Here is a 72,089-nt window from a genome sequence, read left to right as displayed (position 1 = left end):
AGTCTCGTCATCGTCGAGCTTTTCTCTTCGCCGATCCTGTCGCCACGGGACTTTTCTTTCCGTCTGTTCTTCTCCACAACCAAGGCTACCCCAAGGTTTGCCCTAATTCACTGAATCTTCTTAATGCCGGCGATTCCTTTGCCGGAATATCGTCGTTAACTTCCTATTATCTGTTTCCTCCGACCAGGGACTTAATTGTTTTGTTTTAGAAAATTCTAGGGTGTTCTTTGTAAAATTTCCAAAGCTTTTTGTATTTCAAATCGATGAACTTCTACATTTCATAGATTTTCATAGGAAGTTCATAAAAATATAAAATCACTTTTGTTTGAAACCCTAGATCGAAATCTACAAGTTTATGTTGTGATCTTGAATTGGAAATCTTGATTTGTGGTCTAGGTTAAATAATCGGGAATGAGTGCTTTATTATATACCTTGTGTTGTATGCTTGTGTTATAACTGAAAAGTAAGCCATAGAATATAGATCTTAAATAGAAATATGTGATGTTTCGTTAAATCTTTCATATGAGTGCTCATATCCCTGTCATCAAGACATTGTTCTCGTCTTGATTGCAATCTCCTGAAGGCCCTTTTCATATAAGGATTCCTGTTAGTCTATGTGTATCTGCTGCTTAGCTAATACATCTCTGCAGCTGCATTTCAACATCGGCTATTAGCGCAGCCGCTAAGCATCCGTTTCCCTTGAGTCTAGAATGTTTCTGTGTAACAGCTGTCAGTCGATACTTCTACCATCGGCTGAATAGCTGATACGGTTGTTACCTTTCTAGTATCGGCTATTGCCGATAGAATTCTTTTGTCTGCCCTACATCGGCTGCACAGAATCGATGTATCGGAGAAACACACACAATCTTAGGGTTCTTGCCATCGACCTACCCAAGCCGATTTTGGTTGCTTTTGCATATCGGTCAAACACGGCCGATCGATTCTTAGTTTTCCCCATCCTCATCCACACACTTCTATCAGCCGATTTATCAACTGAGAGATCGGCTATATACCTATGGATTATATACCCTTAACCACACTCCAATCGACTGTACGTCACTCAATAGTTGTGCTGACGTAATCGAGTCGATACAACCACACTTAGTTACCTAGAATAACACTTAAGCCATCTCAGTTAAGACAACTGCTTTAGGAATCATCCTTCTGCCAAGATAATCGATGCTTTTATCGATCACCTAGGAAACCGATGCACCTTTCCATCAGCTAAACCTCTGTTGTTTCCAATCAGCTCTGTTGTAATCTTCAACGAGTAGCCGGATCTAATTAGTTGTCCACCTAAAGCTCTGTTTAAGTTTAGCTTCAAATCTTTTTGGTTGTTGTGTGAACAGTGTGTTATATGAGTGCTGGATTGCAACTGTATTGTGAAGTAAGATAGTTTCATATGCACGTTTTGAATGTAATGTCGCATTGCATGTAGATATGATTACTTCGGCAATGATACCTACGAGATCTCCCCGGAGTCTGCGGAGGATATTCCTGAAGACCAAGTGAACGTCACCAAGGGATTAACTGAAGCCCCGAACCAGAGTTCGGAAGATGTTGACTTACTGACTTCAGACCCACCAGTAAAGGCAAGCCCCGGACATATCCCACTACTTTATTTACACTGCAATCTACGTCTATTTATCTACACTTATGCATTACGTCTAGGAGTTGTAATGAAAACCCTAGATGCATTGATACTAGGAACCAATGTATTGAACCTGAATCCATATCGGCTAGATGCTCTGCTAAATAGGGCCGGTAAAAGTCGAGTGATTTCCTGTCACTCGCGCGATATATGAGTTGCATGTTTACATTTCTGCAATCACTATAAGGATGATGGACAGGGCCATGTGCTGTATCATGACCTGAAGTTTTACCCTGTCTGTTTTGTTAAAAGTTGATAAGGTTGATCCATGTGGTAGTGGTGGCTAAGCGTTTGAAAGTACTAGCCACATACCGCGAAATATGGTAAGCGGCAAGCCAAGTAACCGACCGGCCCGGCAAGTGGACATACCTCCCACCACTCGATTAATTTGGTTTTTCTCACGCACCGACGTGCGGGAGTACGTTCTGCATGGCAGATAGGAATACGGGTTTTGTAGTCGCGCTACAGACGTATGTCCTGCACACATTGGGTGTGCGTACGGTCCTACAGTCGCTTGTGGTGGACCTGATCCACGACCCGGAATGAAAGGCAAACGGTTGCTTCGGAACGATCGTTGGATCTTCCAAGCGTGTGTGTTAGGTTTACCTTGCAAGGTTTAAAATTCGATTCGAATCGTCCGCCTCTCACGAGGACTGAGACTGCTTATCCCTTTTACCACATCGAGTAAAAAGTGTAATTGTTGAAGAAATAATCTTGATGGATGATAATATCTACATTGCTTGTTTAGTATAGGTGCTTACCTAGAATGGCTAATCAAACTAGAATCTGAAAGCTAAAACTTGAAAATAGGTTATATTCTTAGCTGCTTTTCAGCTAAAACTAAACCCAGAACCTTTACAACGCCTTTATGAGTCTAGTTATGGGCTAAAGTATACCCAATCCCGGGTAAGCCTTGCTGAGTATTAGTATACTCAGCCTTGCTAGCTTTATGTTTTTTTCAGGTAATATCTTCAAAGACCCTACTCTTCCCTGGCCTTGGCCCTGTACTCTTCCAGATGATTGGTCCGTGGAATGGGATCCGTCCCCGGCCAACACTGATGATATCGAGTGATGTCGTGCCCGGGCTTAGCATGACATCCATCTTAACGACGTGTTGTAATCGTCGCGTATGTTTTCCGCTGCCAAAAACCATAGCTTTAATGGTTTGTAATCTTTTCTCTAGATTTGAAACTTCATACTTCTTTTGGAAACTCTTGTAATGTAATTCTCTGTGATGTAAAATGTGATGGTGATTGTATCTCTGGACTCACCTTCGTGTGAGGTAACCTTATTTGATCCTGTGTATCGGTGGTTTATCGGGACGTTACCCGACAGGCCAAGGGATTATACCGTTTGAAGCACGTTGGAGCCCTCGGGAGTGGACTCGCGTACTTGAGCCGGTATAATTCAGGTTGGTTCTGCCACAACACGGCCATCCCGACCCTTAATACGCTCGCACAGAAGCCGATTCGCAAACCGTAACGATTATCTCCTTCAGCCCATGTTGCTCTCGGCCCATCCTCTAGCCCAGTCAAATTATGGTGATAACACATGCCGCCCTGGTTTTGGCAATGATAATTCCAAAACCATCACCTTTTCGACTTCCAAGACTTGTACACACACATGTCGCTCCCAATGCCATCAGACGTGACCCCTCGGCTTCCAAGGCCTGTACGCGCACATGAATCTCCCAATGCCATCAGACGCGACCCCTCGGCTTCCAAGGCCTGTACGTGCTTGCTACATTCAAAGCCACCGGACGCGACTCTTCGACTTCTCCCTCGGAAATCGTCATAGCGCCACTTCGCCTTCCATCTCCGCCCTTGTAAACTGGCATCGGCGGATTTACTTTTATTTATCTCCTTCCTCCGTGCATTACCCGCACCAACGTATTCTGCATCCTCCGGCGATGGCTTCCTTTTCCTCTGCCTCCTCCGATTTCTCTTCCTCTTCTACTTCTTCCATAATCTCCATTACTTCTCCTGACTCCGAAACCTCCCGGGAGGCGACGCCGGAGTTTGATTTGGTAGCTTCATACGAGGCTCTCGCTCCTCTGCATTGGGATGCGGAGGAGTGGGACTTCAATGTTTGGTCAGAAGACGACGAGGACCTCCAAATTCTCCTTAATGGGGATCTGGATGAAGGCGACGATGATTCCTGGAATGATGACTTCTTCTTTTCCTCAGAAGAAGACACCAAGAACACTTCAACCGACGACGACTCGGCAGCAGGAGGGTTCCTGCACCGCGGCTCGTCGACTTCAGAAGACGACGAGGATGCCAGTGACAACGCCGGTCATAGCAGCAATGACGGCGGCAACAGCAGCAGCAACGGCAGCGGCGGCGATGGCAGCAGCGACGGTGACGCGAGCGCATCTCCCCCATACAAGCGTCTCAAGTCCTTAGGGACTTACTGGTGGTAGTTCGTAGGGTCATCAGCCATTATGTACAGAGCTGGTAGATCGGCTTCTTCTTTTGTAATGATTTCTTGTAGATAAACTCTTTTATTTCAGTAATGCAATGTCTGAAAATTCAATCTTCTAAAGTCCGAAGGCATAGCATCGGCTATTCAATCTTTAATTCCGTGCGCGGGCCTGCATCTGTTTTTTCGTTATAGGATCGACTTGTTCATCTCGTTCTACCTTACAGCCTGATGTACTGCACCGGCTCTTAAAGTACCCGATCATGTCGACTTGCAGCCCGATGTATCACATCGGTTTTCCTCACAAATACCCTGATTATGTTGGCCCATAGAATGACGCATTACATCGGTTTCATCACTCGTCTTCCCACATGCTCGGGAAATATTTCTTGAGATGTTGGCCATTGATAGCTACCGGAAATTTGACTCCATCCAATCTTCAAGCATGTACGCGTTCCTTGGTAGAACTTGATCAACTCTATAAGGCCCATGCCAATTTGGAGACCATTTACCATATGTCGCATCCTTAGTCCCCAATGGTAGAACCGCTTCCCATACTAAATCTCCAACTTGGAGTTCCTTCGGTCTAACCTTCTTATTGTACACGCGGGCTACCTTGGCCTTATTTTCCTTGATCTTTTCCAGTGACCAAAGCCTGAGTTCCATAATATCTTCCACATTGTCGCTCATCAAAGCGGCATATTCTTCAGCAGTCAAATCATTCTGAAACTCTATCCGTCTCGAACCGGCCATAATTTCCCACGGTAATACGGCCTCTTGCCCATACACCAAATGATATGGTGAGGTTCTTGTTGTCCCGTGGCATGAAACACGATAAGCCCATAACACTTCTGATAATACTTCATGCCAACTCCGTGGGTATTCATCAATCTTCCTTTTGATCAGCTTGATCAACCTTTGATTGGACGCTTCGGCTTGTCCGTTTGCTTGAGCATAGTACGGAGATGACCTGATCAATTTAATCCCCATGTTGGCAGCAAACTTTTTGAATTCATCAGATATAAACATCGACCCTCCATCTGTTGTAATGGTCTGAGAAATCCCGAACCTATGAATAACGTGTTCTTTGACGAAACTGATGATATCCCTCGATGTTACTGACTTCATAGGAACAGCCTCTACCCACTTGGTGAAATAATCTGTGACGGCCAAAATAAACTGATAGCCTTTACTCGATGGAGGATTAATCTTACCGATCATGTCCATGCCCCAGCCTCTGAACGGCCAAGGTTTGATGATAGGATTCATTGTTGACGCTGGTACTATCTGTATTTTCCCAAACCTTTAACAGACCTGGCATCCTTTATAATACTTGAAGCAATCTTCCAGCATAGCAGGCAAATAATATCCCGAGCGTATAATCAACCACTTCATCTTGTGGGCTGATTGATGAGTACCACACGTACCTTTATGGACTTCATGTAAGAGCCGATTGGATTCAATCGGCCCCAAGCACTTAAGCAGTAGCCCTTCCAGAGTCCTGTAGAATAAGTCATCCCCTATCAAGACGTACTTCATGGCTTTGTAACGTGTCTTCTTAGGTGCCCCCTGAGCCGGATCCTTCAAGTAATTGAAGATATCGGCTCTCCAATCCCCCTGATCTAGCAGGTTTATTGGGAAATCAGCTCCATCCGCCGTATCCTTATAACCTGAAGCCATCTGGGCAAGATTATTGGCCTCCAAATTTTGTACTCTTGATATCCAATAGAAATTTATATATCTGAACCAGGCCATTAGCTCCTGGCATTGTCTCCACAAGGGAAACAACAACTCACTCTCGCATCGGTACTCTTCCGTGAGCTGAGAGATGACCAGTTTTGAATCCCCAAAAACTTCTACTGCTTCTGCTTTGGCCTCAAGAAGTAATTCCATACCTTTGTTCACCGCTTCATACTCGGCTAGATTATTGGTGCAAGGTGTTGGCAATTTGATTGAAAAGGAATATGTTGCCCCTGGGGTGAAACGAGCAGGATACCTATGCCAGAACCATCTCCACAGACCGACCCATCAAAATACATTGCCCATGCGCAGATGGAAAGCGCTGCTATGTCTGAGCTGGTCCTTTCTGCAATGAGGTCGGCCAGCGCCTGCCCTTTGACTGCCTTACCGGATATCAAACTCTGACAAAGCAAACATCCACTTACCGAGTTGGCCTTTCAACACCGGGGCCGACAACATATGCTTGATAACATCTAATTTGCAGATGACAATCGTTTCGGCGGAAAGCAGGATGTGGCGGAGTTTCGTACAGGTAAAGAATAGACAAAGGCATAATTTCTCAATTTCGGGGTACCTGGTCTGTGCATCTAACATCCTTCTACTGAGGTAAAAAATAACTCTCTCCTTGCCATCATGCACTTGTACGATGAACGAAGCAATAGAAGTGTCACCTACTGACAGATAAACATGGAATGACTTACCCTGCTGGGGTGGGACTAACACAGGCGGTTTGGATAAATACTCTTTGATATCTTCAAACGCCAGTTGTTGTTCTGCCCCCCAGCGGAACTCGTCGTTGGCTTTAATCTTTACCAGCTCCATGAATGGCTCGATTCTCCCTGACAGATTGGAAATAAATCTCCTGACAAAATTGATCTTTCCAATGAGTTGTTGGAGTTCCTTCTTTGTAGTAGGTGGCACCATTGTTCTTACAGCTTCCTGATTTTTTAGGCCGATCTCAATTCCTCGTTCATGAACTAGGAACTCCAGGAACTGACCGGCCGATACACCAAAAGCGCATTTCTTTAGATTCATTCTAAGCCCGAACTCCCTGGTTCGTTCCAAAACTCGCCGTAGATCTCCCAAATGCCCCTCAGCCGATGCAGATTTCACCACCACGTCATCAATGTATATTTCCACCAGCTTACTGATTAAGTCATGAAACATACAGGGCCCGTTGGTATGTAGCACCAGCATTTTTCAGCCCAAAAGTCATGACCACATACTCGAATAATCCCACTACACCTGGTACTCTGAATGCGGTCTTATGGATATCCTCTGGAGCCATAAAAATTTGGTTATAACCCGCGTTGCCACCATGAAACTTAACATCTTATGACCAGCAGCTGCATTAATCAACGTCTCCACAACTGGCATCGGGTACTCATCCTTTGGTGTAGCTCTGTTGAGATCTCTGAAGTCCACGCAGACTCACCACCGGCCATCCTTCTTCTGTACAGGCACAACACCGAAAATCCATTCAGCATACCTGCATGTCCTGATGAAGCCTGCTTCTAACAGTTTTTTGACTTCTTTCTTGACTTCTTCTAGGACTTCGGCCTTCATTTGCCACGCTCGTCGCTGGAACGGCCGAAATCCTGGCTTAAGAGGGAGCCGATGCTCAACAATACTTCTATCCAACCCGGGCATCTCTGTGTAATCCCAAGCAAAACAGTCCGCATATTCTTTCAGCAGCATTATCATCGGCTCTCACAACTCTAGACTCAACTTCTTGCTGATAAATGTTGGCCGTGGCTTATCCCCAGGACCAATGTCGATTTCTTCCAACTCGTCAGCAGATGTAAATCCATATCCTAGTTTTCCTTTATCCATTAAGTCAACACTACAAATAAACAACGAATATGATGTAAAAGGATTCGGCCGATCGCAGGGACCGGCCAACTTGTTCTTTTCATTAATTTGCGCCACTTTACAATCAACATGTGGCCGGCTGTTCGAGCGGGCCTCTTTGTGATCGTTATAATGATGTAACATGATTGACAAAAGCAATTCACCTCTTATTTTTTGGGGCCGATTGCAGGGCTTGGCCTGTCCTGGTACCTTGGTACAATCTAACTTTGGCACCCCATCTACTCCGTAAGGCTAGTGGATAAGACTAGCCTCACCCTATTTTTTGTAGCTTCCACGCGGTCGCACCCCTCCAAGGTAATCCCTAAGATCGGTTCCTGGTCTTCAGCATCCCAGACACGCATGGCGGCATGTGAAAGTTCAACGGAATCGTCCGCATGGACCACTTCTACTTCGTCTCCATCCCATTGAATCAGACACTGGTGCATTGTGGAAGGGATGCAGCAATTGGCATGGATCCAATCTCTCCCAAGCAGGACGGTATACGAGCCCTTGCTGTTGACAACAAAAAACAAAGTAGGGACGGTCTTGCCTCCTACCGTCAAATCCACGCTGAGGACTCCTTGCGCCTCCAAAGTTTGTCCGTTAAAGTCACTTAACGTGATGTTTGTTTTGATCAGATCCCCAACAGAATGCCCCAATCGGTGCAGCACTGAGTACAACATTATGTTAACTGTTGCTCCTGTGTCGACTAACATCCTGCTGATAGGCTGGCCATTTATGTAACCCTTGAGGTAAAAAGCCTTCAGGTGCCTGTAATTCCTCTCTCGGGGCTTCTCAAATATGACTGGCCGTGGCCCCAAGTCAAGCTGAGCTACTGGCACCTCCTCACGGCCTGGTGCATGAAACTCTGCAGGAAGAACAAACACCATGTGTGCATCAGCCGATGTCTTTACATCGGCTTTCGACTTCTTGGAAAGCCACACCTTCTTAGAAGAACTCGTCTCTGCTTTTTGAGGGCGGTGAACTTTCTCCACCAAATCCGATCGCGCCTTACTCAGTGTTTCCAAATATTGGGCCTCGGCTTCTTCCAGGCTGCACAACCGCTGCACCCTCCGCTTCTGGGACCGGTAAGCCCGTCAAGACACCAGCGTGGTTGGTGACATTTGTCTTTCTCATCTTCTGAGTTCCCCCTCATGCGTGATGACTCGGCTTGTCCATGGCGGGGCTGCATTGGTCCTAAACGCTGAAAAACTGAGGCACTTCTTGCATCTTGTTTCTGAGACTTGCACTCTGGGCAATCCTCAAGAGTGGGTAATTGTTTCATGCCAGAATCCCAACAGTACTTGAAGAACGGGCAATGCCAATGATCTCACGTATCCTCTTGCTTGCTGCGCCGTTTCCCAGTGCGCCGCTCGTACTCTACTTCTTCATTCTCGCGTTGGAGACGCTGTTGATACTGATACTTGTACTTCCTCAGAAGATGAGAGGAAACTGGTCGTTGATTCCTGACGTGTCTCACTTGATCTTCGGTGATATAGTTCCTTTCTTCTTTTTGGGGACGATCACGGGAATCGGCCTCCTGCTTCCTTGCATACTGACATGATGTGTGTCCCGCCATGTTAATATCGAACGTAAAATCCAGCTGATGACGTGTTGACCGGTCGTACCCTTCCACCATGTTTACATTCGGGAATGGTTGAGTATCAACCTTCATAGCGTACTGCCCCAAGATTAATCGGCCTTGCTCAATAGCCAATTGTATCTGTCGCCGGAGTTCCTTGCAGTCACCGGTACTGTGAGTGAAAGAGTTATGCCACTTGCAATACGCTCTCCCCTGGAGCTCCTGAGCTGTTGGGATCTTGCAACCTTCAGGCAACTTCAACTGCTTCTCTTTCAAGAGCAAGTCAAATATTTGTTCGACCTTGCTCACGTCAAAATCAAATCCTTTCGAAGGTCCTTGTTGTTTCACCCACTTGCAGGACACGGGTTTTGCCCCCCGTGCCCACTCTGCAACTGCTATCTCTTGGTCGTCTCCAGAATCTTTGGAGTCTACGGCGTCAACCATTACTACTTGACGTTTGAACTTGTCTTGGTATAATTCTGGGTGGCGTTGCTCGTATACTGTCGTTTTCTGCACCAGATGTGCCAAAGAGTTGAACCCCAGCTGGAAAACCAGATCTCTGATCGGTTTTACCAATCCCAAAGACGCCAATTCAACTGCCTCTTCTTCTGAAATCCGAGTCGAGTAGCACTGGTTCTTAACTTCTCTAAAACGCTGGATGTATTCCGCCACCGTTTCTCCCCGCTTTTGGCGGACCTGTGCCAAATCGGCAATCCCCGCCTCTACAGCTTCTAAATAATATTGTATATGGAATTGTTTCTCTAGCTGCTTCCAGGTGCGGATGGAATCAGGACCCAATGATGTGTACCATCCAAAAGCTGGCCCTGTGAGAGACTGCGAGAAAAACCTCACTCGCAATGGATCCGATACCAAGATCATCCCTAGCTGCGCCAGATATCGGCTCACGTGCTCTATGGAGCTGGATCCTTCCGCTCCGCTGAACTTGGTGAACTTAGGCAGCCGATATTTGGGCGGCAGGGGAATCAAGTCGTACTCGCTTGGATACGGCTTGGTGTAACCGATCGCTCGCCTTCTCGGGAGAATGCCAAATTGATCTTTCAAAATGGCACTAATCTGATCCACTGTATGAACTCCTGGGGCCGAGTGTGTACCTTCGAGACTCGGCCCTGTTGCGTAAGTAGCCAGCCATGCCTGTTTGTCGGCATCGACTACAGATGTTCCCCCAGTTGTCCTCTACATGGGTTGTGCCGGGTTACCATCGTCTGGTATGTACGCCCAAACATACCCATGCGGTACCTCCTTGGGGGGTTCACTGAAGAATTGGTGATCAGCAGTGTCACCTCCTACCTTGTACATGACATATGCTGGAGAACTATGTTGCTCCGGAGCTGCAAATGCGTAAGGCACTGGTGGCCTGGTTTGAGAAGGTAACTCCCCTTTGTGACTCCCTAAAGCAGGTCCTGTCGGAGAGTACTGGTATTTCATAATCTCTTGCACTACACGTACCGCGACGCGCTCAAGGGTGTTTACCAAACTCTTCAGAATGTCAATGTAACGAATGAGTCACCATGTAGTTGACTTCATGGTGGAGAGCTCGCATGCGTTCTTCTGTAGGATTAGACAGATCCACCTCGTCGAGCGCACCTTCAGATGAAAATCCCTTCCATCTGATGTCGTGGTGACGGGTCCTTTCGAATAAGCCAATGAGATCGGCTTCAAAGAGAGCCTTTATATCATTATACTTCTGCTTGTGCTCATCAGATAGCTCTTCATAGGTAATCGGGTTCTCGTTCGGCATCTTTACAGCGGAAGTCGATGTAGCCGAAGAAGTTGATGCAGTCGATTGTAGTCGATGTAGATGAAGGAAGTAGTCGACGAAGTAGTCGATGTAGTCGATGAAGTAGTCGAAAAGGTCCCACCGGGCGTGCCAGAATGTGTTGTCGGTCAAAACCCACCGGCGAGCAGCGACAGGCAACACGAGGAGCCGGGAGGCTTTCAAGACGGCTGGTGGGTCCCGGTCCCTCGGTCAACGGTCTAGAAATCCGGCACACGCCCTGGCTTGATGAAATGCTAGGCGTGCCACCTGACCTATACCTGATCAGGGAGGTGAACAAGTCGTTATCAGTTATTTCCCTGCTTGCACAGCCATGTCAAACGTTAGTCCGAGCCGCGATCGGCTCTTAAAATGACTCCTAAGATCGGCTAGAAGAGCTGATGGTGCCTCCGCACTGGGTCGGACCTATCCTTGTACTAGGTCGGACTTCCGGGTAGCCCTCAAAATCGGCTGAAAGAAGTTGATTGTGCCCGTTTTAACAGATCGGATCTATCAATATTCGAGTGTCCGTACGAATCCGATGGAAAAGATAGAAGCCTGCTCTGTAATCACCAATCTAATCCAATCTACGATAGTAAAAGTCTTCACCGTGCAACCGGAACGTCCTACGCGCGGTTAAGCCTAACGAACATGAAAGATAACAAGACGCTAACCTAGAAAGAGGCCTAAAAACCAACTAATAAGCTGATTCCCGGAACAATCCCTTCTTAGATCACCATAAAGCACCAAACATGCAGCCGGAACATTTAACCCGTTTGAAAGGCCTAATCATATGGATATTAAACCGAATTCTTGCAGTACAAAGAATTACCATAACAGATTAGATCTACTAGCTGAGAACAGAGCAAGGCGCTGCCCTTACACCTGGGATTGCGCGCAAAGGCAGCTAAACGATTACGAACAGCAAGCGAAAATCAAGACCTAATGCAGCATCATAATAGTATAAGATAACTAGTGTTACTCGCCATCAACAACGGTTCAGCACGAGAAACACAAAGATAAGCAGATAGACCCGACGCTGCCCCGACCATGCGGAGCATGATCGGGGCAGCATGTCGAGTACGTGGAGAAACCCTTGGAGAAGGGGTGGCGATGCGCCGAGAGTTCGTTGTGAATGTTGGATGATTGATTATTGAATCTCATGATACATATTTGTAGTCCGGAGACTTGATCTTTTAACTAACCCTAACTGATTACGATACAATCTCTAACTTACCATATTTAAACTATTCTTACTTAGACACATGGCCATCCCAGCTCTTAATACGCTCGCATAGAAGCCGATTCGCAAACCGTCACGATTATCTCCTTCAGCCCATGTTGCTCTCGGCCCATCCTCTGGTCCAGTCAAATTATGGCGATAACATAGTCGGAACATAAGCAAACTATCCGAGTAGTATTCGGGTAGGACTCCTGAGCTTGTATTTGGCTAGGATTTCCATATAACTCTGTTCCCCAAGACTATATAAGGGCGGGCAGACCCCCTCCAATCAATCATAATCTAAGTCAATACAAATCACCACACAAGTGTAGAATATTACGCATACTGCGGTTCGAATCTATTTAAAGTTTGGTGTTCCTTGTATCTTTGAGTTCCTGATCTCGGCGACACCCCACCTACAATCTACCATCTCGGGGTTATTTCTGGTGGGATTGAAGGTTAAATACTGACAGCTGGCGCGCTAGGTAAGAATGCTTATTGACGATCCGCAGGAGAGCTCGATAGCAACATTCCACTTGACTATGAGTGTGCTCCATGAGGGTACAATATTCGCATCACCTTCAGGTCCTGAATCTGCGTGTCAATGGCTCAGGTGATTGCATCGGACACCTCGCCGCACCAGAGGGCCGGGGGTATCTGCCAAACGCGCGGCGGCGCCTGGCTGAGCTCGGAGCACCGCGCGGCGCTCGACGTGTTCGCAGCAGGCCTCTGCGTCAGCGGCTGCGCTAGCAGGCCAGGCGCACTGCCCAGCTGGCCCACGCAGAGCAGGAGGCTCAGCAGGCCGGTGCAGCACTCGGCCCGTGCGCAGCTGGTCCAGCAGACAGCCCGGCGCTGCATCGGCAGGCAAGGCAGCAAGCAAAGGGATGCGAGCATAAGCCTCCATGCATCTACATACGCACATGCATGCGCCATCAATGCAAGTGCACACAAGACATGCTGCCATACATGACCATCAGCTAGTCATAGATTGGTTTCTGTTTCTGATCTGTACACGCCGGCTCCTTCCTCACCAATCAAGCGTCAGGCCACGGCGGCCACTACGAGAGACGTGCGCGTGGATTCTGCATGACAAGTCACTTCGTGGACTCCCACCTGATGCCCAATGGCATCTGCTTAACAAGGCCGTGCGGCTGCGCGACTCCGTCTCGCCATGTAAGCTGATCTTCATCAGGCTATGGCGTGTACCGCAGCTGCCGTTACTTTTCGCTTACTCAGCACGACTACAGATTGCGTCCTTCAACTTCACCAGCGCTGTGCTCGACGAGTGCACAACTTTCACTTTCGGCTCCTAGATCTGCATCGCCAACGGTTCAGGTGGCTTCAACAGCCACCTAACCAACTCCAGTGAGGCGGAGGCCACTTCATCGACTCAAAGCAGCAATCTCGACGAGTTCATCGACAACCTCGATGATCTGTTGCTTTCCGATCTGGCCCTGCAGATCGAAAAGATATCCGTTTTCAATGCGACTTCCACTCGTGACGCACCAGATCTAGTCGGACCGGACTCAAACCAATCTGAGGGGACCGCACACTCTAAATCCCTCTCCAACTTGTAGGAGGATTTGGATCTGCTGCCCAAGCTCAAGGACGTGGAAGCCACCGCTTGCCGGGGGATCCCCGTTTTCGACATCTACTCGAACTCCAACGTATAGTACTCCCCGCGCAGTATTACATCTTCAAACCAGTCTCGAGAAGGACTCGGAGATCAGGGAGCTACCGCACATCGGGGGGCCCGCCTTTGAAAACCACTCGCAACTTGATGGCCACACTGAATCATTTTTTAGCAGCCATCTGGGTTTAACCATAATATCAACGCCACAATGGAAGGGCTTTGAGCCCTCCGAACTACTCGATTACGAGTCCCGCCTTGTGGCCTTCACATAGGAACTACCCTTCCAGGAGGGTAGATCTCTCTCTCCCATTGTGGAAGAGGGAGAAAGTAGCACAGAGCTACTTGAGTACAGCCTTACGACTAACCACTCGCCGGATCATCAAGTCTGCATGGCCTTCCTTCGCAACGCGGAGGACGACGAGCTGGACCCCTAGTACGACAACGAGCAACTCGTGGACGTCTCAGCCGACGAGCCCACAGCTGATGCTCCCCAGGATGAAGACGAGGAGCACCAAAGGATCCGGCGGGTAAAGAACGCCAAGCGTGCCCAACGTAGGCGCAATGCGCAAAATCGCGCCCACGAACCAAGGGATCTATACAACGCTATTCCAGCAGTCGCGGATCGGGAGTACCGTACGCCGATTGGCGCCATCGCAGAAGCAGCCCTCTTAGCCCAAAAACTCCCACCCAACCCCCAGATACAAAGGATGCAGTATCTGACCCAGCGCGGCGCTCGTGCAACTAGATGGGAAACATCCAGTGTCTTCCACTCGGAATCCGCCCTCGAGGTGTGAGCGTCATGGCGAAACCGCGCTGATCAGCCGCACCCCTAGATGAGGCCCTAGGAGCCGGAGGAACGACAACCGCCAACGCAACATGGGCCACCCATCCGCGTGTGGCAACAATGAACAAGAAGTACAACAACCTACTCACAACCAGCGTGGTGCAAGGCATCAAGGCCAATGTCACACCTGGTTTTATGGATAAAACCGAATGCATAACTATATGTATGCCAGGATCAAGTTCCATACATACAGTGACTTCATCAGTGAATAATGAGCAACAGTATCACGAAGAGAGAATTAAAAGACTATAAAGATTATCGGAGTTATACATCTTATCTTGGAAACAAAGACTCCAAACTTCACAGGCAATTGACCGGGGGTTGCGTGGCTTAGAACTCAGCATCATCTTTAAATGACTTCACATCAACTTTCTCTTCTGAGCAGCAATTATAACAAGCGTGAGTACGCTTATGGTTCGTACTCGATAAGTGTTGGGAATTATATAACATGAAGGTCAAAAGCAAGGAAAGGCTGACTGGCTTATTGTGATAAGCAATTTTAGTTGGCCAAGTTTTTTTAGCACCTGATTACTAAGATATAAGTTCATACCAAAACCCACATTAAAAGAGAGAGAAGAGATACAACATAAGCATATCCAAACCCTATACATGGTTCACAATTTAATTCATCTTCGAGTTCATTAATCATGTGAGGTCCAAGCCACTCTTAACCATGAGCACGACTGATATTTCAGTTTTCACTCTGCAGAGGTTGTACACTTTAACTACAATTGGTGTCTCCCAATTTGACTGAGGTAGCTAGCCTCTTAAACACTTCCGAAGCGAGTGGCAAGGGATTCACTACGAGGCCTTTACAAAGATTCCCTAACTTATGACAATCTGCTAAGATTTCAAGTCAAAGCGGTCATAACTCTCCCTAGTGAGGTAGTGCCTTAGCTAAGGACCACATATCAAAGCCTCAACAGGACCGAGCTATACCCCGACGATGCAACCCTTCTTGCCCTTTCGGTAAGATTATCATAAGCTAGTGTTTCTAATTAATTAGTCAAGACCAGATCCATATAGTATTGTGACTGCACTATTTTCCTAGGTAGTTCTCCATGTTCCGATTAAACATATGATCTTGTATTAACAACGCATAGCGCATGAACATGGATAGAACAAGTGTAGTATCATCATTATTGTCATCATGGTTATATATTATTCCTAAACCGGAACCAGTTATAGCAACTAAGTGGAAGCTACCGAAATAGAAAGATTAAAACCAGGTTGACAAGGAATGATCATAAAGACTAGGTATATCCTTAATTAGGATCCATCAAGTTATGATACATGCATGCATAAAAGAAAAGTTATATTTATTGTAATTGTTAGGTGTCACACCCGGTTTTGGAAAGGAACCGCATGCATCTCATATATGCATCAGGATCAAGTTCCACACATATGATAGACGATACAAGTGTATACCCGAAACAATATCATAACGAAAGAGAATATCATAATACTTTGTTACATGATCGAAAGTTTTAATCTTAAGCCAAAATAAATAAACATTTATAACTAGCAGCAGACTTCAACTTCACAGGTAGATGACTGGGAGACATATACCTAGAACTCATCAAAATCTTCAAGGAACTCCGGATAATTATCTTGTTCTGAGCAGCATTGGTTTAATAAAGCAAGCGTGATTACACTTGTGGTTGGTACTCAGCAAGTGGAGTAAATTATGTGACATACAAGGTTGTAATCAAGAAAAAGCTGACATAGTTTGACTGCGATAAACATTTTTAGTTGACCAAGTTTTATTTAGAAGCATTAACTAAATGTAAGTATATACCAACCCTTAAATAAAGAAAAGAGATAAGTAACAACATCATGAATAAAGAACATCGATTTAGATTGTCTTTAAGTTTAATTATCATGTGAGGGTCCAAGAAGCTCTTAACCGTGAGCACGGCTGATATATCATTTTTCACTCTGTAGAGGTTGTACACTTTACCCACAACTCATGTTTCCCTTGATGCCCGGGTTTGCAAGGCTCTTAAAGACTTTCGAGATGAGTGGTAGGGATTCACTACGAGGCCTTTACAAAGATTCTTTAACTTGCAACAGTCCGCTAAGGTTTCAGGCCGCAGTGGTCACAATCCACCCTAATGAGGAAGATACCTTAACAAAGATCATATCTATGCCTCAAGAGGACCGAGCTATACCCCATCAACGCACTCCCCTCTTGCCCTTTCGGTAAGACCATTACAAGCTAAAGTTTCTAATTAATTAGCCAAGATCAGAGCCATGTAGTATTGTGGTTGCACTATTGTCCTGGATGGTTCTCCATGTTCCAATTAATGCAATGATCTTAATTATCACCATAAAGGTATTGAAGAACATGAAGTTAAACAAGTGTAGCGTGATTTTCAGGTTATCCAATCAAATTCTAAGTAAAAGCAACTAGCATAGCTACAACATAAATATAAGAACCCAGGTTTAATCAAGGAAGTTCAAAAGAAACTAGGCACATCCTTAGTTTGGGATCCATCATATTATTATAGACACATGCATGCATATAAAGTAAATGTGTGTATTTAGAAAGTTATTATCACTAAAATATGATCAAGGATCACTTGCCTTCGTTAAAGAACTGTTGCTGCTCAGGAACGTCTTCAAAGCCTTGCGCTTGCGGACCCTCGAACTGCGCACCGTCTATCGTAACACACAAGTACATACAAACAAACAAGTACAATAAATAAGAAATAGTACACCAAACAATATAAACACAGCAAAACAACATTATAAAGCTATTGTATATGTCGCAAGGGTCGTGTGGGCGTGAGAATCGATGAAAACGGAGTTAAAATAGAGAAGTTATAGCTAAAATATGGTTCCACAGGCTTATTTGTAAAAGATTTGAAACTAGAAGGGTTCTGAACAAAGAAACCGAGGGCTAAAACAAAATTAAACCTTAAATCTAGGGTTTAGATTGAAAAATAGAGGGGCTAGGGATGGCGAGTTCTATTTTAGAAAAGGATAGGGGCTAAAATAGAAGAAAAAGTATCTACTCGTGAATACTTTTGAACTATCGTAGACTGCAGGTTGATTTTGATAAAACTCGGGGGCTAAAGTGCAAAAGATCCTAGGGTTGACGATATCGGGTTATTTGACCTCGGTCTAGATCTAATCTATACCGTCGGATCTGGATCGGATTGCCGGGAGCGGCTGGCGGCTCGAGGTGGCAGCGCTGGACGCCGGCGGCGAGGGCAAGCAGCGATGGGCGGCAGCGAGCTCGCCAGAGAATCACGTAAACGCGATTTCGGCCACGGTTTCAGCTCGGGTTTGGCCTGGGAGAAAGAGAGTGAGGAGGAGAACGCGTTTAGGGTCTTGGAACAGGGCGTCGGGGACCGGGGAAGGGGGATGATGGTGAGGCGCGGCACCGCAGCAACGGCGAGCAAGCGTCGCGACGGGAAGGGGAGAGCAAAGGGGACAATAGGCCGGCGAGGACCCTTACCCCAAGGCGGAACTCCGGTGGCGGCTCGCGGCAACAGAGAAGCAGCGAGGCGGCGACCGAGGTGCAGTGGCGGCAGAATTGCGCGGCTTAGGGTTTTGAGAAGCGAGGACGGCGGCTGCGGGCTGGCGGGACCGAGGGCACGAGACGATGGCTTCATAGGGCGGCTGAGGGGCCTCGACATGCGGGCCTACGGTGCTGCACGGATGGAGGCTGTGCCGTGCCCAAGCCCGGCTCGAGCTTGAGGACGGGCCCGACAAGCGAGTCCCGCCTGTTAGCAAGAGAGAGGTGCCGGTTGGGCTAGGAAGAAGAGGACTGGGCCGGCTGGGCCGCGCGGTGGAGAGAAAAAAAGAAAAGGCTGCTGGGCTGGGCCTTACGGGATGAAATGGAGAGAGGGGAAAATGAAAGAGGGAGTGGGCCGGGCCAAAAGGGAAAGAGAGGGAGAAAAAGGAATGCATTTACATGCATTTGAATTTGAATTTGAAATTTAAATTCAAATGGAAGACAAGCAATAGAACAATGCAATACGGCATGAAATGCACAAGACCTATATTTTCTTATATTTCATTTTATGATTAAGTAAATTACTATTAATTCTCGGTAAATGCTCTAAAATCACAATAATTTGAATAAAAACCTTATGGGTCCTGAAAAGAATCTAGCAAAATTCATTTAGGTTCCTAATTTGAAAATTAGGGTGTTACATTAGGATAAAAGAATGATCGTAGAAACACTTGCCTTTCTTTTAGAGAATAGCTACTGCGAGTCTTCAACTCTTGTTCTTGAAACTCTACATCTTCAAAAGTCTTCGATCGCGCTCCTTCTAACATCACAGAAACATTCGGGCCCAAGCATACAAGCAAGCAAACAAATAAGAACAACTAAGAACAGATACACCAAACAAAAAGAAAGCTTTAAAAGAGCGCACAAAAGAATAGGGCTCGCTGCTACGGTCACGAGAATGAAAGAAACGCGGAAAACGGAGCTACGATAGAAAAGAAACAGCTATCGGAAGATTTATATTATAAAGAGACAAAAGAACTATAAGCTTCATTAATTTTAATTTAGAAAATGATTGTAAAGGATATTTTGAAAGAAATATCTAGATTATTATTAGCTTATATTATATTTGCATTTATAAAAGTGAAGTAGAATTTAGTCCAATTTTATTTATAATTGTTTAGGTATAAATTACACTAGTTAAACAATTAACTAGCAAAGAAGTTGTGAGAATATCTAAACGCATAACTTCATATGATTCATGTTGAAATAACAAATTATAATTAAAACACATTTATGCTGGTATTAATCAAGTTACATTAATTAAGAAAACCGGACTATAGATCTAATTGGATTTTAATTGGAAAAACTAGATGAGAGGTCATTAATCAAATTAAATCTATATTTAATTTTAAAAATAGGAACTTTGGTACAACAGTAGTACTAAATGATAGCTTAGGGTTTTAGAAGACTAACGCAAAAAGAACGGATCAAAACGGATCTAAAACTCGGAAACTACGCATGAAACAAGGTTGCAAGGACCTATACGTGATTAACTACAGATCTGGAGGACTAGCTGCTGATTTTGGCAACACATAGAAAATAGTGCTCGCATATAAAGAAAACTTTAGGGTTAGATCTGAAAAAGACCATAGGTGGGGCTGGGTTGAAAAGATGCAATAAATGTTGGGGTTTTCTGCGAAGTTTGCAAGACACAGAAAAATACAAGATAATTACAGATTTCTTCGGGGGCCAATCTATAAAAAGTTCACAGCACAGCCATGGTGGCCGGCGGCTACTGTTTTGCATATTCCCAATGTCCTAGGACACAGGAGATCATGAGGAGCGTGGCAAAAGAAAGAGGACGACGAGAGGATTCGATTTCAGCTCTTACCGATGGCGGAGAGGCACCATGGCGGCGGGAATCTCGCCGGGAGAGACGGCGGCTCACTGCTCGTCTTCTTTTCCTGGGCAGCAGCACTTCTGTTCGTAGCGAGGAGACCTAGGTGGTGCACGAGGGAGGGTGGCGCGGCTGCAGGGGCGTGCAAGGCCAAGGCGCACACGCCCAGAACGGCGGCGGTCTACTGGAGGCGCTGCGCTGGGTGGAGACGCGAGGGGGCGAGCGGAGGGCGCATGCGAGGAGGCGGTTGTGCAGGGAATGCACCAGGGTGGGGGTGCTGGGATAGCAGGGGGAGACGCAGGCGGCACGGGGCTTGCAGGCCGGGCACATGGGGCGCTCAGGGGCGGCAGCGCTCCCAGTTTCGCGTGCAAGGACGCTCGCAGCAGGGGGTGCAGATGCGCACTGCAGGGCATGGCGGTGCTGGCCTGGTGATGCGAGGAGAGGGACGTCGCGGTGCTAGCTGCAGCAGCAAGGGCGCGAGGGGAAGCTAGGGCCAGCGATGCAAGGGAGGTCGCAGGGGGCTACGGGGGAAACAGGGAGGAGGTGATGGAGGCGACTGTGCAGGAGGAACAGATAGGGATGGGCTCGTCTCCTAGATTTTTATAGGGCTAGCGCCCTAGCTCAGCGTCGCACACACACCAAGGACGCGGCGGCGTAGTGCAGCACCCAGACTCGATCGAGTCTAGTTGGTGGAGGGTGCGGGGCTGAGGGTTTAGCGAGCAGGGATGAGGCGGCGCAGGAGCAGGGAATGCAGGGGCTCGGTGCTCGGAACCCTGGCTTGGCGTGCTGCGCACGCCCAGAATGGCGGCATGTTGGGTTAGGACTCGTTCCTGAGTCTAGATTGCCCATGGGAGAGACGAGATATGGCTGACCAGAGGGCCCCACAAGTTAGCGAGCAAGGAGAGGAAGGAAAAGGTAAAGGAAGGAGGAAACGACCTGGCGTCGGGACTAGAGTGGCGAGCGAGTTCGGTTATGGGCTGAAACATGTTCGGGTAAGAGCTGAACATGAAAATGAGCTCACAAGCTGACAGTGCTGGTTGAACACGAACAGGCTATTCGAGAACGTGAAATAGAAAAGAGAGAGAAAGATCAGGCTGGGTCATTTGCAGATTAGTTTAGGATCTTGTAGCGGCGATTCTGGTTATCGGAACTGGTAGCTCGCTAGCTTCAACGAGCAATCAAACTCCAGGATAGAGAGAGAAAGGGAAGCGAGGGGGTTTGCCTAGGGTTCCTCAAAGAGAAGCTTTGGGTCTATTTTCTTGATGAAACGCGACACACGATGAGATAGTGGTAGTAACTGAGCTGAAGTTCGCATGCGGCACGTTTGTAGGGTTTAAGGCGGAATAGACCCAAAATGAGTTGAATCCAGCTCAAGATGAAAAGAAAACAGATTAATTTTCCAGAACATATTTTCAAGCTTAAAATAAATCTAGAAAAGTCCAGATAAATTTTTAAACCACAAAAAATATGTGTAGAAGAATCCTAAAAACTCCAAGGAAAACTCTGGAGACAATTTGGGACACGAGGAATCCAAATAAAACATTTAGGACACAGAAAAAAGATTTTAGAGCCTTCCAAAAAAATGGATCTAGCTCTATGACAAATGAGAATAATTGCCAGAAAAATCTTTAAAATTCTCAGAAAACCCTATTGCTAGATGAACACATTCTAAAAGATACTCACAACCTAAAATTAAATATTTTAGGGTGTGACAGCCAAGATCCACTCGAGGCCAGCGTTCATGACGCTCCCACGATCGATCTTAGGCAGAAGATCAACGAAGGCCACAACACGCTGCATGTTATTGAATCAAGGAGAAGGGCCTTCATTGACAACTTCCAAGGATCCATGATCAAAGCGGGTACTCGCCACAATCTGTCCCAGGTGAAGCAAGAGATGAACTAGACCCTGAGGTCCCACACCCGGTGTTTCTTCGAGACACGCGCCACCATCGCCAACATCACCGATGAGGACGTCATCCGCTGCTTCTAGAACGGGCTCTTCTCGAAGCACATGTACCATGACTTCGGGCGCAATCGCCCGACTACAGCTGTAGAGCTGCGCGATATGATGGCACGATAGGCTAACCAAGAGGACGAGCAGAATGACTGCTTCCCCAAGCGCAACCACGACAAGCATAGCAATGGCAATGACCACTTTGACAAGAGCCACCGTAACCACTCGAGGAATACCCGAAAGCGCAAGCCAGACCATGAAGTCGCGGCTATCGAGTGCAATCCGCATGTCAAGAAGTCGAGGAGCAACGACTCGGAATTTGAGAAAGTCATGCACAAAAAATACCCAATACACCCGAAGTTGCGACACACGCTCTTCGAGTGCGTCACCATCCGCAAGTCACTCAATGCACCACCCTTCCCTCAAGCAGGGAAGTGAAAAGACAAGGAGGATGATGAGGAAGGCGACAAGTCAGGGGCTCAAGACTTCCAGAATCCGAAGAATGTCATCAACGTCATCTTTGGCGGAGACGGTGGATTCCCCTCCAAGCGCGCGCAGGAGTTGACCCTGTGCGACATACTCTCTGTGGAGCCAGCCATGACAACGCCTCTAAGATAAAGCGAGGTCACGATCTCCTTCCCCAGGGATGATCAATGGACTAGCTTCTCCGAACTGGGAAAATTCCCAATCGTCCTAGAACCTATGGTGGCGGGCTCACAGCTAACCCGAGTACACATCGACGGCGGGAGCGGCCTCAACTTGCTTGTCATGAGTAGTCTCAAGAAGATGGGTCTGGACATCTCCAAGATGCTTGCCCCTAGCAAAGCTCCCTCTACGGCATTGTCCCGAATAACACGGCTACACCACTCGGGTCGGTGGTCCTGCCAGTCACCTTTCGGATTAAAGATAACTACCGCACCGAGTACATCAAGTTTGAGGTGGCGGATTTTGACTCGTCATACCATGCAATCCTAGGCAGACCGGCACTAGCCAAATTCATGGCCGTGCCCCACTATGTCTACCTGCTACTTAAAATGACAGGCAAAACAGGCATACTCACACTCCGTGGGGTCGTACGACTACGACCAGGAAGCAATCGAGTACGTTACGACATCACGCCTGCCAAAGCCGTCTGCAGAAGTACTCGCGGCCACGCAGAAGCTGACCAACTCAGAGATGGAGATCTCCAACCAGCGGCCTAGCCAGTCAAGGGTTAAACCCAACCCTAGTGACATCAGCATCAAGGCCATCCAGTTGCAAGAAGGAGACCCGTCCAAGACTGCTTTGATCGGAGGCAGCTTAGGTGACAAATAGGAATGTGCGCTCGTCAGCTTTCTTAGGGCTAATCGGGACATATTCGTGTGGAAACCAGCGGATATGCCAGGGGTGCCCAAGGAGCTGATCGAGCACTGCCTAAAAGTCGACCCTAAAGCCACTCCAAAGAAGCAACGACTATGATGCTTCGCCCCCGACAAGAGGGAGGCCATCAAGAAAGAGCTAGCAAAACTTCTTGCAACAGGTTCTATTAAAGAAGTGTACCACTGTTGTCGGTCAAAACCCACCGGCGAGCAGTGACAGGCAAAACGAGGAGCCGGGAAGCTTCCGAGACGGCTGGTGGGTCCCGATCCCTCGGTCAACGGCCCAGAAATCCGGCACACGCCCTGGCTTGATGAAATGCTAGGCGTGCCACCTGACCTATACCTGATCAAGGAGGTGAAGAAGTCGTTATCAGTTATTTCCCTGCATGCACAGCCATGTCAAACATGAGTCCGAGCCGCGATCTGCTCTTAAAATGACTCCCAAGATCGGCAAGAAGAGCCGATGGTGCCTCCGCACTGGGTCGGACCTGTCCTTGTACTAGGTCGGATTTTCGAGTAGCCCTCAAAATCGGCTGAAAGAAGACAATTGTGCCTGTTTTAACATATCGGATCCACGAATATTCGAGTGTCCATACAAATCCGATGGAAAAGATAGAAGCCTGCTCTGTAATCGCCAATCTAATCCAATCACGACAGTAAAAGTCTTCACCGTGCAACCGGAACATCCTACGCGCGGTTAAGGCTAACGAACATGAAAAATAACAAGACGCTAACCTAGAAAGAGGCCTACAAACAAACTAATAAGCCGATTCCCGGAACACTCCCTTCTTAGATCACCATAAAGCACCAAACATGCAGCCGGAACATTCAACCCATTTGAAGGGCCTAAACATACGGATATTAAACCGAATTCTTGTAGTACAAAGAATTACCATAACAGATTAGATCTACTAGCCGAGAACAGAGCAAGGCGCTGCCCTTACACCTAGGATCGCGCACAAAGGAAGCTAAACGATTATGAACAGCAACTGAAAATCAAGACCAAATGCAGCATCATAATCGTTTAAGATAACTAGTGTTACTCGCCATCAACAACGCTTCAGCACGAGAAACACAAAGATAAGCAGATAGACACGACGCTGCCCCGACCATAAGGAGCATGATCGGGGCAGCATGTCGAGTACCTGGAGAAACCCTTGCAGAAGGGGTGGCGATGCGCCGAGAGTTCATTGGGAATGTTGGATCATTGATTCCTGGGAGGTTTCGGAATAGCCGATGCGCCGAGAGTTCATTGTGAATGTTGGGTGGCGATGCGCATGGATCTGGATGAAGGCGATGATAATTCCTGGGATGACGACTTCTTCTTTTCTTCAGAAGAAGACACCAAGAACACTTCAACCAAAGATGACTCGGCAGCAGGAGGGTTTCTGCGCGGCGGATCATCAACTTCAGAAGATGATAAGGACGCCAGCGACAACGCCGGTCATAGCAGCAATGACGGCGGCAACAGTAGCAGCAACGGCAGCAACAGTAGCAACGGCAACAACAGCAGCAACGGCAACAACAGCAGCAGCAATGTTGGCCCATAGCCTGACGCATTACATCGGTTTCATCACTCGTCTTCCCACATGCTCGAAAAATATTTCTTGAGATGTTGGCCATTGATAGCTACCGAAAATTTGACTCCATCCAATTCTTCAAGCATGTACGCATTCCCTGGTAGAACTTGATCAACTCTATAAGGCCCATGCCAATTTGGAGACTATTTACCATATGTCGCATCCTTAGTCCCCAATGGTAGCACCGCATCCCATGCTAAATCTCCAACTTGGAGTTCCTTCGGTGTAACCTTCTTATTGTACACGCGGGCTACCTGGGCCTTATTTTCCTTGATCTTTTCCAGCGACCAAAGCCTAAGTTCCATAATATCTTCCACATTGTCGCTCATCAAAGCGTCATATTCTTCAGCAGTCAAATCATTCTGAAACTCTATCCATCTCGAACCGGCCGTAATTTCCCACGGTAATACGGCCTCCTGCCCGGACACCAAATGATATGGTGAGGTTCTTGTTGCCCCATGGCATGAAACATGATAAGCCTATAACGCTTCTGATAATACTTCATGCCAACGCCGTGTGTATTCATCGATCTTCCTTTTGATCAGCTTGATCAACCTCTGATTGGAAACTTCGGCTTGTCTGTTTGCTTGAGCGTAGTATGGAGATGACCTGATCAATTTAATCCCCATATCGGCAGCAAACTTTTTGAATTCATCAGATATAAACACCGACCCTCCATCTGTTGTAATGGTGTGAGGAATCCCGAACCTATGAATAACGTGTTCTTTGATGAAATTGATGACATCCCTCGATGTTACTGACTTCATAGGAACAGCCTCTACCCACTTGGTGAAATAATTTGTGACGGCCAAAATAAACTGTTGGCCTTTACTCGATGGAGGATTAATCTTACCGATCATGTCCATACCCCAGCCTCTGGGCGGCGAGAAACTACTCCATCCCTGCAGGTGGCGTCTGGTGCGGTTGACTTGGTGGCGGGTTGGGGTTGGTGTTGTTGCGCACCCTCCGTCGCAGCGCTGCAGGCTGATCGACTCCTGACCCGGACCTGGTGTTCACCATCTGATTGGGTTAGAAAAAAGGAGACTCATGAATCCAATCATGGAAAATGGATAGGAACAAGGGCAAGGTAAAGATAGCAAGGAAAAGACATCCCCAAAATTTTACTAAACTATATATTTGTATTAATAACTTGATATGGTTGTGGTCATCACTCCACAACCTATCGCAATCATTACAAAGATCCAACTCAAACATTGTCACAAAACCAAGCACACTTTCACATTAATCTAATTTAACACACTATTAAGATCGTTCGTACTAACGATTACAAAAGACTCTTAGAAAACTCCTATCTAGAAAGAAAATTTACTCCTATCTTAACTCCTAAATCTATCCTCTAACGGTAGGTGGTGCGATAGCCAGGCTCTCCATAATGTATACGCTTGCGAGGGGGTGACTCCGGCAAGTACTCCTTTGGTTCAATGCTGTCGCACTCCGGAGGTAACACTGGATCTCCTCTCAGCCGGGCCTCCAGAATTGCCTTCTCCCTGATGGTCCTCATCAGCTTCTTCTTGACCTCCTGGATCTCTGCCCCAGCTGCATCTAGATCCGTGCTAAGAGCGGCGACCAGCTCCTGTGTAGTGTCCATGAGCAGACTTCCTTCCCCAGGGGGTGGAGCAGGAATCTGCGCACATGTAGCTCCCCTCTTGCGCTGTGGAAACTGCTGAAACTCAGTGCCCTGGAGCTCTTCCTTGTAAGCGTAGCAAAGAAAGTAGAGTGCCCTCTGGGCAGCTTCACTAGTCCCTGCCTCCAAAGTCCTCCTGGGCACCTCGTCAATGTACTTAGAGTATTCCACCCAACATCCAGGTCTCTCATCCGGAACGCAAATCAACACAGACACCAACCATTCTTCTTCCTGCTGTGCATTCTTGAACAAGTGAGCCTCAAAATGTGGCCTCCGCGGAAAGCCAATCCTCTGCATGGCCCTCCAGAGAAGCGCGGGGAATGGACCCTCGGCAGATTCCAAGTGAAGTATCTGCTTCTCGTAGCGAGGTTCAGGTGGTGGTGGATTTGTGGCGACAGCTGGCTCCGGACCATCATCGGGATCGTCATCGTCATCTCCTGGTGCATCGGAGTCCTCAGCATCACCCTTATCCTTGTCTCCATCTGCAGCACCTGAATCACCTCCATACTCTCCTGCAGGGCCCTCATTGCTGCCACTTGAGACCTCTGGATGGTCGTCTGGCAACTCCATGGGCTCTTCCTCAGTGTCGGTGTCCACCCATCCTCCATTGGAATGGTCGTAGTGATGGTCATCCAGTGGGTCGGACACTTCCTGCGAGTGATGAATTGGATGCGGTGGTCCACGGGTGCTCTTACGGGCAGTCTGCCTGATTCTGACCATCTGCAACAGAAGAGGACAACGCAAGATAGAGGGCATTTTAAGAGAGTGCTATGGGTGACCTTAAAGCAAGATAGCATTTTTGTAAACATCAACACACTTGAGAGACAAGCATGAGTTCGAGGAGAAAAAGATAGAAATAGTGATATAACCAAGAAATAAGCAATTTTCAAAAACAAGCAGGCAGAAGCTTGGCTACTAAGCAAGATAAGACTTAAAATTCGGCCATTACTAGCTAGGCTAACGTCCTACAGTCAACACGGCTCTGATACCACTTCTGTCACACCCGGTTTGGAAAAAGTAACCGAATGCATCCCATATGTGCGCCAGGATCAAGTTCCGCACATACAGTAGACGTCACAAGCGAATATCCGAACAATGCATTAACGAATAAGAGTATAATAGTACTTTATTACATGACCGACAGTCTTAACCTTAAATGAATAAACAAACGTCGATAAATAGCAGCGGACTTCAACTTCACAGGCAGTTGACTGGGAGACACTCGCCTAGAAATCTCCAATATCTTCGGGAAACTCCGGAAAGTTGTCTTGTTCTGAGCAGCATTGGTTTTAATAAAGCAAGCGTGAGTACATTTATGGTTGGTACTCAGCAAGTGGAGTAAATTATATGACATGCAAGGCCAAATCAAGGATAAGCTGACACGGTTTGACTGCGATAAGCTTTTTAGTTGGTCAAGTTTTATTTAGCAAGCATTAACTAGGTTTAAGTTTATACCAACCCTTATATAAAAACTGATTAAATAAACAACATCAACCACAAAGAACAGCAGCTTAAATCATCTTCAAGTTCAATTATCATGTGAGGGTCCAAGCCGCTCTTAACCGTGAGCACGGCTGATATATCAGTTTTCACTCTGCAGAGGTTGTACACTTTACCCACAGCTCGTGTTTCCCTTTATGCCCAGGTCTGCAAGGCCCTTAAACACTTCCAAGGTGAGTGGCAGGGATTCACTACGAGGTCTTTACAAAGATTCCCTAACTTGTATTGGTCCGCTAAGGTTTCAGGCCGCAGTGGTCATAACCCTCCCTAATGAGGAAGACGCCTTACCCATGATCATATCTACACCTCAAGAGGACCGGGCTATACCCCATCAACGCACTCCCCTCTTGCCCTTTCGGTAAGACCTTTACAAGCCAAGGTTTCTAATTAATTAGCCAAGACCAGAGCCATATAGTACTGTGGTTGTACTGTTTTCCTGGGTGGTTCTCCATGTTCCAATTCATTCGATAATCTTGTTCATTGCCATAACAATATTCCAAAGGACATGAAAGGTATAGGAGGCAACATGATTTCCAGCCATCCAAAAACTATTAAAAAGCATCTTGCGTAGCTATAACATGAATAAAACAACCCAGGTTTAAGCAAGGAAGTTAAATAAAATCTAGTCATATCCTTAATTGGGTTCCATCATATTCTAGACACATGCATGCATAAAGAGTAAAGGTGTAATTGTGATATCAATAGGACGGAAACATGATTAAGGACCACTTGCCTTCATTAGCAAACTACTGCTGCTCAGGGAATTCTTCAAAGTCTTGCCCCTGCGGATCCTCGAACTGCGCACCGTCTAACGTCGCACACAAGCACATACAAACAAACAAACAAAAATAAAATAAGAACAGTACACCAATCAATGAAAACTGAATAAAATATTATTTTAGAAACATTGCATAAGTCGTAAGGACCGCGTGAGCGCAAGAATCGATGAAAACGGAGTTAAAACGAAGAAGTTAGGGCTAAAACAGGGTTCCAGGGGCTTATCTGCGAAGATTTGGATCTAAAAGGGCCTAAAACAGAGAAACCCGGGGCTAGATCGTAATTAAACCCTAAACAGAGGGGTTAGAACGCAAAATCTAGGGATATTGGACGGCGGGTTCGATTTTGAAAAACCTTAGGGGCCTAAAAAGAAGAATCAGGACTGAAACGCAATTACTTTTGAACTGAGACGGAGTGCGGGTTGATTTTGGAAAACTCAAAGGGCTAAACTGCAAAAGGGGCGCGGGTTGACCGGTACTCCGGTTGGTTTGACTCGGGTTAGATCTGAAGCGCGCCGTCGGATCTTGATCCGACGGTGAGGACGCGGGGGCGGGCTCGGGCGGCGGTGGGATGACGCCGGCGGCCTCACGGGCGGCGGCGCGCGGCCGAACTTCGCCGGATTACGCGATCTCGCGCTTCCGGCCGCGGTTTGGCCTCGGGTTTGGTCGGGGAGACGATGCGCGCGACGAGGAAACCCACTGGAGGGTTGCGAGGGGCTCTCGGGGACGGTAGAAGGCGGCCGGCGACGAGGGGCGGCGCGGAAATGGCGGCGGAGCCGGGCGGACGCGGGGAAGCCGGAGAGGGGAAACGGAAGGGCAGCCGGAGGTCCTCACCACCACGCGGTGCTTCGGGGGAGGTTGGTCGGCGGCAGACGGCGGCGGATCGGCGGTGCGGTGGCGGGCCCGAGCTCAAGCGGCAATGGCGGCGGCGGCGGCTGCTAGGGTTTGAGCGGGGGCGGCGGCTGCGGAGAGGGGGCTAGGGCACGGAGGCGGCGGCTTAAATAGGGGCACCGCGGAGCGCCTGGGCGTGCGGGCCCGAGGCGGAGGCAGCGCGGAGGGGCGGATCGAGCTCTGACTCGAGCTCGGTCCGGCTCGGGCGCGGGGGAGGGGAAGACCCCAACAGGTGGGGCCCCCTTGCCAGCGCCAGAGAGAGGGGGAGCGGGGAGGGAGCGAGCGGATCGGGGGAAGAGAGCGGGCTGGGCCGGGGAGGTGGTGGCCTGCGCGAGGGGAGAGAGAAGGAAGGAGAGGGTAAAGGCCGTGGGCCGGGCTGCAGGGGGGAGAAAGAGAAGAAAGGGAGAGGAGAAAAAGGGGCCGGCTGGGCTGGGCCCAAAGGAAAAGAGGGAGAGGAAAAAGAAAGAGAAAGGTGCAAATGCTTTTGAATTTGAACATGGGAATTGAATTCAAACTTAAATCCAAATGAACTACAACCAAGGAAACAATGCAAAGAGCATGAATGCGCATGACATATATTTTTCCTTACATTTATTTTATACCTTAAGAAAATTGCTTACCAAAAAAAAAATCATGTAACCCTTTGACCTATCATGCCATTCAAATTATTTTTTGTACTTTGCGAAATTAGGGTGTTACAGTATCCTTATAACCTGAAGCCATCTGGGCAAGATCATTGGCCTTCGAATTTTATATATCTGAACCGGGCCATTAGCTCCTGGCATTGTCTCCACAAGGGAAACAACAACTCACTCTCGTATCAGTACTCTTCCGTGAGCTGAGAGATGACCAGTTTCAAATCCCTAAAAACTTCTACTGCTTCTGCTCCGGCCTCAAGAAGTAATTCCATACCTTTGTGCACCGCTTCATACTCGGCTAGATTATTGGTGAAAGGTGTTGGCAATCTGATTGAAAAGGAATATGTTGCCCCCGAGGCAAAACGAGCAGGATACCTATGCCAGAACCATCTCCACAGACTGACCCATCAAAATACATTACCCGTGCGCGGATGGAAAGCGCTGCTATGTCTGATCTGGTCCTTTTTGCAATGAGGTCGGCCAGCACCTGCCCTTTGACTGCCTTCGCAGGTTGGTACCGGATATCAAACTCTGACAAAGCAAACATCCACTTACCGAGTCGGCCTTTCAACACCGGGGCCGACAACATATGCTTGATAACATCTAATTTGCAGATGACAATCGTTTCGGCGGAAAGCAGGATGTGGCGGAGTTTCGTACAGGTAAAGAATAGACAAAGGCATAATTTCTCAATTTCGGGGTACCTGATCTTTGCATCTAACATCCTTCTGCTGAGGTAAAAAACAACTCTCTCCTTGCCATCATGCACTTGTACGATGACCGAAGCAATAGAAGTGTCACCTACTGACAGATAAACATGGAATGGCTTACCCTGCTGGGGTGGGACTAACACGGGCGGTTTGGATAAATACTCTTTGATATTTTCATACGCCTGTTGTTGCTCTGCCCCCAGCGGAACTCGTCGTTGGCTTTAATCTTTACCAGCTCCATGAATGGCTCGATTCTTCCTGACAGATTGGAAATAAATCTCCTGACAGAATTGATCTTGCCAATGAGTTGTTGGAGTTCCTTTTTTGTAGTAGATGGCACCATTGTTCTTACAGCTTCTTGACTTTTTAGGCCGATCTCAACTCCTCGTTCATGAACCATGAACCCCAGGAACTGATCGGCCGATACACCAAAAGCGCACTTCTTTGGATTCATTCTAAGCCCGAACTCCCTGGTTCGTTCCAAAACTCGCCGTAGATCTCCCATATGCCCCTCAGCCGACGCAGATTTCACCACCACGTCATCAATGTATATTTCCACCAGCTTACTGATTAAGTCATGAAACATATAATTCATAGCCGGTTGGTATGTAGCACCAGCATTTTTCAGCCCAAAAGTCATGACCACATACTCGAATAATCCCACTGCACCAAGTACTCTGAATGGTTCTTATGGATATCCTCTGGAGCCATAAAAATTTGGTTATAACCAGCATTGCCATCCATGAAATTTAACATCTTATGACCAGCAGCTGCATTAATCAACGTCTCCGCAACTGGCATCGAGTACTCATCCTTTGGTGTAGCTCTGTTGAGATCTCTGAAGTCCACGCAGACTCACCACCGGCCATCCTTCTTCTGTACAGGCACAACACTGGAAATCCATTCAGCATACCTGCATGTCCTGATGAAGCCTGCTTCTAACATTTTTTCGACTTCTTTCTTGACTTCTTCTAGGACTTTGGCCTTCATTTGCCGCGCTCATTGCTAGAACGGCCGAAATCCTGGCTTAAGAGGGAGCCGATGCTAATACTTCTATCCAACCCGGGCATCTCTATGTAATCCTAAGCAAAACAGTCCGCATATTCTTTCAGCAGCATTATCATCGGCTCTCGCAACTCTGGACTCAACTTCTTGCTGATAAATGTTGGCCGTGGCTTATCCCCAGGACCAATGTCGATTTCTTCCAACTCGTCAGCAGATGTAAATCCGTATCCTAGTTTTCCTTCATCCATTAAGTCAACACTACAAATAAACAATGAATATGATGTAAAAGGACTTGGCCGATCGCAGGGACCGGCCAACTTGTTCTTTTCATTAATTTGCGACACTTTACAATCAACATATGGCCGGCTGTTCGAGTGGGCCTCTTTGTGATTGTTATAATGATGTAACATGATTGACAAAAGCAATTCACTTCTTATTTTTCAGGCCGATCGCAGGGATCGGCCTCTGCGATCGGCCTCTCCTGGTACCTTGGTACAATCTGACTTTGGCACCCCATCTACTCCGTAAGGCTAGTGGATAAGACTAGCCTCACCCTATTTTTTGTAGCTTCCACGTGGTCGCAGCCCTCCAAGCTAATCCCTGAGATCGGTTCCTGGTCTTCCGCGTCCCAGACACTCATAGCGGCATGTGAAACTTCAATGGAATCGTCCCCATGGACCACTTCTACTTCATCTCCATCCCATTGAATCAGACACTGGTGCATTATGGAAGGGATACAGCAATTGGCATGGATCCAATCTCTCCCAAGCAGGACGGTATACGAGCCCTTGCTGTTGACAACAAAAAACAAAGTAGGGACGGTCTTGCCTCCTACCGTCAAATCCACGCTGAGGACTCCTTGCGCCTCCTAAGTTTGTCCGTTAGAGTCACTTAACATGATGTTGGTTTTGATCAGATCCCCAACAGAATGCCCCAATCGGCGCAGCACTGAGTACGGTATTATGTTAACTGCCGCTCCTGTCTCGACTAACATCCTGCTGACAGGTTGGCCATTTATGTAACCCTTGAGGTATAAAACCTTCAGGTGCCTTTAATTCCTCTCTCGGGGCTTCTCAAATATGACTGGCCGTGGCCCCAAGTCAAGCTGAGCTACTGGCACCTCCTCACGGCCTGGTGCATGAAACTCTGCTGGAAGAACAAAACACCATGTGTGCATCAGCCGATGTCTTTACATCGGCTTTCGACTTCTTGGGAAGCCACACCTTCTTAGAAGAACTCATCTCTGCTTTTTGAGGACGGTGAACTTTCTCCGCCAAATCCGGTCGCGCCTTCCTCAGTGTTTCCAAATATCGGGCCTCAGCTTCTTCCAGGCTGCACAACTGCTGCACCCTCTGCTTTTGGGACCGGTTAAGCCCGTCAGGGCACCAGCGTGGTCGGTGACATTTGTCTTCCTCATCTTCTGAGTTCCCCCTCATGCGTGATGACTCGGCTTGTCCATGGCGGGGCTGCACTGGTCCTAAACGCTGAAAAACTGAGGCACCTCTTGCATCTTGTTTCTGAGACTTGCACTCTAGGCAATCCTCAAGAGTGGGTAATCGTTTCATGCCAGAATCCCAACAGTACTTGAAGAACGGGCAATGCCAATGATCTCGCGTATCCTCTTGCTTCCTGAGGGGTTTCCCAGTGCGCCGCTCGTACTATTCTATTTCATTCTCGCGTTGGAGATGTTGTTGATATTGATACTCGTACTTCCTCAGAAGATGAGAGGAAACTGGTCATTGATTCCTGACATGTCTCACTTGCTCTTCGGTGATATAGTTCCTTTCTTCTTTTTGAGGCCGATCGCGGGAATCGACCTCCTGCTTCCTTGCATACTGACGTCATGTGTGTCCCGCCATGTTAATATCGAACATAAAATCCAGCTGACGATGTATTGACCGGTCGTACCCTTCCACCATGTTTACATTCAGGAATGGTTGAGTATCAACCTTCATAGCATACTGCCCCAAGATTAATCGGCCTTGCTCAATAGCTGATTGTATCAGTCGCCTGAGTTCCTTGCAGTCACGGGTACTGTGAGTGAAAGAGTTATGCCACTTGCAATACGATCACCCCTGGAGCTCCTGAGTTGTTGGGATCTTGCAACCTTCAGGGAACTTCAACTGCTTCTCTTTCAAGAGCAAGTCAAATATTTCTTCGACCTTGCTCACGTCAAAATCAAATCCTTTCGAAGGTCCTTGTTGTTTCACCCACTTGCAGGACACGGGTTTTGCCCCCCGTGCCCACTCTGCAACTGCTATCTCTTGGTCGTCTCCAGAATCTTTGGAGTCTACGGCGTCAACCATTACTACTTGATGTTTGAACTTGTCTTGGTATAATTCTGGGTGGCGTTTCTCGTATACTGTCATTTTCCTCACCAAATGTGCCAAAGAGTTGAACTCCAGCTAGAAAACTAGATCTCTGATTGGTTTTACCAATCCTAAAGACGCCAATTCAACTGCCTCTTTTTCTGAAATCCAAGTCGAGTAGCACCGGTTCTTAACTTATCTGAAACGCTGGATGTATTCCGCCACCGTTTCTCCCCGCTTCTGGCGGACCTATGCCAAATCGGCAATCCCCGCCTCTGCAGCTTCTGAATGATATTGTATATGGAATTGTTCCTCTAGCTGCTTCCAGGTGCGGATGGAATAGGACCCAATGATGTGTACCATCCAAAAGCTGGCCCTGTGAGAGACTGCAAGAAAAACCTCACTCGCAATGGATCCGACACCGAGATCATCCCTAGCTGCGCCAGATATCGGCTCACGTGCTCTATGGAGCTGGATCCTTCCGCTCCGCTGAACTTGGTGAACTCAGGCAGCCGATACTTGGGCGGTAGGGGAATCAAGTCGTACTCGCTTGGATACAGCTTGGTGTAGCCGATCGCTCGCCTTCTCGCGAGAATGCCAAATTGATCTTTCAAAATGGCCGAGTGCATACCTTCATGACTCGACCCTGTTGCGTAAGTAGCCAGCCATGCCTGTTTGTCAGCATTGACTACAGATGTTCCCCCGGTTGTCCTCTGCATGGGTTGCGCCAGGTTACCGCCGTCTGGTATGTACGCACAAACATACCCATGCGGTACCTCCTTGGGGGGTTCACTGAAGAATTGGTGATCAGCAGGGTCACCTCCTACCTTGTACATGGCATATGCTGGAGAACTATGTTCCTCTAGAGCTGCAAATGCGCAAGGCACTGGTGGCCTAGTTTGAGAAGGCAACTCCCCTTTGTGACTCCCTAAAGCAGGTCCTGTCGGAGAGTACTGGTATTTCATAATCTCTTGCACTACACGTACGGCGACGTGCTCAAGGGTGTTTACCAAACTCTCAGAATGTCGATGTAACAAATGAGCCACCATGTAGTTGACTTCCTGGCAGAGAGCTTGCGTGCGTTCTTCTATAGGAGTAGACAGATCCACCTCGTCGAGCGCACCTTCAGATGAAAATCCCTTCCATCTGATGCCGTGGTGACGGGTCCTTTCGAATGAGCTGATGAGATCGGCTTGAAAGAGAGCCTTTATATCATTATACTTCTGCTTGTGCTCATCAGACAGCTCTTCATAGGTAATCGGGTTCTCGTTCGGCATCTTGACAGCGGAAGTCGATGTGGCCGAAGAAGATGATGCAGTCGATTGTAGTCAATGTAGTCGACGAAGTAGTCGATATAGTCGACGAAGTAGTCGAAAATGTCCCACTGGGCGTGCCAGAATGTGTAGTCGGTCAAAACCCACCGGCGAGCAGCGACAAGCAACACGAGGAGTCAGGAGGCTTCCGACACGACTGGTGGGTCCCGGTCCCTCGGTCAACGGCCCAGAAATCTGGCACACGCCCTGGCTTGATGAAATGCCAGGCGTGCCACCTGACCTATACCTGATCAGGGAGGTGAAGAAGTCGTTATCAGTTATTTCCCTACATGCACAGCCATGTCAAACGTTAGTCCGAGCCGTGATCGGCTCTTAAAATGGCTCACTAGATCAGCTAGAAGAGCCGATGGTGCTTCCGCACTGGGTCGGACCTGTCCTTGTACTAGGTCGGACTTCCGGGTAGCCCTCAAAATCGGCTAAAAGAAGCCGATTGTGCCCGTTTTAACATATCGGATCTACCAATATTTGAGTGTCCGTACGAATCCGACGGAAAAGATAGAAGCCTGCTCTATAATCACCAATCTAATCCAATCTACGACAATAAAAGTCTTCACCGTGCAACCGGAACGTCCTACGGGTGGTTAAGCCTAACGAACATGAAAGATAACAAGATGCTAACCTAGAAAGAGGCCTAAAAACCAACTAATAAGCCGATTCCTAGAACAATCCCTTCTTAGATCACCATAAAGCACCAAACATGCAGCCGGAACATTCAACCCGTTTGAAGGGACTAATCATACGGATATTAAACCAAATTCTTGTAGTACAAAGAATTACCATAACAGATTAGATCTACTAGCCGAGAACAGAGCAAGGCTCTGCCCTTACACCTGTGATCGCGCACAAAGGCAGCTAAACGATTACGAACAGCAAGCGAAAATCAAGACCTAATGCAGCATCATAATCGTTTAAGATAACTAGTGTTACTCGCCATCAACAATGCTTCAGCACGAGAAACACAAAGATAAGCAGATAGACACGACGCTGCCCCGACCATGCGGAGCGTGATCGGGGCAGCATGTCGAGTACCTGGAGAAACCCTTGGAGAAGGGGTGGTGATGCGCCGAGAGTTCGTTGTCAATGTTGGATCATTGATTATTGAATCTCATGATACATATTTATAGTCTGGAGACTTGATCTGTTTAACTAACCCTAGCTGATTATGATACAATCTCTAACTTACCATATTTAAACTATCCTTACTTAGACACACGGCCATCCCGGCCCTTAATACGCTCGCACAGAAGCCGATTCGCAAACCGTCACGATTATCTCCTTCAGCCCATGTTGCTTTCGGCCCATCCTCTGGCCCAGTCAAATTATGGCGATAACAACCACCCCGAGTGGTTAGCTAACCCTGTTCTAGTATTGAAAAGAATAATAATGAATGGAGGATGTGTGTGGATTATACTGATCTCAGAAAACATTGCCCGAAGGACCCCTTCGCGCTCCCACGCATCGACCAAGTCATCGACTCTACAGCTGATTGCGTCTTGCTCTCCTTCCTCGACCGCTACTCGGGCTTCCATCAGATAGCTCTCAAGGAAGAAGATCAGATTAAAACTGCATTTATCATCCCCTTCGGAGAATACGCATACACTACAATGTCATTCGGGTTGAAGAACGCCGGAGCCACCTATCAACGGGCCATCCAACTGTGCCTTGTGGATCAGCTACACCGCAATGTTGAAGCTTACGTGGATGATGTGGTCATCAAGACCAAATCCCACGATGAGTTCATCACCGATCTCGAGGAAATGTTCAAAAACTAGCAAAAGTTTTGATGGAAGCTTAACCCGACAAAGTGCGTCTTTGGCATGCCTTAAGGAAAACTACTCAGGTTCATTGTCAGTCACTGAGGAATTGAAAACAACCCGAAGAAGATCAACAACATCACAGCCATGGATGCTCCAAGGACAATCAAGGACGTCCAGAAGCTCACAGACTGCATGGCAGCTTTGAATGGATTAATTTCCCAACTTGGAGATAGGGGACTACCCTTCTTCAAATTGCTCAAGTGCCCCGACAAGTTCTAGTGGACCGAGGAGGCAAACCAGGCACTGCAAGATCTCAAGCACCACTTGCAGTCACCACCCATCCTGACAGCTCCCCAACCAGGCGAGAATCTGCTACTCTACATCGCCGCGACTACTCACGCTATTAGTACGGTGATCGTGGTAGAACGATAGGAAGAAGGCCACGCCTTTGGGGTGCAGCGACCAGTCTACATCATCAGCGATATCCTCTCTGAATCCAAGGTTCATTACCTGACGATTCAGAAACTATTTTATGGTATACTCATCACTTCTAGGAAGCTTCGCCATTATTTCGACGCATACAATATCCTGGTGGTCTCCGACTTTCCATTAGCGGATATCCTCAACAATCGGGATGCTATCGGGCGCATCTCCAAGTGGGCCGTGGAGCTAGGAGCCCTCACACTTGACTTCAAGCCCCGGACAGCCATCAAGTCGCAGGCACTGGTCGATTTCATGGCAGAGTGGCAAGAAAACCAAGTGGAAGCCCTAACCAACCATTCAGAGCATTGGGTCATGTACTTTGACGGCTCACTCAAGCTCAGTGGTGGTGGTGCGGGAGTACTTTTCATCAGCCCGAGTGGAGAATAGCTCAAGTACGTATTTCAAATACTATTCGAGATCTCTAACAATGAAGCCAAGTACGAGGCATTATTGCATGGGATACGCCTGGCAGTCTCCTTAGGCATCAGCAACTACTCGTCTATGGTGACTCCTTATTGGTGGTTCAACATGTAAACAAGGAGAGGGACATCAACAAAGACACCATGGACGTGTATGTTACGGAAATATGGAAGCTGAAGAGCAAGTTCTCGGGTTGGAAATTCACCATGTGATTCGCGACAACAATGTGGCCGCGGATGTGCTCTCCAAACTGGGTTCTGATCGAGCCATTATCCCACCGGGAGTTTTCGTTCACGAGTTGCGTCACCCTTCCATCAAGAGATCAGACTCAAGTTCCATTGCTTAGGGTCCAAAGGAACCCGACCGAGAGGTCTTGATGATCAAGGTCGACTGGAGGGTGGCCTTCATCGACTACATCCAGGAGCACACACTACCCCCCGGCGTCGACCTAAAGAGCGATGAAGCTACTCGCATCTTAAGGCATAGCAAAGGGTATGTTCTAGTCAGGGGTAACCTATACAAGCATGGATTAGCATCAGGCATACTCATGAAGTGTGTCAGCACGGAGAAGGGCAAAGAGATACTCCAAGAGATTCACAAAGGCGTGTGCGGAAACCATGCGATTTCTCGCACACTAGTCGGCAAGGTGTTTCTATCTATTTTCTACTGTCCAACTGCTTTGGTAGATGCAGAATCACTAGTTCGCCGGTGAACCAACTGCCAATTCTTTGGCAAACAACCTCATGTTCCGGCTCATAACCTCATCACAATACCACCTTAATGGCCTTTTGCATGCTGGGGCCTGGACATGACAGGGCCCTTAACAACTTCGCTAGGAGGTTTTACACACGTGTTGGTGGCCAACACCAAATTTACCAAGTGGATCGAGTACAAGCCAATCGCAACGCTCTCGGCGGATCGAGTGGTTACTTTCATCTGCGACTTCTTACACCGTTTTGCCTTCCCCAACACTATCATCGCAGATTTGGGATCCAATTTCCACTCGCATCAGTTCTGGGATTTCTGTGAACGCAGTTCCATTGAAGTCAAATATGTTTCAGTGGCTCGCCCGTGGGCCAACGGCCAGGTTGAGCGCGCCAATGGCTTGATTCTTGATGGATTGAAGAATAGACTCTATAACGAGAACAACAAAAAGGGTGGCAAGTGGATCGATGAGATCTCATCAGTAGTCTGGGGGCTTCGCACACAACCAAGCAAAGCCACTGGACAGTCACCTTTCTTTCTCGTATACGGGTCTAAAGCTATATTACCAGCTGACGTGATGTGGAAGTCTCCACAACTGGAGCTGTTTGAGGAAGGCGAGGCTGACGCTGCAAGACATCTCGAGCTTGACTCAGCTTAGGAAATCAGATGAAACATATTGTTCCAGTCGGCCCGCTACTTACAAGGAGTTCATCGTTACCACGACAAGAACGTTCAACAACCCTCTTTCAATGTTGGAGATATGGTTCTCCAATGAATCCAGGATGATAACGGGCTATACAAGCTTAACTCGAGATGGGAAGGGTCTTTCATTGTGCACAAGATTACAGGTCCTGGATCTTATCGCTTACAGTACCCTGATGGCCAGGAGGTACCAAATTCTTGGAATATTAAGCATCTATGTCATTTTCATCCTTGATCAACTGAGGACATCTTCCATTGGTGCCTGGAGATTGATACTTCCAGTACAACTCCGTTGTACTAGTTTACGACTGGTATTATGCTCATGTTTGCTAAAGGGGCCTCGCTCCCATACTTCCAGTAACTAATTACTAGTTTCTGACTAGTATATTGGGTTACTAAAGGGGCTTTATGCTCGTACTTCCTGTACAAAGCTGTTTTACTGGTTTACAACTAGTACTACGCTCAAGTTTGCTGAAGGGGCCTCGCTCCCTTATTTCCAGTAGCATATTACTAGATTTCAACTTGTACACTATGTTATTGAAGGGGCCTCGCTCCCATGCCGAGAGATTTACTAGTTTACGACTAGTTCTACACCTGTTCGACTGCTTCGACTACTCGTCTTGACTACAATTCTAGTCGGGATTGACTCCGACCAGATGGCTTCATCGACTTTTCAAGACTCAGCGGCTACTTGCCCAATACCTGGGCTCGGGGGCTAGCGTCACCGTTTGCTACGTCTACTCTATGCTTATCATCTGGCTCTTTTACCTAGGGGCTCGATCGGACAAGGCACTTAGCGTGCCTCAAGGGACAGCTCTCATGCTTACATGCTGGACGCTGTATAACTACTCGACAATACCTGATCCAAGAGGCTTTTTAAGATTTATCTTGGGTAGATGTTTGTTAACTATTATTTCAGGGATTTTATTCCGAAATAAGGGGTTTGTTCAGATTATTACCCAGAGGTCTTATTTAGTCATTCGCTCAGGGCACAAAGATTGATTTGAGAGTTAATTTTGGGTGTTTGTTGGAGATGTTATTTGTTTAACCATTTTTACAGGGAATTCATCCCGAAAAAAGAGGTTTTCAAATTTACTAAACCAATTTGCCCATGTTTACCATCAAATCTTAACCGTCATACGTTGCATGCCACGATTCTTTGGATCATTTATTCCAAACCTTGCTGTCGGTGTTTTACCGCCATGCCACCGAGGGATACCCCCAAAGTTGTGAGTTGTAGTTAGGGTGTCGCCAAGATCAGGAACTTGAAGGTGCAAAGGAACACAAGGTTTAGATATGTTCGAGCCGCAGAGAGCGTAATACCCTAAATCCTGTGTGGTTTGTATTGCCTTTGATGGTGATTCTCCCCGAGGGGGTCCCTGTCTACCCTTATATAGTCTGGGAGCATAGGTTTACATGGAAGTTCTAGTCGGGTCCAAGCCCAGGAGTCCTACCAGAGTATTTCTAGGGTAGTTTCCTACCATGTCCAACTAGTTTCACTATTGTACGAGTAGTCCTACTGCACTACGAGTAGTTACAACAGATGTAGGGCGTGGGCCATGTCCCATCCCGTATTCTAGGAGAAGTATGCCACGCGTACAGTCCCGTGTACCCGGGTCTGACAAGCCCCTGAGCTCTTCGTAGCCGAGTACCGCAGGTGCCCGAGTACTTCCGAAGGCGTCTTCGAGTTCTCCCGAACTTCGTATTAAAGATGTCCTCCGAGTACTTTCTTGGCTGCGTCGAGACTATGAGGTGCTCATGCCTCGAGTAGTTGTCCAGTCTTCTTTATATGGGGTGCGATTAAACTCGCACTTCATATGGAGTAGCCCCCGAGGCTTAGGTTGACTCGTAGAATCAGGCTGAGGGTCAATTTAATCTCGCTAATGCCACGTGTCCCGCAGCCCCTGAGCCTTGAGTCCAAATCCCCAGGTTTTGGAATAAAGGATCCAAAGAATGGTGGCATACAATATATGACGGTAAAGATTTGATGGTGAATATGGGTAAATTGTGTAGTAAATGTGAAAATCTCTTTTTTCGGGATGAATTCCCTAAAAAAAGTGGTTAAACAAATAACATCCCAAAACACACCCAAAATTACCTCTCAAATCAATTTTTGTGCCCTGAGCCAATGACTAAATAAGTCCTTTGGGTAATAATTTGAACAAACCTCTTATTTCAGAATAAATCCCTGAAATAATGGTTAACAAACATCTACCCAAGATAGATCTTAAAAAGCTTCTTGGATCAGGTATTGTTGAGTAGTTGTACAGCATCTAGCATGTAAGCATGAGAGCTGTCCCTTGAGGCACGCTGAATGCCTTGTCCCATCAAGCCCCTGAGCCAGGAGCCAGATGATAAGTATAAAGTAGATGTAGCAGAAGGGTGGCACTAGCCCCCGAGTCCAAGCAATGGGCAAGTAGCCGCTGAGTCTTGAATAGGTGATGAAGCCATCTAGGCGGAGTCGATCCCGACTAGGATTGCACTCAAGATGAGTAGTCAAAGTAGTCGAACATGTGTAGAACTAGTCGTAAACTAGTAAACTTCTTATCACAGGAGCAAGGCCCCTTCAATAACATAGTGTACAAGTCGAGAACAAGTAATATGTTACTGGAAATAAGGGAGCAAGGCCCCTTCAGCAAACCTGCGTGTAGTACTAGCCGTAAACCAGTAGAACGGCGTTGTACTGGAAGTATGAGCGCGAGACCCCTTCGGTAACCTAAGATACTAGTCGGAAACTAGTAATTATTTACTGAAAGTATGGGAGCGAAGCCCTTCAGTAAACTTGCGCATAGTACCAGTCGTGAACTAGTAAAATGGAGTTGTACTGGAAGTATCAATCTCCAGGCACCAATAGAAAATGTCTCCAGTTGATCAAGGATGAAAACGATGTAGATGCTCAATATTCCAAGAATTAGGTACCTCCTGACCATCAAGATACTATAAGCGATAAGATCTAGGGCCCGTAACCTTGTGCACAATGAAAGGTCCTTCCCATCGTGAGTTAGGCTTGTGTAGCCCGGTATCATCCTGAATTTATCGAAGAACCGTATCTCCAACGTTGAAAGAGCGTTGTTGAATGTTCCTGTCGTGGTAATGACAAATTCCTTGTAAGTAGCGGGCCGACTGGAACAACACATTGCATCGGATTTCCTCAGTTGAGTCAAGCTCGAGATGTCTTGCAGCGTCAGCTTCGCCTTCCTCAAACAGCTCCAGTCGTGGAGACTTCCACATCACGTCAGCTGATAATATAGCTTTAGACCCGCATACGAGAAAGAAAGGAGACTGTCCAGTGGCTTTGCTTGGTTGTGTGCGAAGCCCCCAGACTACTGATGAGATCTCATCGATCCACTTGCCGTCCTTTTTGTTGTTCTCGTTATAGAGTCTATTGTTCAATCCATCAAGAATCAAGCTGTTGGCGCGCTCAACCTGGCCATTGGCCCGCGAGTGAGCCACTGAAACATATTTGACTTTAATGGATCTACGTTCACAAAAGATCCAAAACTGAAGTGAGTGGAAATTGGATCCAAGATCTGTAATGATAGAGTTGGGGAAGCCAAAGCGGTGTAAGATGTTGCAGATGAAAGTAACCACTCGATCCGCAGAGAGCGTTGCAATTGGTTTGTACTCAATCCACTTGGTACACTTGTCGATGGCCACCAACACGTGTGTGAAACCTCCTAGCGCAGTTGTTAAGGGCCCTATCATGTCCAGGCCCCAGCATGCAAACGGCCATGATGGTGGTATGGTGATGAGGTTATGAGCCGGAACATTAGGCTGTGTGCCAAAGAATTGGTAGTTGTTACACCGGTGAATGAGTGCTTTGGCATCTGCCAAAGCAGTCGCTAGTAGAAACCAGATCGAAACGCCTTGCCGACTAGTGTGCAAGAAGCCGCGTGGTTCCCGCACACGCCTTCATGAATCTCTTGTAGTATCTCTTTGCCCTCCTCCGTGCTGACACACTTCATGAGTATGCCTGATGCTGATCCACTCTTGTATAGGTTACCCCCGACTAGAACATACCCTTTGCTGCGCCTTAGGATGCGAGTAGCTTCAGCAGTTTTTGGATCGACGCCGGGGGGTAGTGTGTGCTCCGGGATGTAGTCGATGAAAGCCACCCTCCAGTCAACCTCAATCATCAAGACCTCTCGGTCGGGTTCCTTGGGACCCTAAACAATGGAACTTGAGTCTGGTGCCCTAATGGAAGGGTGATGCAACTCGTGACGAAAACTTCCGGTGGGACACTAGCTCGATCAGAACCTAGTTTTGAGAGCACATCCGCACCCACATTGTTGTCGCGAATCACATGGTGAATTTCCAACCCTGAGAACTTGTTCTCGAGCTTACGTATTTCTATAACATTGGCGTCCATGGTGTCCTTGTTGATGTCCCACTCCTTGTTGACATGTTATACCACCAGTAAGGAATCACCGTAGACAAATAGTCACTTGATGCCCAGGGAGACTGCCAGGCATAGCCCGTGCAATAATGCCCCGTACTCGGCTTCGTTGTTAGAGACCTTGAATAGTATTTGAAAAATGTACTTGAGCTATTCTCCTCTCAGGCTGATGAAAAGTACTCACGCACCACCGCCACCGAGCTTGAGTGAGCCGTCAAAGTACATGACCCAATGCTCTGACTAGTTGGTTGGGGCTTCCACTCGGTTTTCTCGCCACTCTGCCATGAAATCGACTCGTACCTGCGACTTGATGGCTGCTCGGGGCTTGAAGTTGAGTGTACGGGCTCACAGCTCCACTGCCCACTTGGAGATGCACCCGGTAGCGTCCCAATTGTGGAGGATATCCGACAATGGGAAGTCAGAGACCACCAGGATATTGTATGCATTGAAATAATGGTGAAGCTTTCTCGAAGTGATGAGTATACCATAAAGTAATTTTTGAATCGTCAGGTAACGAACCTTGGATTCAGAGAGGACTTTGCTGATGAAGTAGACTGATCGTTGCACCTCAAAGGTATGGCCTTCCTCCTGGTGTTCCACCACAATTACCGTGCTGACGATGTGAGTAGTCGCGGCGATGTAAAGTAGCAGATTCTCACCTGGTTGGGGAGCCATCAGGATTGGTGGCGACTGCAAATGGTGCTTGAGATCTTGCAGCGCCTGGTTTGCCTCCTCGGTCCATTGAAACTTGTCGTGGTGCTTGAGCAATTTGAAGAAGGGTAGTCCCCTTTCTCCAAGTCGGGAGATGAATCGATCCAAAGCTGCCATGCAGCCTATGAGCTTCTAGACGTCCTTGATCGTCCTTGGGGTGTCCATGGCTATGATGCCGTTGATCTTCACCGGGTTTTCTTCAATTCCTCGGTGACTAACAATGAACCCGAGTAGTTTTCCTTGTGGCACACCAAAGACGCATTTCGTCGGGTTAAGCTTCCATTAAAACTGTCGCAAGCTATTGAATGTCTCCTCGAGATCAGTGATGAACTTGTCATGGAATCTGGTCTTGATGACCACGTCATCCATATAAGCTTCAATGTTGCGGTGTAGCTGGTCTGCAAGGCACAGTTGGATGGCCCGTTGGTAGGTGGCTCCTACGTTCTTCGACCCGAATAACATTATAGTGTATGTGTATGCTCCAAAGGGGGTGATGAACGCCGTTTTGATCTGATCTTCCTCCTTGAGAGCGATCTGATGGTAGCCTGAGTAGCAGTCGAGGAAGGAGAGCAAGACGCAGCCGACCGTAGAGTCGATGACTTGATCGATGCGTGGGAGCGCGAAGGGGTCCTTCGGGCAATGTTTACTAAGATCAGTATAATCCACACACATACTCCATTCATTGTTATTCTTTTTCAATACTAGTATAGGGTTACCTAACCACTCGGGTGGTACACTTCTTTAATAAAACCGGCTGTGTGTAGTTTTGCTAGCTCTTTCTTGATGGCCTCCCTCTTGTTGGGGGCGAAGCGTCGTAGTCGTTGCTTCTTCGGAGTGGCTTTAGGGTTGACTTTTAGGCAGTGCTCGATTAACTCCTTGGGCACTCCTAACATATCCGCTGGTTTCCACGCGAATATATCACGGTTTGCCCTAAGAAAGTTGACGAGCGTGCCTTCCTATTTGTCGCCTAAGCCACCCCCGATCAAAGCAATCTTGGACGGGTCGCCTTCTTGCAGCTGGATGGCCTTGATGTCGACATCGTTGGGGTTGGGTTTAACCCTCGACTAGCTAGGCCGCTGGTTGGAGATCTCCATCTCTGAGTTGTTCAGCTTCTGCGCGATCGCGAGTACTTCTGCAGACGGCCCTGGCACGCGTGATGTTGTGGCGTACTCGATCACTTCCTGGTCGTAGTCTTACGACTTCTTCAAGTCGCCACAGAGTGTGAGCACGCTTGTCTTGCCTGGCATTTTGAGTAGCAGGTAGACGTAATGGGGCACGGCCATGAATTTGGCTAGTGCCGGTCTGCCAAGGATGGCATGGTATGATGAGTTGAAATCCGCCACCTCGAACTTGAGTAAACGGTGCGGTAGTTGTCATTTGTCCCAAAGGTGACTGGCAGAACCACTGACCCGAGTGGTGTAGCCGCGTTACCTGGGATAATGCCGTAGAAAGGAGCTTTGCTGGGGGTGAGCATCTTGGAGATGTCCAGACCCATCTTCTTGAGAGTACTCGCGAAAAGCAGGTTGAGGCCACTCTCGCCGTTGATGAGTACTCGGGTTAGCTGTGAGCCCGCCACGACAGGGTCTAGGACGAGCGAAAATTTTACCGGCTCGGAGAAGCTGGTCCATTGATCGTCCCTGGAAAAGGAGATCGGGACCTTGCTGTATCTCAGAGGCCTTGTCGTGGTCGGCTCCAAAGAGAGTATTTCGCGCAGGGTTAACTTCTGTGCGTGCTTGGAGGGGAATCCACCGTCTCCGCCGAAGATGACGTTGACGACGTTCTTCAGGTCCTGGTCATCCTCTTTGTTCTTTCGCTTCCTACTTGAGGGGTGGTGCCTTAAGTGACCTGCGGATGGTGACGCACTCGAAGAGCGTGTGTCGCGACTTCGGGTGTATTAGCCATTGTTTGTGCATGACTTTCTCATATTCCGAGTCGTTGTTCCCCTACTTCTTGCCACGCGGTTGTGCTCGACAGCCGCGAATTCATGGTCTGGCTTGCGCTTTCGGGTATTCTCCGAGTGGATCCTCTGGCTCTTGTCGAAGCGGTCGCTGCAATTGCTTTGCTTGTCGTGGTTGCGCTTGGGGAACCAGTTGTTCTCCTCATCCTTTTGGCCAGCCCACCGTGCCATCATGTCGCGCAGCTCTACTGCAGTAGTCAGGCGATTGCGCCCGAAGTCGTGGTACGTGTGCTTCGAGAAGAGCCTGTTCTGGAAGCAGCGGATGACATCCTCGTCGGTGATGTTGGCAATGGTGACGCGCGTCTCGAAGAAACGCCGGGTGTAGGACCTCAAGGTCTCATTCATCTCTTGCTTCACCTAGGACAGATCGTGGCGAGTACCCGCTCTGATCATGGATCCTTGGAAGTTGTCGATGAAGGCCCGCTTGAGGTCCTCCCACGAGTCGATGGAGTTTGGCTTGAGGCTTTCAAGCCACATGAGGGGTTCGGACTCCAGAGCCACCGGGAAGTAGAAAGCTTTGGTGGAGTTGGATCCTCCTGAAACTTCAATAGCAATGGAGTAGCATCGAATCCACTGGCGTGGGTCCTGCTTACGGTCATACATGGGGATTCCGACTAGTTTAAATTCCTTTGGATAGGATTTGTCGGTGATGTTGGAGGTGAAGGCGGGGAAGCGGTCGCTGTCATCGTTGTCGTGGTGCCTGCCGGTACGGTCCCTTCACCTTGCTTCAATAATACACTGCGCGTTGCGACCTTCATTGATCTTCTGCTTAAGGCCGATCGTGGGAGCGTCATGAAGGTTGGCCTTGAGTGGATCTTAGCCTTGATGCCATGCACCACGCTGGCTGCGAGTGGGTTGTTGTACTTCTTGTTCATTGTTGCCATGTGAGGACGGGTGGCCCTCGTTGCGCTGGCGGTTATCGTTCCTCCGGCTCCCAGGGCCTCCTCTAGGGGTGCGACTGACCAGCGCGGTGCTCAAACCTCGAGGGCTGATTCCGAGTGGAAGACAGTGGATGTTGCCCATCGAGTTGCACAAGCGCGGGCTAAGTCAGATACTGTAGCCTTTGTATCTGAGAATTGGGTGGGAGTTGTTCGAGCTGAGACGGTTGCTTCTACGATGGCGCCAATCGACGTACGTACTCTCGATCTGCGACAGCAGCGAAAGCATTGTTTAGATCCCTTGGTTCGCGGGCGCAATTCTGCGCATTGTGCTTGCGTTGGGCACGCTTGGCATGCTTTACACGTCACTAATAGGGGTCATCAGTGACGCATTTTCACTAAAACATGACACTAATATATCATGAGTGACGTGTTTAGCTAATACACGTCCCTAATAAGGGTGACATCAGCGACACGTTTTGTTAGAACCCGTCACAAATGATGAATAAAAAACAAAAAAAAGGAATGCAAACGTCCATTGCCCATCATTTGCATTCCATCATACAAAACTAACATGCACTTTGATTTTTATTTGAGACCAATCAAAACAAGGCTTTACAGAGCATCTCTATACACTTTGAATCAATGTACAATGCCAACTAACAGCTAGCACTACCTATATACATATATATATATATACACATACATACATATATATATACATACATGTATATATACATATATATATATACATACATATCTATAGATATATGAATCCTTATCAAGCTTGTTGGTCTCTTGCAATGATTTCACCAATTTCTATTGACTCTTGTAGCTTCCACGTCCAAATCTTTAGCAGTTGTGCCATTTCTTTACTCCTTCAAATTCTTGGCACATATTAAATTATGCATAATCCATCAGGTTAGACTATCAAAACAACAAGACCAACTAAATAGACATAGCAAACTCAGCTCATATAAAGCATTAAGTAAATACAATAACAAGACAAGCAGAATACTAGAAAGCTCACCACAGTGCCACATTCTACTAACAAGTGCCACAATTAAGCAAATGATATGTTATTATACATGACATAGCATTCAGTAATCAATCAGATAGCGATTTGGCTCTAGCTGAATAAGGTCGCTGCTTCAAAACTGCATCATAGCCTAATCACAAATACAATGGCACTAATATACTTTAGCAATTGTGCAGAACTTATGTATTAAGGCCTCAGGAAATATAGATGACACTAGTATAGGATATAGATGAGATATGACATGTAGGTGCATGACCAAAGGAATTCTAGTCCAAGTCTGGCCTAAAAGGCAACATGATGTGAACAGGGTATTAGATACCAAACGCACAAGATATAGCCATATATACCAGAGAATGGATCACACGCCAATCAGAGTGACTCCAACATATTCAATGTGTAAACCTCCATGGCACGCAAATCTGGAATCCCTTCAAATAGTACAGCAGCAATCACAATTTCAGCGCTTAAACAGGCAGTGGGGTGTGTCAACTAAACAAACTTAAGAAATGAGACAGAGAGAAGAGAATCGAAGTTTGCTCACCGATTGGGGCCCCTATGTCCGAACTGAGGCGGAGGCCGTGGAAAACATCAATGCATACGTAACTAATTTACTCTAGTTTGATGTATGCAAAAGAGTTCTATGCTAGCAGGGATACATATTTCAAGTGGAGAACTAATTGGAACTACAACTGTTAGTTAGTACACAGAGGGGCACAAGTTTATGCACATTCAGAAAAATACAAGTTTGAAAAAAGCTATCTCATTTTTGTGTACAAAATATACTATTCATCTGAACCAATAATTTTTTCTTATACTCTTGATCTTTTCTATACAAAAGTTAACAGAAGATGATCTTTTCAAACTGATTGTTGGGCACAATTATTTAGGAACCCAAGACAGCTAATCTATCCATAGAACAAAAATTTTGCCAACCCAGAAAGCTGTTGATGCATAAACAAGATGGATTGCAAACTATTGAATGATTGCACGTCAGGTGCCTTACAAGTAAATTATCTACTCCTACATAAAAATCAATGGGTTGCCTTCCTATAGTCAAGATAAGTTCTGCCTATCAGGAGAAATATTGAGATACCAATAAGAAATAGAACCGTAGCTCAAGCTTCAGCCTTTCCCTTTCTCCATGGTAACGTCTCTAATTTAAATCCGTGAGACGAAACACTAAAATCGAAACCTAGGTAAGATAAAGAGGAGAGGGAAAGAGGGAAAATGTCACCGTGAGGAGCTGCTGGAGATCTACGGCAGCGGCAGGGTGGGAACCAGCGTAGCACCCATGAAGGCCGGCGGCGGCGGGGTGGGCACCAGCGTCGCACCCGCGGAGGCCGGCGGCGGTGTGGAATCCAAAGTCCTGCTCGCGGAGGGTTGACGGCGGCGAGGTAGGATCCGGCGTCCCGCTCGTGGAGGGTGACTGCGGCGAGGTGGGATCCGGCGTCCCGCCTGGCGGGGACGGGTTGTGACTCTTCACGGAGGATACCTTGCGCTCGACCTCTCGTGACTTGTATTGGACCGAGGGCCGAGGCAGCGCCGCACCGGGCGCCAACGCGCGGTGCAGCGGCCGCCACCACGGCCTGGGCGCCTGCTGCCGGGCGGCTGGGTGTGGATCTGTGGGCGCCTGGGCACGGATCCAGTGAGGGAGGACCAGATGAGGGAGGAGGGCGGCGGGCCGGCGGCGTCTGGCAGGCGGCGGCGCCGGCGCACGGGAAGGAGAAGCAGAGGGGGGCTGGGGGCCCACGAGGGACCAAGGTCGGGACTCGGACACTCGGCCATGGGGAGCGAAGGGATCAGGGTTGAGAGGGAGGAGGCGGCGCTTGTGGGAAGAAAGAGGCGCGACGAGCCGACGAGTGAGGGAGGGAGGCGGAGGGAGGAGGCGGCGGGGGCCTGTTTTGGGCCGGGGTGAAAGGCTATGGTGGTCCAAGCCCAGGTTGTCCACACAATTCCTATTCTGCCTGCTCGTAGATCCAAATAGTTCACGTTAATGACGCGGATAAAAAACTACGTCACTTATAGATTGCAATATTGGTGACGTATCTTAATTAGACCCGTTACAAATGACTTATAAGTATTTTTAGTGACGTGTCTTAGTGAGAGCCCTCACTAGCATGCCAGCTCCTGTGCTTAGGCAAAGATTAGTGACACGCGTCTTAACTATGGTTGTCACTAAATATTTTAGTGACGTGTTTTCTTTACACGTCACTGATTGATGTGTCTCCTATATTGATTTTTGACCTAGTGATGAGCCTACGATCGGATTTTGGCCGTTCGGTGTCGGTCTGGTCTAGGAAGACCTTTCTTTAGGGTACTCGTAGTAACTGACCCTGTCAGGCTATGCCGGAGGTGCTTCAATCCTTCGCTAGGCACAACGACTATACGAGGCATTTGCATGCTACAGCCAGCAACTGCGTTTCGTGACCAGACAACCTCTGCTATTATAAAAATTATTTAAAGTAACCCTCTTAATCTATATCTAAATTACCCATATAGCATTATAAAAAATAATTGCAAGTAACCCCTAATCTTCACTTAAATTACCCATATATCCCATTGTAAAAGGTAATCTAAAGTACTCTTAAATTTGCATCCACATCTATCATTACTAAAAAGATAATAACTAACCCCTAAATTTGCGTCAAAATTATCTTCTTGTGTCATTGTAAGAAAATTTCCTAAAGTACACCATTATATTGTTCTAAATTACCTAGTTACACCATTGTTAATATATAAAATAATAACTTATGATATAGAATGATGTGTGTCACGGCCATGTATGCAGAAGGCGATGTGAATATCGATTTTGATGTCAAATACATGACTCGAACTAAGATTTTAGTTAGACACAAGTCAAACACATATGGAGTGTAAGAAAACTATGAATGTGGTTGACTGAGTGTATAGAGTAATTGCTAATTATTAACTAAGGTCTATCATAATCAAATAAAGATTAGTATGAGCATCTATGAGTGTTGTGTTAGAATTTCAACAAATTAGAGAGCACTAGCAAGGTAAGCAATTTTGATTATCGTACAATCAGTCCAACCTGACTGCTAGGATCGGATCTGAATGAGTGCTTCGTTCTCCCAATGGCATTCTCATCAGTCCTAGGTCCCCAATGGCAATCAATATGTTGAGTCGGAAAGACGGGTAGGAGGGCTAATATGTCCACGGTGCTAGATCACATCGAACTGAGCTATGGTACGAATTATTGGATTAGTATTTTTCGAAGTACAATAAAAGCTCTCGCAGGAGTACGAACTGCTGGACTAGCATTTTCAATGCAATAGTCCTACTAGCTGTTTTCATTTCGAAGCAGTAACGTACGATATACTTTTTATCCTCCTTTTTCCCAAGTGTGCATTATTCATGTATCGATATGCGGTATCATTGCATTGCATACTGTCATCAGTTGCCGAGAGTGACATGCAAGCACGTAGGGCGCGCGCATCTCTATGTTGCTAGGCTGCTAGCTCTCCCGTGCCTTCCCTTGTGATGCGTAGAGAGCGGCATGCAGTAAAAGTTGTGATGGGTTTGCATGCAAGCTTTTAACTTTTGTGCATACCAGTGCGTTGCTACGGGCGGCAACGGTTATTTTAGAAAAGGCAAAATGGTATGGTTCAAAAAATATATTTTATAGGCATGATGTCTATCTTACTATCTGCTATCCTACATGTCTTATCTCTGAAATTTAATATGTCATCAATAGTAATACGTATATTAAATGTGAAAAAACAGCACGAAAGAAGAGCACTTGGTCAGCATGAAAGTATAATACAAGGTATGTATTAAGCAATAGAATGGGATGATTTGAAGATGCTAAGAATTTATTTGAAGAGCTCAAAGTTTGAAGAAAATGCTAAAACAGCTCAACACTTAAAATATTTCTAAGTTTGAAATTTTCAGTGAAAAGGGGCAGAGATGGCACCGTACTGCGTACCAGTCGTACCAGCCGGCCGGCCACCATCCACAGCGCCCTCCATCGGAACTCAGATACTCGTACTCTACCGGCCCATCCGTTCCAACCCCCCGTACGCACGACGAAATGGACCCATCTAGTTACGTACGCGCACGCTCGTCCCCTGCAGGCGTGCCACACGGCATAAATCATTCAGTACCTAGTACGGTATCATATATACATATACATCCGATCCCCCGGCGCGCGCGTACGTACTCCTAGGTATACCAGCAGTCCAGCACTGCAGCACAGCACGAACAGTCGAAGCCGGCCGCATGGTTGTGCGTGTGTGTGTGTGTGACTCGTGTGGCATTGCTTTTTTGCCCGGCGCGCGTACGTGTTTCCAGTCGGCTCGCGCGCGCGTGGTGGTGGCCGGCGCAACTTGTGGCGAGTTGGCGACCGATCAGCCGGCGGCCTGCGAGAACACTGAACAGGGCCGAGGACCGATAGATGGTCGGGCTGCTGGAGCCGCTGGATGCATGCATGCACTACCTATTGGAGTATCGGACTACTGGCCACCGAAAAAAAAATTAGGTGGGGACGGTCCCCAAACGCTCTCCCGTGCGGATCCGCGCTTGCGTGGACAGTCTGAGCATCTCACGGCGACTTGGTGGAGCGCCTCCTCCGCAGCGAAGGCTGCGTTTGGTTGGGCGTTTGGGGCCTGCGTTTGCGTTTTCAACGCACAATCCGAACCAAACGACCGCAAACGCACCTCAGCATTTCCAAACGCAGCAGCTTCCGATAACGTGTCTAGCCACAGCCGGTCGGGGGCACGTTCGCGGCGTTGGCAGCGGCAAGATTGAAGAAATTACCCGCCTGCCATCGTTTACACAGGTACCGGTTCATTCTTTTCCTTCATTCTCCTCTCGCTTCTCCCCATCCCGCACCATCGCGCTAGGGTTCTCCACGGCGGCCGCGCCCCTGCTCCCCCGGCGGCCGCGCCCCCGACCCCCGGCGCCGCCGCCCGCGCCCCGGCGGCCGCGCCCCCGCGCCCCCGGCCGGCTCCCGCGCCCCCGCGCCCCCGGCCGGCTCCCGCGCCCCCGGCCCCCGCCGCCCGCGCCCCCGACGCCCGCGCCGCCCGCGCCCCCGGCGCCCGACCCCGAGCGGCCGCGCCCCCGACCCCCGGCGGCCGCGCCCCCGACCCCCCGGCGCCGCCGCCCGCGCCCCGGCGGCCGCGCCCCGCGCCCCCGGCCCCCGCCGCCCGCGCCCCGACCCCCCGGCGCCGCCGCCCGCGCCCCCGGCCCCGCCGCCCGCGCCCCCCGACGCCCGCGCCGCCCGCGCCCCCGGCGCCCGACCCCGAGCGGCCGCGCCCCCGCCCCCGGCGCCCGCGGCCCCGACCGCCGACCGGCCGCGCCCCCGCCCCCCGACCCCGGCGGCCCCCGACCCCCGGCGCCCTCGCCCTCGCTTGTTGGGAAGGTAATTCCTTGCTTGCTGTGCTCGAGTGGATTCAGTTTCCCTGGTGTCGTCGCCTATCAAGCATTGCTACCAAATGCACTCTTTTGTACCATAAGCGTACTTGTTACTTTGTTAGTACAGATGCAGATTTTCTTCCATAAGCATACTTGTTACTTCGTGAGTGTTTCCTCTAGGAGACTACCCACGAATAAGGATTAAGTGCTACGAATTATCACTGATACTGTTGTAACTGTTTGAAGTTAAATACCTTATGACCTTACCTGAGCGGTAGATGTGGGCCTAACATTGGATTCCAAATGCTCTTATTCAAAATATTATTTCAATGAAAATGGAAGTAGATAACACAGAACAGAACATTCATATATTTCTCTTGCCCATTTGCTGACATACTGGTTTAGGCTTTGGAAGCAAAGCAACTCCAATCTTGTCATATGTTTGATTGATGTGGTGCCATGTTTCGATGGACAGATCAGAGCAGCCTCTGAGGATGCATTAGAAGTGGAGAAGACTACGAGAAAATGGTTGTCGATAATGAACAAAGATTGCAATCGCTTTTGTAAAATACTGGTTCGTATCTATCTACTTTTAAGATCGCACTGACTTTCTTTTATATACAAATTTGGACTGACCTGATATTTCTGTCATGGCTATGTTAAATTATCAATTGCAGAGCCTAGCAAAGAAGAACGTTGTTTCACATCCTGAAGCGCCACGGAAACAAAGAAAGATAAGTTTTGCAGATGAAACTGGAGGAATGCTCTGCCATGTTAAGGTTTTTAAGGATGGACAAACCAATCTTCTTTCTGAATGCCAGAGTGATTTATAAACGTACTAAGAGTCTGTTGGCACCAAGAAATTTGATCGAGAAAAGCAAGCTTGCTGACAATAGAATCAAACAAGCCGCTTAGTTGAACCAAAACAACTGGAGAAAGCTTCCATTCACTGTAGAACACAAATATAGGAGCTAGTGCATGTTGAATGCACAGTCTGTAATTTGCTGTAAAGTGATTGATGGCATTGTTGTGGCAACTCAGGCATTGTATTATCCTTGTATGTTTAGATCAAGAGTCCATGTAAATCGGCGGTTATCAGAATTGTTTGTTGAGAAGACTACAACTAATCTGTAAACAAGAATTGACCCATGTAATTTGTAGTTTACTTTAATATGATAGATGTTCATGTTTTTCTCTAAATTTAAAAAATATTCACTTCTGTTTTGTGGATGTGTTAAAATCAGAAATTAGGAGGGTAGTGTTTATTTAACGCCTTGATGACTTGCATTAGATTGGATACTGCTGGCTCCTGGTCCGTATTCTGAAATCGTTGAAGTTCTTGGTAAATGAAAATGATTAGCCCCACAAGACTTGCATTAGATTGCTATGTAGCTCACAACTCTTTTGAAATTAACAATGCATTTATTTATATATGTAATATAATTTCGTGAAAAACATGTCGCCAATGCAAAGTTTACATCATTACGCTCATTTTACATATATACAGCATATCAGGGGCATTACGGATATTTTACAGCAATTCACAGTTTCACAGCAGATTGAACCAAACGGCGTTCAGCTTTTTCACAGCAGCTTTCTCACAGCAGCTTTTTCACAGCAGCTTTTCCACAGCAGCTTTTTCACAGCTCACAGCCGAACCAAACGCACCCGAAGCTCGCTTGCTCAGCTCCGTTCCCAGGCGGCAGTGGCTCGGCTCCCACGCACTGGTGGTCTCATGCCCAGACCTCCGCCACTCTTCTAACGGGAATCAGTTGAAACATCTTGGCCTGTCGAGTAATCTCCGCTGATATCTGTGGGATCTTTATTCAATGCTCGTTTTGTTCAACTTGATTCATAGAGGCATGTTTGAGTGCTTGAGCTTAGTTGGCTCGGTAAATTTGCTCATTAGGGCTCCACAGTTTCAGTAGCTTTTACCTGAATTTTCTATTTGTAAATTACAGATAATAAAGTTCCAAATCATTCGTGGTACAAGTTGTATTTCACATGTTTTAGTGTAAAGCAGAAATAAACTATTTGGCATTCATTGTGGGGGAAGTTGAGATGGATTTGCTCCCAAAGTAGATGTCTGAAGGATGGCGGTCAGCTCCCAAGAATTCAAAAACCAATGGATTATAGTAGCTTCGAGCAACGAATGGTGCTTGTTGTGATATGGTGCAATTGCTTGATGCCTTCACATCCCGTGAAGTGTCAACAATGATAATTTCAGTCAGATAAAGGAGGCAAACAAGTATTCTATGATGAACTGGATAACACAGCACACTTATTATTATCAACAAACATCTCGTCGACAATTCTTCAGAGCTCCAGACATCTCACCGTTCTCATTCCACGGAGCAGGACATTGTGGACTGGGTTGCCGGCAGATATGTCCCGTACGGGCGGCCTGCTAGAGCTGGCTCTCCACCATGGGTATCGCCGTCACGCCGTGAACCTCGTCATGTACCTCACGGGCACCATGCACCTGTCCAGCATGGTGGGTTGCGAAAGCCGTTATTGACTCACGGGCACCTCCTTCCTTCTCTGCCCTCGACGGATTCCCTGCCGACTCCTTCCTTGGACGAGCGGCGGCAGCTAAGGCGGCAGCAGATGGGGGGAGGGGGAAGCAGCGGCAGATATATGGAACTCGCGCCTGGAGTCTCGCGCCTGGAGTCGATCAAGCAAATTGAGCCAAGCCAAAGCCAACGAGCGAATAAGGTGGAAGCCGAGCCGAGCGAAACGAGGAGCCAGGAGCTCTGCCAGAGTCCCAGGCAGGCGTCGGATCCACTGGATGCCCACGCGGCGTTCATTGAGCGCGGGTCCGCACGGGAGGGTATTTGGGGACCGTCCGCACCTATTTTTTTTCCTGGCCACCAGCTAGATGGCAGGGAGCAGAACGTACGCGACGCGAGTCTGCACGGCGGCGTGCGATCGTAGCTGCCCGCACGCAGGAGGCAGGAGCATCACAGCGCTCAGCGCGCGTGCCGGCCCCCGTTTTCTAGCGAGTCACGCCGATGTGCATGTGCATATGCCAATATCACGGCCGGCGCGGTGAGTGGTGATTTGAGTTGTCGGGAACAGCTCGTCGTCGGCCATTTCCTCCGTCCATCTCACCGACCGATGCCCACATCAATAGTGCGCATGCATGTTAAATTGGGGCACACCACCCCGGCCGTATATGCTACTGTAGGTGGCCCAGCTTCCTTTTAAGATAAGTAAATATGGTCGAGCGAGGACGCCGGCCAGCCATGGCGTCGTGTTTTTGCACAGTAAGTACTTCATCTTAGCAGCGCAGCCGCACCGACGATCGATGTATGGGTCCCGGCCGGCCTCCTGGGGCGCGAGCGCGACAACACAACACAGTCCACAGTGCACGCAGGCCGGCTCGCAGGCTGCCTGCACGCACGCACGCGTGTACAGATCCTCCGGACGTTCATGATTTCACGTACGATCGATTGCTACCTAGCACTGCAGCCTGCACCCCTCGACGTCTCGTCAGGCAACCAGCAGGACCCCGCATATCTGGTACAGTACCGCTTGATCTGCACAGTGCTACATTGTCCTTTTTCACTTTTATCGGCTTGCTCATGCATGCAGCATGCGACGCGAAGGGGAGCGGGCGCAGCCGCAGTGCCGCACAGGCCTTGCGTATTGCATGAGCGGCGGGCCAGCAGGAGCCCGCAGGGCTGTGGTCTGTGGGCGATCAGACCACGTCCGTACAATCGTCAGGCCAGTTGTTGCGCAGGGGCCATGCCAGGCGCCAGGGCAACTCACTGACTCACTGCCAACAAGCAGCAGCAGCGGCAGCAAGCCTAGTAATCCTAGCAGCAGTACAGTGCAGGCCTGCGTGCTGGATCGAGCGCCCTCCTCGAAAGCCAAAAAAAAAAGGAAAAAAACTGATGAGCGAGATCGACGAAAGGAAAGCTGCAGCTGCAACTGTGCGATGGCTGGCCGGCCGTCGAAGCAGGCTAGAAGAGAAGAATGCTGCTGGGCTAGCAACAGGCCTACAGGTGGTGATGGACCGGTGTGGCACGAAGCTTAGTACCCGATCATGCACGCCGAGCATCCACACGGGGGCACCGGGTGGGCCGTGATCTGCACGAGCGCACGCGCACGCCGTCGTCCTCTTCTCCCCGGCCGGTTCCCGGCAGCACCACCACCGCCTGCACCGGGCGCGCTTTTGCTCCGAGTGGCCTGCGGTCTCGATCGATCGGTCACCGTCGTCCTATCCTATCCGTATCCAGTGCGAGACGCAGGACTAGTATCTTGTCTCGCCACATGATTTTCACGCGTGTGAAACGTACGCAAGCGGACGGTAGTTAACAGCAGTCGGCCATCGGTCAGACCACGCACCACATAATAGCCGTGTGGCTTGCTAGTGACGTCGTCCCGGTTTAGGGTCTGTTCGGATCCAATGGAAAGAGAAAGAGAAAGTGTAAAATTTTTACTCTTTTGCATTTTTTTTTCACTTTTGGATCTAAACACCCCAAAGTGCAAAAGGGCAAATGCTACCGTAATTTTGCTAATTATGGATTAATTAGGCTTAATAGATTCGTCTCGTCATTTAGTCCTCATCTATATAATTAGTTTTTTAATTAAACTATATTTAATACTTCTAATTAGCGTCCAAACATCTGATGTGACAGGAGTAAAAATTTTACCATTTGCCCTTGGATCCAAACAGCACCTTATTGGAACCGACGACCAGCGGCTTTGCAACAATCATCTCACCCAAAAAAAAATCGCAGTACATGCATGATCGTAACGAACACCCACTCACCTCTAATTGCTGACATGCAACCACAACCTGCCGCCCGGCCATGACACAGCAGTGCGTGGGTTCAGCGGGACGTGATGAGTGTTGTCACAGTTTCTACGTGCTGGCATCTACCGTAAGCATTTTGTTTTCCCCTGTCACGCGAAGCTCGCGCGAGCGACCCATCAATCAGCGCTCACCAGCTTGCGCGTGTCCGTCCGGCCACTCTAACTCCGGCCGGCACGTACGTCCAGATCGCTGACACTTGACCCGTGCGTACACGCTGTCCCAGTTCCTGGGTTGGTCGGAGAGGGAGATCGAAGTGCGCGCGGCCGCCGACCGCCTTGCAGCTATAGCCAGTGTCCTTGCCGACCACCGCTCAAGTTTTGATGAGAAATAAGGACGACCAGTGTATCTATCCCCGGTGCCCAGGGCCGGGCATCCTATGCGCGAACGTTTCTGTTGTTTTTCGTTCTGGGGGCCCTTATCGGGTGGACGGCCCACATTAGCCTAATCAATACACCTATTTTATTAGCGGCGTCCAGAACACTTGTGAGTCGAGAGCTTCTCATACATTGGTTAGGATTCAGTGCCAGCAGCGATACACGGGGCTCTTCGTAGATTGGATTATAAAATTGATATGTACGATTCATTTCCTATCGATTTTCTTATTCTCTTTCCTGATCTACTTCTTTTTTTTAAAGGAAATTCCTGATCTACTTCTGATTTGTTTCCCTAATCTATTTCTCATTCGTTTTACTGTTTGTGTGACATGATTCCTATTAGATGCAAGTTTTATATTGTTGATGTGATATGTAATAAATCTTCAGGTGATGACTTCATGTGTTTTCTCAAATCTAGAAGACACATTTTGTTCCAATGGAACAATTTATTCCAGTGGAACAATTTTTTGTTCCAATGGTACAATTGGATCCAATTGAATAGATTCAATATTTGCTCCGATGGAACAATTTGTTCCAATGGTTCAGTTGGATGCAAGAAATTCAAATAGCAAATTCTAAGTTTTTTCCCATTGTAACAAATTTTACATTTGTTCCAATGGAAAACTTTTGTTCTCGTCCGCGATGCAACCGAAAGTTTCAGTTCCATTTACTTTTTTTCAAGATTAATAATATTTGCTTAGGCTGTTCGATTGGTTAGGCTGTACGTTTTGGTTTGGTGTCACGATTTTTTTCATCTACTAATTCATCTAAGAGAGAATATGAGTCTTTGGTTAGGCTGTTGGTTTTCTGTTTGCTGTCACGGTTCGGAAAAGAGAAAGAAACAGAAGGAAGGGTAGGGCCAACGGGGGGCGGGTGGCCGGCGGCCCGAGAAGAACGGAACATTCAGCCCAACAAAATTAATTGTCCCAACCGGCGGCGGCGAATCGTGCTTCTACGATCGATCGGATCGCAGTAACAGGAGTTACTGCTAATCGGCCCCGGGCTTTCTACACTGGATACTGTGAGTGACTGTGAGTTTGTTAGATTAATTAGTGGTTGTTAAATTAAAGTGTCGACTGCCGGGGCTCGCACACCCTGAAGACGATGACGGTATTAGGATCCAAGGAAACACCAACGCATCATGAGTGCGAACAAACCGGCCGGATCATACAGGCTATATATATAGGTCTACCGTGTGTCTGATGAGTGCATTATTATTACCACCATTTAACAAGGTGCTCAAGTAGTGGAGACCCGGTTGAAAAGAGGAATATATTATGCGACAGTGTCTTGGTGATGTAGTCGTGACATGTAGACGGACCGCAGTGGCAGTTCACTACTAGCTAGAAGAAGCAGAGATCAGTTGTCGCAGATGCTGTTGGTGATGTGCCCAAGAGGTAATCTATGTGTTTTTACCAGTAAAAACTGTGACAGTATGTTAGTTGGTTTTAACATATAGTCATGCCACGTGCCTTCACACTTGATCACTATATGTTCATACCATTGAAAACTGACACCATTTCTTGCTCAGATTTGCCTTAATCGTTTAGCACAATCTTCTCTCCATTTTGATGCACCATGCATTGCACATCCATCCATACAGAAAAATATATAGAGAGAGGAAAAAATGGAGGGACATCTCTTAACAGTTAATAGAGTAAATCTGAGCGATGTTTGGTCCCATACAAAGGAGGAGATTTTGAGGGCATTGAAAGTTGTGAGGCAACAAACCAAAGAATAAAAAAATCTTTCATGTGAAACCGACCAATAGACTATTTGTAAGAAAAAGAGTCAAAACATTAGCATTTGTGCTTCAATCTGAAATATTTTGGAATTTTGCCTTGGTTGAAATCACAATACAAACTAAATAACAATGAAAGGACATGTGTTCCTAGTTTCTAGGATTTAGCACACATGCACAAGAATACTACTTTCAACCTAGAAATAGTGAAAAGAAATTGCATTGAATCCTGGAGACCATCCCAGAGCTAAGAAATGTGAGGCATGACAATTTGTTGCCAAATCTATAGATGGCCAAACGGGCCGCCCAGCTCAGCAAGGCACGGGCCCATCTTGGCACATCCCGTTCCGGCATGGGCACATTAACGGGCCGTGCCGGGCTGCCCGACGTGCCGCTCCAACAGCCCAGGCACGACTCGAGGATAGGAATCATGTCGGGTCGGGCCAACGAGCACGACAGGCCATGCCGGCCTACTAGCCTGCGCGCGGCTGGAGCGGCAAGCGGAGTGGGGTGGCCGGCTGGACCGGCGACTGGCGGAGTTGCCGCAAGCTGGAGCACCGCCGATGAGCTACCTCAGCCTCCCCATGCACGTCGAGCTTTGCCATGGAGCTCTGCCGCAGCCTCCGCAGCTCCATCCGATGCCACAATCTGACGCTGTCCTCTCCTGCCCCACAAGGGGGATATTACTGGCGGTGGGTTGGCGGTAGACGGTGGGCTGGGGAGGGGCGAGAGGGAGCCGGCGAGCTGCTGAGCTTGACCCACGGGACAACAAGGCAAGAGGCGCGCGAGAGAAAGGCGCGGGAGGGCGGCGGCGTGAAATCGAGGAAGAGAGAGAGGTTACGGGCGTGGCTTGGCTAGGGATTACTCCTTTTTTTGACAGGAGGGATTAATCCAAATGAGAGAGGGGAGCTAGGGAGGTTGCGGGCTAGATTGGTTAGCAGGCTGGGTACCGGGCTGCCATCGGGCCTGGCCCTTAGTCGGGCCGTGCCCGTGCCGGCACTACAGGCTGGGGTGGCGGCCCAGGCACGGCCCACTCGATCGTGCCATGCCGACCTGAGCACTATAGCAATCGTGCAATGCCGTGCCTGGATCGTGCTTTTCTGGGTCGTGCTTCGTGCTGCCCATTTGGCTCGGCCCATTTGGCCAGCCATACCCAAATTCCTGATGGATACAACATTCATAAATAAGCTCCTGAGCATTTACAAGAAGCCCATTTCTACATGGGTTGGGCCGTTCCCATCAACAATAGCCCCTCAGTTACTTTAGTTTAGCTGGTGCAACAAAGCGAAGTAGTTTGAGTACAAATGAAGTGTCCAGACCTATCTATAATTCTGACCTTAAGGAATGCTCTCGTGGCCATCCGCGCACACTTCTCGCTAAAAACTCCATCTCCAAAACCTAGTGGAAAAAACGAGATGGAGAAAACAGCATGCATGCTTGGCGGATATGCACATATAAGGTACGTAGCTAGAGACTAATGATGGCCTTTGATCTTGTTGACGACAAGAGCCTTGGGCGACGATTCAATTGATAGTTGAGGAAGCCTTTCATCCTGGAAACCTCTTTGCTTCATCCTTCGGCTTTTGCTTTCAATGCCATGGTGTTTGGGCGCTTGCACCTTGGGAGCTTATTATCTCGATCTTGCCAAAGCCAGGTCTTCGCTCACGAGCGCCGAGTAAGTTGGATCTCCAGGTGGAAGTGATGCTCCATGATCCAACCATAGCCCATCTTGCCCTGTGTTCGTGGCGCAGGTATCGGGATGCTTCGCATGTAGCCAAAGTAGCCAAGGCAGCTTAATTTGGCGGGAAAGGGATCCGAAGCCGGAATTAAGGGGTTCTGAACGTTGAATCGTTCGACTGAAATGGATGGAGGGTCAAACAGTTTTGCCTACCTGCCCTGCGATCGCGTATGGGACATCAGGATGGGTGGTGACGCGTTCGGCCCCACGACGAACGCAACTGCATGGTCGTACACGGGTGAAATAATTGAGAGCCCCCGAGCTCACCAACTCGATGGAGGTGTGCGATATAATGCAAGGCACGGGCGATAAGGCCGGCCGCTACATAACCACAGCCTCACGATCATGGGATGTGCGTGATTCGATCAACCAATGATTTATATATTCTTGATAATTATACGTTTGCTTCAGTATATACATTTGGTCCGACCCGTAGATACTAGTTGAAAATGTTAGGTTTAGGGATCAACTAAGCGTGAGTTAGCTCGGTGATTAGCCAAAACAATATATCATTTGAGTCTAACTTAGAGGGTAACAGAGAGAGAGATTGGGAAAGAGATGCCGTACCCCCGGTTGATGTGCCGGCATCGCCGTTGCTTGCCATGGCGATGAAGAACCCGAGCCGTAGACGAAGACGAGGGTGGAGTGGGGCCGGCGGTGAAGTCGAGCAGAGGCGACGGCGCTTGGTGCAGAGGCGGCGGCGCTTCCCGTCACTTCAGCGCCCCCTTAGATCAGATCGGGTAGGGTTTTAGGTGGGCTACAGGCACGGCGGTGAACGTCGTATCGCGTGCCCCGGCCCCCACCTCCTATTTATTTTGGCGCTGCGCGACGGGGGCCCACATGCCATTGACTTGGCTGTGCGCCCCCGATCGGGGCGCGTAACGGACTCCGGATCGGTCGTTGGACCGATCCGGATCGAGATCAAGTTAACATTCTCCCCTTTGATCTCTACTAACGTACTTACTTCTTACGTCCGATTTCATTCAGATTAGTATATTGAGCATGCCTCGTCTCAACAGTTATTACTATTGGATTAACAGCCACAACATACCTTTCTGTTTGAAACAGAATCATACTTTTGGGCCCTTACTGTCCAGGAATCATAGGCTTTCCCATAAACCCATGCCGGCTAAGTGTTCTCTGAACACATTGGGCGGTAAACCTTTTGTGAGCGGATCCGCTAACATCTTCTTTGTGCTCAAATACTCAAGACTGATTGTATGATCCTGGATTTGCTCTTTAACAACATAAAACTTTATGTCAATGTGTTTGGCAGCTCCACTTGACTTGTTGTTGTGAGCGTAGAATACTGCTGGCTCATTGTCGCAGTACATCGTTAGTGGTTTTTCTATGCTGTCAACCACTCTTAATCCGGGTATGAATTTCTTTAGCCATTTAACATGCCATGATGCCTCGTAACAAGCTATAAATTCTGCATACATCGTAGACGATGCAGTGACTGTCTGTTTGGAGCTTTTTCACGATATAGCTCCACCTGCGAGAGTGAACACATAGCCTGACGTGGATTTTCTATCATCCTTATCTCCCGCAAAGTCTGAGTCTGAATAACCCTCTATCACTAGAGATTCAGATCTCCTGTATGTTAGCATGAGGTCTTTTGTTCCTTACACATAACGCAAGGCTTTCTTAACCATTTTCCAGTGTTCTATCCCTGGATTACTCTGGAATCTGCCAAGTATCCCGGTGACAAAAGCTAAGTCAGGGCGCGTACATACTTGAGCATACTGTAGGCTTCCGACAGCTGAAGCATATGGTACCGCTTTCATCTGATCGATTTCATACTGATTTCTGGGACACTGAAATTTCCCATAACTATCGCCCTTGACTATAGGAGCAGGTGTTGGCTTACTCGCATGCATACCGTACTTCTTTAGTACCTTTTCTAGGTATGCTTTCTGCGCTAATCCTAAAACCCCTTTGTTTCTATCTCGGTGAATCTCAATTCCTAAAACGAATGAGGCTTCACCTAAATCTTTCATATCGAACTTTGAGGACAAGAATTTCTTTGTCTCTAATAGCAGATCAATATCACTGCTAGCAAGCAGAATATCATCCACATACAGAATAAGAAAAATGAATTTTCCATTCTTAAATTTTGCGTAAATGCAGTTGTCCTCCTCATTTTCTTTGAAACCAAACTTTCTTACGGTTTTATCGAATTTGAAATACCACTGTCTGGAGGCTTGCTTTAATCCATAAATGGATTTCTTTAGACGACATCCCATCTTTTCTTTTCCTTCCACGATAAAACCTTTTGGCTGTGCCATGTAAACATTCTGATAAAGGTCCCCGTTTAGGAACGCCGTCTTTACATCCATCTGATGTAACTCTAAATTATAATGCGCCACTAACGCCATTATAATTCTGAAGGAGTCCTTGCATGAAACAGGAGAAAATGTCTCATTATAATCTATCCCTTCTCTTTGCGTGAAACCTTTCGCCACAAGTCGCGCTTTATATCTTTCTATTTTCCCTTTGGAGTCACATTTTGTCTTGTAGACCCATTTACAGCCTACTGTTTTGGCTCCTTTAGGAATTTTTTCTGGATCCCAAACATCATTGGTACTCATCGATTTCATTTCATCTTTCATGGCTTCCAACCATTCAGACGAATGAACGCTTCTCATGGCTTCTTCAAATGAAGTGGGGTCACCCTCCATCTGAATTTCCTCGCTATTATAGATTTGATAATCGCTCGAAATAGCGGGCTTTCTTGTTCTTTGAGACCTTCTCGGTGCCTCAGCTATCGGCACTTCTTCTACTTGGGGCTGCTGTTGCTCCCCCTGATGTGCGGCTACCGGTTCTGTCGGATCCTGAAGGACAGGTTCCTGATTCTGACTCGTCGCCGCAGCTGGAGAACTAACAATAGGTGCTGGCACTGTAGGTGAAGCAGCAACTGGTGAAGAATTAAGAACAGGTGCTGACACCGTAGGTGAAGCAGCAACAGGCAACATGAAAAATGGATCTTGGATCATCGGAGTAGGTACGAAAACCCGCTTCTCCTCAAGGTCAATCTTCCGAGCTACCGTGCTCCCCATCATCATCTGATCCTGAAAAAAGACAGCGTGTCTCGTTTCTACGAACTTTGTCCATCCATTAGGACAGTAGAAACGATAACCCTTCGACTTTTCTGGATAGCCAATAAAATGGCAACTTACTGTGTCAGGGTCTAACTTTCCGATATTTGGATTGAATATTTTCGCCTCAGCTGGACAGCTCCACACATGTAAATAATTTAGTGTGGGTTTTCTCCCTGTCCATAACTCATACGGTGTTTTAGGCACCGACTTACTTGGTACGCGATTAAGAATATGAATAGCGGTTTTTAACGCCTCCATTCATAAACTAATTGGTAACGTAGAGTAGCTTAGCATACTTCTCACCATATCCATTAAGGTACGGTTACGTCTTTCAGCGACTCCATTTTGCTGGGGCTCGCCCGGTGTAGAGTACTGAGCTATTATTCCATTTTCCTGTAGAAACCTTGCAAAGGGTCCACGAATTTGGCCATACGGGGTGTGTCGACCGTAGTACTCACCTCTACGGTCAGATCTTACCACTTTTATCTTAAGATTTTGCTGATTTTCTACTTCAGCCTTAAAAATCTTGAATTTATCCAATGCTTCTGATCTTTCTTTAATTGGATAAATATAGCCATAACGCGAATAATCATGTGTAAACGTTATAAACGAATCATAACCGTCTACAGACTTTATGGGAAATGGACCACAGATATCTGTGTGTACTATCTCCAAAACCCCTGAACTGCGTTTGGCTCCTTTCTTAATTTTCTTAACGTACTTTCCTTTAACGCAATCGATGCAATATTCTTCATTTGAAAAATCTAACGGATGGAGAATATTTTCTTTAATTAATCTCTCAATTCTCCCCTTCGAAATATGGCCTAAACGACAGTGCCATAATTTTGCTAAATTTTCGTTGTCGCATTGTTTGCGCTTATTACTTGCGTCGTTAATCGTGCGTTCAATACTTGTAGTATTGCTAACAGAATTCACAGTCTCATGCATAGGCAACATATAAAGTTTGTCTTGTCGGATGGCAAGACCAACACACTGACTTTTAAAAATAATCTCACATTGTTCTTTGCCAAAATGACAATCATAACCATCATCTGCCAAATATGATACTGAAATTAAATTTCTAGACAAAAAGGGTACATAAAGAACATTATGCAACTGGAGTCTAAAGCCGTTCTCTAACTCTAACGTGAATTGACAAACTGCTTCAACGTCGGCTCTAACTCCATTGGCAACTTTCAGCCATCTATCCCCTCTTTGTAGCATCGTTCTTGTACTTATACCCTGCAAGGAATTAGCAACATGAACAGTTGCACCTAAGTCAATCCACCAAGTAGATTTAGAATAACTTGTGTACAGGGTCTCATCAATAAATGTGATAACATCCTCACCTTTCTAAATTAAATGCCTTAGAAATCTGGGCAATCTTTCTTGTAGTGTCCTGTCTTGTGACACCACATGCATTGATCCTTTTCAATGTGTGGTTGAACTTTCTTTGCACCCTTGCCTGGGTGAGTCGAAGAAGAAGAAGAAGTGGAACCTCGTTTGAACTGAGATTTCCCTTGTGGCCTCGTATTTTTGTCAGAAGAGTTGTTTCTTTTGTTGTGCCTAACATAGTTGAGCGTGTCACCATGCGAGGCTTTAAGTCTTTCCTCTTCTTGCACACACATCGCGATGAGCGTCTCTAGATCCCATGTCTCTGGGCTGATGTTGTAGTTAACAACAAAAGTCTCAAACTCTTTTGGCAGGGAAGCCAGAACCAAATGGACCACAAAAGCATGAGGAAGCTCCATGTCCATAGGTTTGAGCTTAGATGCCATGTTGCTCATCTTCAGTATGTGCTCTCTCACACCACCGCCAGTGTACTTGTCATTTACTAACCTCTGAATCAGAGTTTGTGCATAAGCTTTTGAAGAGCCAACAAATTGACTCTCAACTTTCTTCAAGTACTCAATTGCGGTGGCGCAATCTGGGATTGCTCCCCTGATACTATCTATAATGGAACTCTTGATGACCATCAAGCACTTTCTGTTGGAAGAGTTCCATTTTGCTCTCTCAAGATCATACTTCATTTGAACATTTGCATGTTCTCTTTGGCGAGCTTGTCAATCGGCAAAACTCTCATCCGCTTCCCTCACCAGTTCCCCAGGACTGACGGGACACGGTGAGGTGATAGCTAGGTCAATATCTGAGAGTGCGAGAGCCACTTCTAGCTTCTGAGCCCATATCCCGTAGTTGGAACCATCCAACGGCGGTATAGCATTAATGAAGATCATTGCGTTAGATCCTGCAATTTAAATCAAGAAAAGTGAGAAATGTTTTATAGAATAAGGATTGCATATCTTAATTCAACGTTGGTCAATATTAAGACATACAAATATCTAGCTGCATTATTTCTAAAATACCGTTGGGCAGAATTAGAGCAAATGCATGGAAACTTACTTAAAAAATTATAATATTGCTATTATCAACGTTGGTCAGAAAATAACAATATTATAACAGAAGAAAAACTTAATTCTGACTCCTTTAATTATAATATCTCGTTGGTTGTAAGATAACTAAAGGATATATCTTAATCAAATTTGCAGCGGAAAAAAAAACTATGCTTATTTTCAGAAACTTTCTAACTTACTATCTCTCTATTTAATTTGTCACGTTGGTGCAAAATAAAATAGAGAAGAAAACATACATGAAATGTCCAAAGGAAAATTTCTGAAAAATGTTTAACAAGATTTACTGTGTATCTGGCCGAACACGGCCCAAAACAGCCCAGTGCAGCCCGGCCTAGCGCGGTCTACGCGCGCGCGGGGCGCTGACCCGCGCACCAGGCCGCAACCTGGGCCTGGGCCGGGAAAGCCGCGCCCCGCCTGGGCCAAAAGCGGCCCGTGCGCCCGCGGATTGACCACGACCGTCCGATCACGATCGACGGTCGCGCATCAATCCCGGCGGATCAAAACCCGCCCGCGAGTGCCTCTCCCATAACCCTAGCTCACTCATTTCTCCGTTCCCCTCCGACCTCTCCGTCTCCTCCTCGCGACGGCGACCAAGGCGACGGCGCCGCCGCGGGCCTCCTCGCCGGCGAGCGCGCTCGCCTGTGCGTGAGCGCGCCACCGTCGAGTGGGCCCGAGGTGGCTAGCTAGCCCGCGCGCGAGGCACGGTGGGGATCCGCGAGCGACGGCGCGCTCGGGATGGCTCGGCCCGTCGACGGCGGTGGTGCGCCGGAGCTCTTGAGCCTCGGCGGTGCTGTCCCGTGGAGCAGGGAGCTCCCAGTGGCGAGGTAAGCGTTCTTGCTTGACCGGTTAGGGTTAGGGTTAGGGTTAGGGTTTGCGGGTTTGGCTCGGGGTGCGTGGGTTCTTTTACCCCGAAGGGTTTGAATCGATCTTTGCTTTCTTGCCTTGCAATTTCTCTCGGGTTGATTTGAAATCCCCTTCTTCTAATTGCTGTTTCTTTCGTACCCGAGCCTAACTTCACTTAGTTAGGCTTACTGATACCATTGTTAGGTTTAGGGATCGACTAAGCGTGAGTTAGCTCGGTGATTAGCCAAAACAATATATCATTTGAGTCTAACTTAGAGGGTAACAGAGAGAGAGAGAGAGGGAAAGAGATGCCGTACCCCCGGTTGATGTGCCGGCATCGCCATTGCTTGCCATGGCGATGAAGAACCCGAGCCGTAGACGAAGACGAGGGTGGAGTGGGGCCGGCGGTGAAGTCGAGCAGAGGCGGCGGCGCTTCCTGTCACTTCAGCGCCCCCTTAGATCAGATCGGGTAGGGTTTTAGGTGGGCTACAGGCACGGCGGTGAACGTCGTATCGCGTGCCCCGGCCCCCACCTCCTATTTATTTTGGCGCTGCGCGACAGGGGCCCACATGCCATTGACTTGGCTGTGCGCCCCCGATCGGGGCGCGTAACGGACTCCGGATCGGTCGTTGGACCGATCCGGGTCGAGATCAAGTTAACAGAAAACTGTCCCTCGCCTTGGAGAATATACAAGCACTACCATATTGTTATGGACCTGTGGATAGCTGGAAAGGGTTGGATAGCAGAATTGGACGGATTTGGGGGAAGAACTCAGCAAGAACGGAAGAACTCGAGGAAGAACAGAGAGAGATTCAGACGTTCATCAGTTATCTTCTTCATCGATGGATGGTTCCATGTCTCATCCACCAGTAGGGAACACTAGCTCACACGATTGAGTGCAACCACACAATTCCTCCCCCGCGCGCACCCGCAGGGCGACTCGGGGGGCCCTTGCACTGCTGCTGCTAGGCCACCGCCTCCCATTCCACCCACACCTCACCGTCGCCTGAGTAGGCCACTGGAGCCAGGTGGCCGCAAGGAAGGCGGCGACAGGGACTTCGGCCGGGCCTACGCGTGTTCGACGTTGCGGGGCGGGGCGGTCCGACGCGATCGGGATAGCACGGCTCTGGCTCTGCCGCGGGCGGATACGGTGGTCCCTCGCTCGGATCTGTCATCCCTGCTTCCGGCGGTAGCCCGCGGTGACGCGCTCCTCCTCCATTCTCCCTCCTCCCTCCTCCCTCCTCCTTCTCTCCCTTTTCCTCAGCTTCAAAAAATAAGGTCGCCAAGGTCATCGTGCTCTTCGCCGGTGGGGGTTGCTCCGGCCACCTCACGCCGGATCCGACCTCCACTGGTCCGGATCTGCGTGGTACTAGGCGTGGGCGCTCTCCCGCCACTGGTGGCCGCTGCTTTAGGAGTGCTACGCCGTTGCATCCTGTTGCCGCCGCCCAGGCCGCCTCTTCTGGTCGTCTTCGGGGTGGATCAATGGGCGGCCCTAGCAGCTGCTGCCGCCTCCACTTCTCTGGTCGTGTGGCCATTCCGCCCGTTCCCCTCTCGAGCTGAGGTGGGATCCGGTGGTGTGGTTTTGGATCGCCGTGGCTGGCACATCTTTGGTGCAGCAGCCTGCATTTTCTTCTTCCACCCTGCGCTACTACTTTTGTGTTACTTGTCGATTTCGATTTCGTGCCCTGCTACCGCAGTACTGGATGGAGGATGGGTCTTTAGATCATGGGTGAAAGCCTTACCTCGCTTTGGCTGGCGCAAACAATGGCGACGTCTACAGACGTGTTCACCTTGCTGGAGGCATTATGGTGATTTTGATCACGTAGTCTTTATCAGATGTTTGACGGCGACACTTAAATATCGTTTCCTTCCTGAAGACGTCGTCTCGAGGATCTCTCCGTGCTCGTGCTGTATATGTGTGGGCGCTATGGTTGGTTTCGACAGTCTATTCTCTTTTCGCACGGTCTGTGTCGCTTGGTGTTCTCTGGGTTAGCTTGTGGGGCAGCAGCAGCAATGCGTTTTACTTCATTGGTTGTGGAGCTGAGGTGGTCGCTCTCTTTCTCTTCACTCTCGTCTTGAAGCTTAGGTGGCTCGTTGCTGTAGGCAAGATCGGACTACACGCTTGGTGGCTTTGTCAAGCCCGTAGTTTTTCGTGTTGTGTAGCGGGTTGCTCTCTTGCTTTGTAAGGTAGTGTGTTGTGTTTTATGTTTGTGTAGTGGGCTCGGCTACTTGTATTGCTGTAATTCTTCTTCTTAATGAAACATGTGCTCAGGCACGTTTTTGAAAAAAAAATCCAGGAGTACATATACATGCCGACATGGGCCAACTCACTCTGGGTTCAGCCTAACACGGAAAAGAGCACGCAGGCCCACAGATAACCCAACACACTGGAACAAGGCCTGGGTCATGACATTCTCCCCTCCTTAAGCAACAGCTTGCCCTCAAGCTGTGAACCTGTTGTATAAGCATGTCTCACCCTAATGAATATCACATGATTCCTTTTTTCGAGACTGGAGCCTTCATGGATCTTCGATCATCAAATTGTAGAAGTGTAGTTCAATAATGATGTTACCTGCACTCCCCGGAGGTCTTAAACTGTTGGGTTTTTGTACTTCCACATGTAGTAATACTAGCAGCTTTGACTGAGATAATGTAGGGACTGCAAATAGCAGTGGCTCCGCACATTGTTGGATGAGTGCAATATTCAAAATACAAGTCCTCAACTGAACAAGCAAATAGTCCATTGCAAGCTTCCCCAATTTCATACTAGTCGCTTGACTGAATATGCACTAAAATGAAGCACTATGCTGACAATTGTCATACTGAACACTCCCAACTGGAACATGTCGTACCTCCGG

The 72,089-nt window shown here is 48.0% G+C and overlaps 1 protein-coding gene and 1 long non-coding RNA gene across 2 annotated transcripts; one reads left to right on the top strand and one right to left on the bottom strand.

Moving 5' to 3' along the window:
- Positions 1–48,351: 48,351 nt before the first annotated feature.
- On the bottom strand, positions 48,352–53,615 carry LOC112897321 (anther-specific proline-rich protein APG-like). The gene is made up of 3 exons (XM_025965601.1): positions 53,605–53,615; positions 50,063–50,792; positions 48,352–49,256 (listed from the first exon to the last, which is right to left on the bottom strand). Exons 1-3 carry the CDS (start codon positions 53,613–53,615, stop codon positions 49,218–49,220), a joined length of 780 nt encoding a protein of 259 aa, XP_025821386.1. The 3' UTR covers positions 48,352–49,217.
- Positions 53,616–54,112: 497 nt separating this feature from the next.
- On the top strand, positions 54,113–55,350 carry LOC112874597. Its single transcript, XR_003225007.1, has 3 exons — positions 54,113–54,208; positions 54,677–54,775; positions 54,879–55,350. It is a non-coding gene; the product is annotated as an uncharacterized LOC112874597 (long non-coding RNA).
- The last annotated feature ends 16,739 nt before the right edge of the window (positions 55,351–72,089 follow it).

Source organism: Panicum hallii, chromosome 1, assembly GCF_002211085.1.
Source record: "Panicum hallii strain FIL2 chromosome 1, PHallii_v3.1, whole genome shotgun sequence".
Taxonomy (NCBI): Eukaryota; Viridiplantae; Streptophyta; class Magnoliopsida; order Poales; family Poaceae; genus Panicum; species Panicum hallii.
Note: the sequence above shows the minus strand (reverse complement) of the source record. Positions and strands in the feature narration are given on the sequence as shown.

What these genes read in the sequence shown, in the direction of transcription:
- LOC112897321 (XM_025965601.1), bottom strand. An exon ending in ATCTCCAGCAGCTCCTCACG is followed by an intron (nt 49,257 to 50,062) that starts GTGACATTTTCC and finishes TACTATTTGAAG; the next exon opens with GGATTCCAGATTTGCGTGCC.